Genomic DNA, 72089 nt, shown 5'->3' with positions numbered 1-72089 from the left:
CTACATAATCAGTTACTCCATCGAGAAACGACTTGATTTCTTATTACAGTTTGTAGATCTTGATTAATTCCGAGCGAAATGGCAGACTCAGTATTGCTCTATATACTTGTGACAATTCCACGATCTTAAACCTCAATTTCACGTTTACGCATGTACGTTTCAGGTGTTTGGATACTTAAGACGAAACAGTTGCGTTGACTATCGAACTTTGAGAAAGCGCAATGTACTTACCACCTCCTTTCCTCCCTTAAGACTCGCAACATGTCACGCATTGTGACAAAGCAGAAGAAGCCACACGTAGAGTAGGTGGACTTTACATGGCGAGAGCATTACATTCACGTCCAGAAGATACCTCCCAGATTTAGACGCAGACTAGGCATGCAAGACATTTGCTGATATCATTAGAACTTCTATTCCTTCCCAACGACAATCGAGACAGATGAATGACAGTGACAAGCTACCAGTGAGATCAATACTACGAAGCTTACTGCAAGCTACAGCGTTATCTTTGGCGAAATGGATTTCATGTACGCTCTTTTCATCATCTTCAACTTGTTAAAACTTAGGTTTTTCTTTCCTTTCAAAACTGAAATCCCGATTATTTACAGTATATTTATATTTAGAGTACATTTGAAATTTGCATAAAAGTCGATACATTTTTATTGATTTCTTTAATAATTGAACCAATAATCTATGGACAATGAAAGCTCGAACTACTTGTAACTACACTGAAGAGCCAAAGAAACTGGTACACCTGCCTAATATCGTGTAGGGCCCCCGCGAGCACGCAGAAGAAGTGCCGCAACACGACGTGGCATGGACTCGACTAATGTCTGAAGTAGTGCTGGAGGGAACTGACACCATGAATCCTGCAGGGCTGTCCATAAAACCTGAAGAGCACGAGGGGCTGGAGAACTCTTCTGAACAGCACGTTGCAAGGCATCCCAGATATGCGAAATAATGTTGACGTCTGGGGAGTTTTGTGGGCAGCGGTAGTGTTTAAACTCAGAAGAGTGTTCCTGAACCCACTCTGTTTGGGTGTCGCATTGTCCTGTTCTAATAACCGAAGTCCGTCGGAATGCACAATGGACATGAATGGATGCAGGCGATCAGACAGGATGCTTACGTACGTGTCACCTGTCAGAGTCGTATCTAGATCCCATATCACTCCAACTGCACTCGCCCCATACCATTCCACGGCCTCCACCAGCTTGAGCAGTCCCCTGCTGACATGCAGGGTCCATGGATTCACGAGGTTGTCTCCATACCCACACACGTCCATCCGCTCGATACAATTTGAAACGAGTCTCATCACGACCAGCGACGTGTTTCCAGTCATCAACAGTCCAGTATCGGCGTTGACGGGCCGAGACGAGGAATAAAGCTTCGTGTTGTGCCGTCATCGAGAGTACGCAAGCGGGCTTTCGAAAGCGCATATGGGTGATGTTTCGCTGAATGGTTCACACGCTGAACCTTGTTGATGGCCCAGCACTGAAATCTGCAGCAATTTGCGGAAGGGTTGCACTCTTGTCATGTCGAACGATTCTCTTCAGTCGTCGTAAGTCCCTTTCTCGCAGGATCTTTTTCCGGCCGGAGAGATGTCGGAGATTTGATGTTTTAGCGGATTCCTGGCATTCTTGGTACACTTGTGAAATGGTCGTACGGGAAAATCTCCACTTCATCGCTACCTCGGAGATGCTGTGTCCCATTGCTTGTGCGCCGACTGTAACACCACGTTCAAACTCACTTAAATCTTTCCATTGCCACTGCAGCAGCAGTAACCGATGTAACAACATCGCCAGACGCTTGTCTTACATATGCGTTGCCAACCGTATTGCCATATTTTGCCTGTTTACACATCCCTGTATTTGAATACTCATGCCTATACCAGTTTCTTTAGTGCTTGTAGTGCAGCAACGGCGTTGTGGTCAAGGGCTGGCACGGTAGCTCAGCGTGTTTGGGGAGAGGGTTAAGTGCCCTCTGTGATACAACTAGAACGGGTGTCATGGGATATCCGCCCCGAAAAAATGCAATGAACAATAACGTAAAACAAATAGTAGCATCACGGTGATGGGCCGCCACGCGGGAGAGTGGTGTTCAAACCCACCTCGTGCCAACTTGCTTTTTCTTTGTTCGCTATATTCAAATTTGTGTCTGTTTTGTGGTGTAACATCCGTTTGCAACAACAGGGTGTAAGAATGGGACCTACATTGACAGTTGATTCTGCGCAACTTCTCTATTAGAAGCGGAAAGGAATTGTCTTTCAAATGGGAACCGCAAACGTTTGAGGACAAGGCGACAGGTCAACCGAAACCTCCATCAGAAAACACGTCTGATGTGTCATACACGGCATTAGTGACAGTAGGTGTGTCATGTGGTAAGAACCTCTTACCGACGCATCTAATTTGTACGCCTGATGAGTGAGTGAGATATGCCTCCTTGCCCGGTATAGGTGTTCGTATGAATGTCATCAGTTCCAAGGAAATCCTGAAAATACAGGGTGTTACAAAAAGGTACGGCCAAACTTTCAGGAAACATTCCTCACACACAAAGAAAGAAAATATGTTATGTGGACATGCGTCCGGAAACGCTTACTTTCCATGTTAGAGCTCATTTTATTACTTCTCTTCACATTAATCATGGAATGGAAACACACAGCAACAGAACGTACCAGCGTGTCTTCAAACACTTTGTTACAGGAAATGTTCAAAATGTCCTCCGTTAGCAAGGATACGTGCATCCACCCTCCGTCGCATGGAATCCCTGATGCGCTGATGCGGCCCTGGAGAATGGCGTATTGTATCACAGCCGTACACAATACGAGCACGAAGAGTCTCTACATTTGGTACCGGGGTTGCGTAGACGAGAGCTTTCAAATGCCCCCATAAATGAAAGTCGAGATGGTTGAGGCCAGGAGAGCGTGGAGGCCACGGAATTGGTCCGCCTCTACCAATCCATCGGTCACCGAATCTGTTGTTGAGAAGCGTACGAACACTTCGACTGAAATGTGCAGGAGCTCCATCGTGCATGAACCACATGTTGTGTCGTACTTGTAAAGGCACATGTTCTAGCAGCACAGGTAGAGTATCCCGTATGAAATCATGATAACGTGCTCCATTGAGCGTAGGTGGAAGAACGTGAGGCCCAATTGAGACATCACTAACAATGCCTGCCCAAACGCTCACAGAAAATCTGTGTTGATGACGCGATTGCACAATTGCGTGCGGATTCTCGTCAGCCCACACATGTCGATTGTGAAAATTTCCAATTTGATCACGTTGGAATGAAGCCTCATCCGTAAAGACAACATTTGCACTGAAATGAGGATTGACGCATTGTCGGATGAACCATTCGCAGAAGTGTACCCGTGGAGGCCAATCAGCTGCTGATAGTGCCTGCACACACTATACATGGTACGGAAACAACTGGTTCTCGCGTATCACTCTCCATACAGTGACGTGGTCAACGTTACCTTGTACAGCAGCAACTTCTCTGACGCTGACATTAGGGTTATCGTCAGCTGCACGAAGAATTGCCTCGTTCGTTTCAGGTGTCCTCGTCGTTCTAGGTCTTCCCCAGTCGCGAGTCATAGGCTGGAATGTTCCGTGCTCCCTAAGACGCCGATTAATTGCTTCGAACGTCTTCCTGCCGGGACACCTTCGTTCTGGAAATCTGTCTCGATACAAACGTACCGCGCCACAGCTATTGCCCCGTGCTAATCCATACATCAAATGGGCATCTGCCAACTTCGCATTTGTAAACATTGCACTGACTGCAAAACCACGTTCGTGATGAACACTAACCTGTTGATGCTACGTACTGATGTGCTTGATGCTAGTACTGTAGAGCAATGAGTCGCATGTCAACACAAGCACCGAAGTCAACATTACCTTCCTTCAATTGGCCCAACTGGCGATGAATCGAGGAAGTACAGTACATACTGACGAAACTAAAATGAGCTCTAACATGGAAATTGAGCATTTCCGGACACGTGTCCACATAACATCTTTTCTTTATTTGTGTGTGAGGAATGTTTCCTGAAAGTTTGGCCGTACCTTTTTGTAACACCCTGTATAACAATTTGTCACATAAGCTGCAACAAATGAACGCAACAGTTTCACAGTCACTCAGTTTCTCTGTGCTCTGTCAAAACATACGTTTTAACGTCTTTTTAAGTTGCGTTCCATGTAGGAAGTTTTCACTCCTTTGTCGTAATATAATTCACGCGTTTTATTAGTAGTTTTCATTTCAGTGAGACGTGTGTGTGTGGTATCTCAACTGCTCCCACTATTCATCACGTTTACTTGCGACGGTAACGTATTCTTACCACATGACTCATATTCTGTAATCAACGTATAGTATGACAACTGCTTAGCCAACAGAAAGAGAAGAAACATTGACGAGACGGAAAGTTCATAATGTTGTGAAAAAAAGAAACAAAAGTAAATGGCACGAGAGAGTTTTGAACATGCCCCTTTTACTTGATAGTCCAACACCGTGACCACTTAACCACAACACCGTGGCTATTCAGGTCAATCACTTGTCCGTTCACTATTCGTATTTTTTTCTTTTTCCACAGTTCAGAACACTCTCTTCCTGTTTCCATGCTTGATCTGTGTTCATTTTTAGACGGGCTATCCATTGAGCCACCAAATCTGATGGGGCTGCCATTGGGAGTTTCTGTTGTAAGCACCCTCGGCGGTATGAAGCGCTACATTACAGGGCAGTTTATTTACGATTCTCCTGTAACAAGAAAGTCCTAGTAAACTCCTGAAGACCTGACCTTCTGCAGAGATACGTCTTATATCTACCCAACAAAGCAGAGTTTTATTCGCTATGTTATCAGCCACATCAGTAAATGTGGAACGTAGGAGACCTATATGGAATGTAATACCTAAATTATTTAACCTAACAAATGAGCCCCCACAACTGTAGCTTAAGGGAAAACGTCAGAAGTACTAAAACTGTTTCTCGACACGGAAAAATTCATTTCAAAAATGATTTGCTAAACCTGGGCCGCGTACGGCTACAATCTTCAACACGTGCAGTTTTGAAACAAAAGTAATTACATTTACAAGAATAATTGTGTATTAGGAAGTCGAGCGATGTGTTAGAAAGGGGCAAATCACGAGACACCATAAAAATTTTTTAAGTGGTTCGGAAAGTGCCCACGGCAATAACAACAGAAACATGTGCTACTCGTGCATGACATATGCGTTTACATTCTCTTTCTTTCAGCGCAGTACGCTGCAAATACACGTATCCCAAAGAATTTCTTAATGAATTAGTTATAGCTTACATCATTGAACCAGTGTGGTTGGGCTGTTTTCACATGTATTTGATGATACTTCACGTCTCTTGATAACTTCCTAATACATGGAACGCAAAAATGTGACAGCTGTTTCCTGAATTAAGTAGAAAATAACTAAAAACAAAATACTATCCTTAAGACGCATGTGACTGTTTTCTCACCCCTCGGGGCGCTAGTATCGCTCTAGCTGTCGAACGGAAAGGGAGTGCGGCCATAAAATCTTGAGCTGTTCCTAAAATATCGATATCCTTTCCAAAATATATCGATTTTCAACGACGTGAAATTCAACGCCGACATATTTATATCGAAACGCCTATATCGAGTGTCGATATTTTGTTTTATATTCTTTTCTCCTATTGAATTTCTATTATTTATTTTATGTTATTATATTTTATTTATTATTGTTTGTATGTCTATTATATTCTATTTCACAATTTTCGGTAATATTTGAAGCTTTTTTAAAAAATAATAGTAGAACATAATTTTACTTTCTCTGTGTGAATGAGTCATTTATGTCTCAGTGAATCAAATTTTTGTCGAAGTAATTAAACTTACGATCACCAGAATAATTATGACATCTTTTCTACTAAATTTTAGTGTAGATATCACTGCCACAGTAACTCTGTTGTTAGTGTAATTTTCACGCTATGGTGTCTGTTTCTGTCCCCACGTTTTTCTTCGCACGTAGTAAAAGTTTGCATACGACCTCCAGCAGAACAGAAGGAAGCCACAGTGTATTGTAACTAGCTTAAGATGCATTTTGCACCTTAGCATATGGCAACGACACAGTTTCCTTGTAAATGATAAAGAGTGGCACCACTTCTTCGTAAATGACACACCGTTACACTTTCGGGAAAGAAGTAGACGCTCTTGCGCTGACGCTGGTTTGCAGCAGCGACCTAGAGGCAATGACCTCACAGTTGCCCCGTGAGGCCTGGATATCGGAGGGTGTGGGTTGAGACCCCTATTATCTTCTGCAAGCCCGGCTGTTCGGAATCTCGCTGCTCGGAAGCGTAAAACTCTGTATCTCATTAAGTCAAAATCATTGCTTTCAAGGAAAGTACCTACTATTCAATTACGCATACAACTTTTCAAATACTTTCCAAGGCACAGGCTTTTACCCCAGTCTGTGCCTGCCAAAAACTACGCCGTTTCGGCAGTTTAATCCATCGCACGAAATCGTGGCCGAATAGTCATGTGCATATGTTTTTTTTTTTTTTTTCTTTATTGTAATTTGGACACCCCATACAAGGTGGGCTGGCAGCGGAACAGTGTACTCCGCTCTTCAGCCATAAGCAGTACAAGAAAAAGAAAAGGGAGACAGACAAGTAACTGAATGGCGGTTAAAAAACAGGAGATACAATAGTTAAAAAACATGAAGCCGTTCACACTTGACGAAACAAACAAGAAAAACCGTCGGCACTGGGCACAAACACTGACGAGGTAGATCATGTGCATATGATTTTTTTTTTTTTTTTTTTTTTTTTCTTTATTGTTATTTTCAAACCCGTACAAACAGGCAGGCTGTCAGCAGCATGGTACGCCGCTCTTCAGCCGTAGAGGAGATAAAGAAAGAACAGAAAGAATACACAAATGTGACATAACGGTGGGTAATAAAACAGTAGACACATAAAGACAAACACGGAGCCGTTCACACTCGACGATAATTCACTACAAACTGGTGTCACGACGCACTAACACTGAAGATGGCGATGGCACAGGTGAACGATGGAGTATGACGGGAACACTGAACACGAAACACGACGGCACTCACGAGACACTGATGGCGATGATCTCCGGCGCGCGAATGTCCACTCAGCGTGTACGAGTCCGAGGACCTGCCAAGAGTGGAGGTGGAGGAGGAGGAAGGGGAAATGGGAGAGGGGAGAGCAGAGATGCCATGGGCAAAGGAGAGAGGGGGAGGGAGGAAGGGGGAGGGAAGCCCGGAGGAGAGGGTAGGAGGGAGGGGGGAAAGGAAAGAGAAGGGAAGGGAAAGGGGGGGAGGGAGGGTGCCTGAAGGAAAGGACACAGGAGGGGGGGGGGAGGATCAAAGTTGATAGGAGGGGTAGATGCAGGGGAGGAGGACATCATCAGGGAGGGGGAGCTGGCGGAAGCCACCTTGGTAGAGGGTAAGGAGGGTGGAGAGATGGAGACCGGGTGGGACGTGGGAGTACAGGCGCGGCAGCGGGCGGGGGTGGGAGAGGATCGGGGAGACGAGCGGGTGAGGAGGATCGAGTTTACGGGAGGTGTATAGGATTCGTATCCTTTCGAGGAAGAGGAGGAGGTGGGGGAAGGGGATAAGGTCATATAGGATCCGCGTGGGGGAAGGGAGACGGATGCGATAGGCAAGGCGGAGAGCATGGCGTTCAAGGATTTGGAGGGATTTATAAAAGGAAGGGGGGGCGGAGATCCAGGTGGGATGGGCGTAACAGAGGATAGGGCGGATGAGGGACTTATAGGTGTGGAGGATGGTGGAGGGGTCCAGACCCCACGTTCGGCCGGAAAGGAGCTTGAGGAGACGGAGTCGGGAACGTGCCTTGGCTTGGATTGTCTGGAGATGGGGAGTCCAGGAGAGGCGACGGTCGAGGGTGACGCCAAGGTACTTAAGGGTGGGGGTGAGAGCGATGGGACGGCCATAAACGGTGAGATAGAAATCAAGGAGGCGGAAGGAGGGAGTGGTTTTGCCTACAATGATCGCCTGGGTTTTGGAAGGATTGACCTTGAGCAACCACTGGTTGCACCAAGCGGTGAACCGGTCAAGATGGGATTGGAGAAGGTGTTGGGAGCGTCGCAGGGTGGGGGCAAGGGCGAGGAAGGCGGTGTCATCGGCAAACTGGAGAAGGTGGACGGGGGGCGACGGCGGCGGCATGTCCGCCGTGTACAACAAGTACAGAAGGGGGGAGAGGACGGAGCCTTGGGGCACACCGGCGGAGGGGAAAAAGGTGTAGGAATCGGTGTTATGGATGGTGACATAGGAAGGACGGCGGGAGAGAAAGGAACCGATCAGACGAACGTAGTTAATGGGAAGGGCGAAGGTTTGGAGCTTGAAGAGGAGACCGGAATGCCATACGCGGTCATATGCGCGTTCGAGGTCAAGAGAGAGGAAGATTGCGGAGCGACGGGAATTGAGCTGTTCGGAAAGGAGATGAGTGAGGTGAAGGAGAAGATCGTCGGAAGAGAAGGACGGCCGAAAGCCACACTGGGTAACGGGGAGGAGGCGGTGCTGGCGGAGATGCTGGTGGATGCGGCGGGTGAGGATAGATTCCAGGACCTTGCTGAAGACCGAGGTAAGGCTGATGGGACGGTAGGAGGAGACGGCGGACGGCGGTTTGCCAGGTTTGAGGAACATGAGGATACGGGAGGTTTTCCACAGGTCGGGGTAGTAACCGGTGGACAGGACTACATTGTAGAGCCTGGCCAGGGTGGAGAGAAAAGAGACAGGAGCTTCACGAAGGTGACGGTAGGTGACACGATCGTGACCAGGAGCGGTGTTGCGTTTGGTGCGGAGTGTATTGATGAGATCTTGTGTGGTGATGGGGGCATTAAGGTCCGTGTGTGGAATGTTGTCCAAGTACTGGAAACCAGGAGCGAGGGGAGGGACAGAGGTGTCAGTTCGATCGCGGATATCTGGGAAGAGGGAGTAATCGAACTGGGGATCATCAGGGATGGAAAACACATCGGACAGGTAGGAGGCAAAGTGATTGGCCTTACTAAGGGCGTCAGGGAAGGGGTGATCATCGTGAAGAAGAGGATAGTAGGGGGAGGGTTTAGTTCCGGTAAGGCGACAGAAAGCGGTCCAGAACTTGGACGAGTTTATAGGGAGGGTAGCAGTTAAACGGGTGCATGTCTGTCGCCAGTCCCGGCGTTTCTTGGCCGCGAGCAAATTTCGAATGTGTCGCTGTAGTTGCCGGTGGCGTCGTAGGGTGTCCGGGTCACGCGTGCGGAGGAAGGCACGGTAGAGACGACGGGATTCACGGAGGAGGAGGACGGCCTGTGGTGGTAAGGTAGGACGGTGGGGGTGGATGGCAACAGTAGGGACGTGGGCCTCCACGGCCTCAGACAAGGTCTGCTGGAGAAAGGAGGCGGCATGGGTGACATCATCGGGACGGCGGTAGGCGAGAGGGTGGCTATCGACCTGAGTGGAGAGGGTATCCCGGTAGGCATTCCAGTTGGCATGGGAATAGTCATGGATGTACTTAGGGGGAGGGTCATGACGAGGGTCGGGGCGGGGGCGACGGCCGTCTGAAACGGTGAGGAGGACAGGGAGATGGTCGCTACCAATAGGCTCCAGGACATCCACCGTAATGCGACCAAGGAGGTTGGGGGAGGAGAGGATAACATCGGGAGTGGAGTTGGATTCGGGACGAGTGTGCTGGGGGATGGGGATGAGGTCGCCTTGAAGGGAGGAGAGGAACCGATGCCACCGCCGTAACTGGGCAGCGGAGCGACTATGGATGTTGAGGTCAGCGGCGATCACATAGGAGGAGAAGGTACGGTCGATGTGGGAGAGGAAGTCGAAAGGAAGAGGGGCGTTGGGGCGGACATAGATGGTGGCACAGGTAATGGTAAGGCCGGGGAAGAAGAGACTAAGGATCAGGTGTTCGGTGGGGTCGGGAAGGAGAGGCTGGAGCCGAACGGGGATCTGGCGGTGGTGGCCAATGGCAACTCCGCCACGCGCAACTGGGAGGGGATTATCGGAGCGGTGGAGGAGATAGGGGGAGGTGTGGATGGAGTGGTGGGGTAGGAGGAAGGTTTCATTGAGGAGGAAGGCATCCACACGGTGGGTAGCAAGGGTGTGCAGGAAGAGGTTCTTGTTGGCGGGAAGGGAGCGGATATTGTTGAAAAGGATACGATGCTGTCGCGCCATGATAAGGACTTATACGAGGGTGTCAAGGCGGGAGAAGGTGAAATGGGCCTGGTTATTGGAAAAGGTGGCGTACATTTTAAGGTGGAATATGGAACGGGCGGCGAGGGAGATCTGTTGTAAGGTGTGGGGGCGCTGAAAGGGATGGACGTTTTGAAGGACAATGGTGAGGAACCTGATGATGTCCTCAGCAGTGGGGGGGGGACGAAGGGAATTGCCAGGAGGGGTGGGGGCGTCCAGGGGACGGACAGGTACGGTGAGTTCAGGAGTGGTGGGAGGAGGTCGGGCTTTGCACTTTTGGGAGTAGGTGGGGTGGGGGAGGCTGCAGGTATTACAGGAGGGAGGGGATTGGAGGTTGGGGCACTGCCGGAGGAAGTGCGCTTGCCGACAATGCGGGCAGGTGGGGGCCTCGCGGCACTCTGCTGTTGGATGTGCATTGTAGCGCAGACATCTCTGGCAGCGCAGGGATTGAGGGGGGGAACGGGAGGGGTCGACCTTGTACCGCTGATTGAAGAGGAGGGCACCCTCCTTCAGGAGACGGTCAATGGAGGGGGCGTCCTCAGAGAAAACCCGCATAAGGCGGGTGGGGCCGGTCGCGTTGAAAATGCGGCGGACCGCCCGCACCTCCAGGGTGGGATGGGCCTTCAGCTCCGCCAGCACCTCCTCCTCCGTGATCGACGGGCTAAGCCGAGTGATCACGGCGGTGAAGGTCGGCGGGCGACGCGGGGGTTGGGGTTGGCGGGTAGGAGATGGGGAGGGAGCAGGGGTGAGGGAGGCGTGAGGACCAAAACGGGTGATGGGGAGGCGGGAGAGGATGTCGGTATGGAGGGTTGGGCTGGGGGAGGAGATAAGAACAGAATCCCGTCTGGGAGTAAGGAGAGAGATGGGGACGCCAGGGAAATGTTGGCGGAGGAGGAGGGAGAGAGTCCGGGCCTCGAGGAAGGAAGGATCGGGACGGGACAGGAGATATTTGTAGAGACCGGGTGGGGAGGAGGAGGAGGAGGAGGAGGAGGAGGAGGGAGCGGGGCCTGGTGGGGAGACGTCCATGGCATTTTGGGGTGGGGATGGCGGGCGGGGTGGAGCCTTTTTAGGAGCAGAGGAAGTGGAGGCGCCACTAGGGCGTTTGACAGCGGCAGATGGGCGGGTGGTGACAGGAGGGACGGGAACGATGGGGAGGTGGTGGGAAGGGACAGGTCCCGGCACGGACGCAGCAGTCGGCGCCGGAGATAGTGACTGTGACGGTGCAGGCGAATGTGGCAGTGATGGTGATGGTGACGATGATGACGGTGGTGGCGGTGATGGCGATGGCGATGGCGATGGCGATGGGGAGAGCTGGGCGTGGGCAGTGGCCCGACGGGCCACCACCCTAGCCGGAGCTGCAGTGACAGGCTGGGGGAGTGGGGGGAAAGGATCAGAACGAGAGGAAGAGGCGGGAGATGGGGAGACAAAGAGCGAGGGCGAAGGGATAGAGAGGAGGGGAGGGATGGAAGGAGGGGGGTGGGACTGGGCACACCAAGTGATAGTGGTGGAGGCGGCGGAAGGGGACGTATACACGATGGCGGTGGTGGTAGTAGTGACGGTGGTGGTGGGGGCGGACATGACGACAAGAAGAAGAAAGAAAAACACAGCACTAAAAGGACAGGACACACACTGGGGGACGACGGACGGCGACGGCGACGGCGACGGCGAGAGGCAGGGACGCTGCTGCCGCGGACGGGGCCGGGGCGGCGGCTGCTGCTGCTGCTGCTGCCACCGGAGGGCTGGCTGGCTGGCTGGCTGGCTGGCTGGCTGGCTGCGGGACCACTGCTGCAGGCCGGGACCGGGAACTGCTGGCTGGCTGGCTGGCTGGCTGGCACCTGGAACCCCTAGCACTTCGATTAGCGCGAAAATGGCACTATCGAAGGGCGGTAACCTTGCGGTGTACCGCCGGAGATGTGACGTGCATATGTTTTTTTTTTTGTTTTTTTTTACTTTATTGTTATTTTAAAGCCTGTACAGCAGGCAGGCTGTCAGCAGCATACTACGCTGCTCTTCAGCCATAGAAGGTACAATCAGCAAAAACAGGAGAAAAACATAAAAGTTACAAAACGGTGGGCAATAAACAGGAGACACAGAGAAACAAACACGGAGCCGTTCACACTCGACGATAAGCCACACTGCAAACTGTTGAGACGACCCACAAACACTGAAGGAGACGATGGCACTGGTGAACGATGGAGTGTGACGGTAAACACTGAACACTAAACATGACGGCACACACGATACACTGATGGCGGTGATCTCCGGCGCGCGAATGTCCACTGAGCGTGTGCGAGTCCGGGGACCTGCCAAGAGGGCAACAGGGATGAGGAGGGGGAGAGGGGAGGAAAAGAGGATGCCATGGCTTAGGAGACGGGGACAGGAGGATAGGGACAGGGGAGGGGGGGCCCGGGGGACGAGAAAAGGAGGAGGGAGGGAAAGGGGAGAGAAGGGAGGGAGGGTGCCCCGAGGAGCAAGCACAGGAGGAGGGTGGGAGGATCAAAGTTGGTAGGAGGGGTAGATGGAGGGGAGGAGGGCATCATCAGGGAGGGGGAGCTGGCGGAAGCCACCTTGGGAGAGGGTAAGGAGGGTTGTGCATATGAAGTTTCTGAACACTATATAGCATTTGTCACAAAGTGTGAGAACGAGTATTAAACATTCTTCGAAGAAGTATTGTAAATCTTCCTTCATTTACATCAACGTCATTACAGAACAAAGTATATACAATTGTTGAGATTAGCGTTACTTCAGATACTATCCGACAAGACGTCAAAATTGGAAATAAATGCGATTCCCAGCTGTCTGTTGCTACTGGTCGGGGACGGCGGACCGCACAGCTGTTGCGGGGCGTCGCCAAGAGATGGCAGAGCGGTAGCCGGTCCTTTGCTCACAGCAGTACGTGTAGTAGTAGTAGTATTAACACCTGTATGCAAGAATGACGACCTCTTTCCTAATACTTTGGTTGGCCAATAAGAGGCAGGCCGACGACAAATAAACAGCTCTTCTGTCAAAGTTCAAGCTAATTAAAACGTATTTTGAATTACATAAAAACAGATGGCTATGAAAGATGATTGTTCTTTTAATGCGTACCCTACCCCGAAACAACGTCCATATCATCGCTGGCTCTATGGGAAACAAATACGTTTTGACGATCCTCACATTGAATTCTGACTGTCTTTCTGGCCTTCTCCAAGTGTTTCTGGAATTCAGTTTAGACACTTCTCATAACACAAGGCTTATTTCTGGTATTATCACACTTCCAGCGCATTTGACATTTCTCAATCCTTTCACTAAATTTGTAGAAGCTGTCTGTTCATCTAAAAAATCTTCGACAGTGGGCCACTAAATACACCCTTCGCAAAACGATGTTTCTTTTTTCCATTTGCAGTCTACCTCCATTGACAAAGAATCTCTCTCCAGTCATTCTTCAGAGAAGAAAAATAAGCCACATCTAAAGACTGCATAAGACTAGTACCGTTCGGTGGAATGCAAATGAAATTTATGTTGTTTTCCTCACACAGCCCTGTAGTTTTCATTAAGATGTGAGAAGAGGGATTATCTCTGATAATTACTCTCCGTCGTCCTTTCTCTGAGGCAAACAGGAGGAAGTGAGTCCGAAACCAACTGTCAAACACACTCTGTTCTAGCCACTCATATGTGTTCATTTGCACTCCAGGAGGTGAACTGTAAATCCAGTCTGTCCATTTTGGCTTACCTTTATCAATACGATAAGGGAGAAGGAATTCTCGTGCTGCCTTCCCAAACAATATGAGAGTGAGGCAAGGTTTTGAGGTGTCCTCAGTTTTCTCAGGACATCGACATGTCCGACGAAACAAGGGCTTTATTTCGCAAGTATGTGATGAAACCCAGTTTCATCAAAACTGAAAACATTTCAAAAGGAACGCTTTCAACCTCGGCTTTGTATTTCTCTAAAAAGACATTGATTCTGCTAAGGACACAGGATCAGCCCCGCACCGCTCTGTGGGACGGTTTAGGAGGGAATTGGAGGCGAGGACAGCGGGTGCTGTTGGATGGTGACGAGGTGTGCGTTCCACATTAGTAATGCGTCGAGAGCTAGTCCTAAACATTTCACTGTCAGAAACAGTGCAACACTGTCGGTCGCAGATGGAGAGTGGGAAACCCGGGCGACGGAGCCGCCGGCCGCTCAGCCACGCAGCCTGCAGAGCTGTGTCGCCAGTCGCGGTGCTGCGTGGAGTGCCGGCAGTGTTCAGGGTGCGCCGCGGTTCCGCGCTGTGCGAATTACGGCGCCGTCAGAGCTCTGAGAGTCTGGGACCTGACGCAGCGCCGCCTCCAAACGAAGCCTCACGGCGCACGTCTCAGGCATCTGTGACGTCACACGTTGGGGTCATAACAAACCGAGGTCTTTGAGACTTTGGCAAGTACCACATGGTGTGTTGTGCTTCGGATCGAGTGACTGTTTACATTTTAGATTGTGCTAAATAAATTACGGCGTTTATCAGAATGCCACGGAGGTGTTGCTTGCCAAATTGCAGAGGCAATTACGGCAATGGGCCTAAAGTTTCTGTATTTTATTTTCCATATATGAGTTTCTAAGATTGAAATGGATCTGGGCTGTTCACAGACAAGATTGGATGCCCAGCAAACATTCAGTTGTAAGTATCGTTGTTTTTCTTAACTACTAAACCGTAACACATAACTTTTATTGCGAAATGTATTACGAATGAAAGCAATACACAGTCCCACCCATCTTAACGGTCATTTTCATAACATCTTTATCAATCTACTGTACGCTTCACTTAAGGTATGTGAGCTGCATTTCAACGAAGAAGGTATATTAAGTATGTACCACCCAAGAACTGGCAAACTGTTAACAGCACCATTGGATCGTCGATGTTTGAGAAAAGGTAAGTTAAACAACGAAATGTTAGGCAGAGGCCTACATTTGTAAATTACAATGTCTTAAGTGGGAAGCTGGTTGTATAGTTGCATCTCATTTGATGTTAAACTTTTCCTTTTCAGATGCAATACCTTCAAAGTTACCGGGATGCCCTTCATATTTGTCCAATACGCCGACATCAGCCTGAGGGGACCCCGAAAGTCGCAGGGAGCGACTAGAATACAGTGCCCTTCACATCGCCATTCGAGAAAGCGTATAAACGCAGGAGAAGTTGATAGGAGCGGCTTCTTTCTGTAGTTTAGAACAACTAAAAAGTAAAATAAGTGACTGCGATAAGCATAGTGAGTGGATCGTAGATCACAAATTAGACAGTGTGTGCTTATTGTTAATTACCCACAATCCTTACCCTACAGTCGATTGCTACTCTGTTATAAACAGTGATTTATTTCTCAGAGTTTTTATTAATGGTGTGGAATTGAAATGTGTTCGAAAGATGAAACTTCCGAAAAGTCTGCAACACACAAGAGGTGTGTCAAGCTCTTAACGAAATTTATTTATTGTGTAATAAAGATGAGATTCCTGTTGATAGTGTTCTGTTGTTCACTGAAGATAATTTGCAGAATTTAGTGGAGAAGTTGCCAGAAAGGGAAATTGAAAATTTTTTTTAAAGTTCCAGGTTTCATTCCTGAAATGTAGAAGTTCATCTCAGTTTAGGTATTATACTGACTGGTGCTGTGATCATTACTAAATACTATTAGCTGACGTGGATGTACGTTTGTCAGAAGCACTGCCATTATTTCTATGCCAAATACAAATACACTGTCCAGGCTTTGTAGTAGGCTTTTAAATAGTCCATCATTGAAAAACATGGTGATCAGTTAGTAGTCATATCTCACAGAAAGCTGGAGGTTTAGCCTCACAGGGTAAAGCACTTCTTGTGTCGACTGATGCAATAGATTTGAAATCCTAGCTTGATTACGAAGGTGAACTTTCCTGATACATAAAAGAAGTAATTCTTAACTCAGAAGCAGCTTGCTTTGAGGTGGTTAGGTTAGTGGCAGACAATAATTAAATTTATAGAAAAGCAATATCAAACTTTATTACTCCACCAGAAGTAAAGATAAAGTACTGTCACCCTGCACAAACTTCTGCAGATCGCCCACTGTACTCTTTTGTGGATACAGTTCATCTCTTAAAGCGTATCTGTAAAAACATGATCTATTGCAATATGGAGACTTTCTCGCATTAAAAACTCTTTTTCCAAAATCAATTGAAAGGCAAGATGTTAAATTGGTGCTTCGTATCTTAAATAATAAGACAGTTGTAGCTTTGCAGAGACTAGACTCGAAGAAAGGAATTCAAAACTGGGAAAGCACTGCGACATTTATAAAAATAATAAATCTTTGCTGGTGAACTGTGAATGTGAAAACATTATTTAAGGGCCAGAGGCTAATAAATGTTTTGCAGGAACCTGTAACTTCTAATTCCCATGAGATATTTGATTTTTTAAAGAGCTTTGTGTCTTGGTTAGGTTTATGGCATGGGTTGAATGATGCAGGGTACTTTATAAAGAGACACACTTTGCTCTAAAACATACAACAGCTTCTTTAACTGATTTCAGTAGTAATTAGCTCTCTGACAAAAACAGGTCCTGTTTGCTCCTTGGAAGAGTAAAGACTGACAGTTTGGAAGAAAGGTTGAGTAAATACTGCCATTTAGCTTGGGGAAATTACCACATTTCTCTTAGACAGGTTTTTGAAACTGAGCAAAAACTTAGGGCTTAGAGCACAATGTAAAGTAGTTCGAGATGTGCTTATTAAGATGTCGGATACTTTTGAAACAACTATTGAAATCCAGGAGTTAAAAGATTTATTAAATGTAGCAGTAGATGAGAATGATGTTTAAGGCACAGTACAGGACACTTAGCCATTATTGCCCCACATACCAGGATATTGCTCACACCAAGTCCTGAAAAAACTCACTGTGAGTATTGGACTGTGAGTATTTCTCATTTCGGGTGAAGTAAAGCACGATGATCATTTGATAGTGGCATAGGATTGAAGAGGCTTGGTATACCCCAAACAAGATATAGTGGCATGTGTAACTTACATTTACTTTCCTTTCAAAAAATTGTAAAAGAAAATGAAACTTTGTTTCTCCAATTAGCAAATCAAAGGCGTGTGCTTTTGAAGATAGCATCCTGTAATAATATTCCCGGTGATATGTTTAGTGGTTTCCAATGTAAAACTAGACATAGTCTTGAATCTATCCGCTGTTCCATACTGCTCTGTTGTGTAAATATCGTATTAAATAATCATACTAAGGGAAGAAATGATGCAACTACGAAGAAGAACATAAATGTTTTTAAAGGAATGAAAAATGTAATTAAAGTGTACTTTAATTTATTATTGACGTGTACAAGAGTGTTTTAGAAATCATATTACGAGGTGAAATAAAAAGTCACTCTTATATATTTATTTAATTAGATTCCGTTTCCTCCCACCCCTCGCTTTTTGTGTTGTGTTTTTTTCCCATCTGTCTGCAACAGAATTTCTCAATTATGTTAAATAGTTTCCTTACTCATTGATGACATTGCATGAATGAATAGATTCCATAATGTTTGCAGTAATTTGTGTGTATTCGTATAAAACAAAATTTTGGTGGCTAGATTTCAGGTAGTTCGGTAATTTTCCAGCAACAGAAAATGAACATGGTATTCACCTGCTAAATTTTACAGTTAGAGTGCGCTTGTTTTCCATTAAAAAGGTATTAAGATGCAAATTGCGATTTATGTATCGTCACTCTATGGGGCCATGCTAAAATTACAAATATGCACCTGAAAAAAGTCGAAATGTTGCGAATATGAGATTTTCAGTCATAATACGCATCAGTGAAGGATATTATGAACATGTTTACTTTACGTTATTTGAAATGACAATTTACATTTATGCAAGACGCATTAAGTAATGATACATTCACTTAATTGGACAGACCGTTTTGCTGGGCGTGCCAAAGTTCCGATATTTGCTTGACCCCCAGCTATGACAACACGACGCCGGCTGTGAGGCTTTGATTCCAGGTGGCGTTGCCTGACGACGGCGAGCTCTACGCTGCAAACTGCAAGCAGAGTGACGTCGCTCACGACAAGCGTGAAGCTGCCTACCGTACTGCCATCTTGTGGCACCGGCCTGCAACAGGGGTTAGTTGCGTGGCGCACCGTTCGATGGCAGGACTAGCCGTCGCTGATTTCATTTCGTTTTCTTGCGTTTTGCAGGAACGTGTCTGAACCAGCGGAAGTTCTCGCAGTAGCATCAATTACTTACTTTGTTTTATTTTACAAAGCTGATATATGTGGCAGTGAAATGTAATCGTTCGGAATGGTGTAGAAGTGTTGTGTGCCTCGTTGCAGAGGAAATTATGAAAATGAGCCACGAGTAGTAAAACTGAAATTACCAACATTAATGTTTCATGTGAACAAGTGAAATTAATGGGTGTCCAAAAGAGGGATTACAGATACTCGCCAGATTGTATTACGTTTTGTAGTATTTTATTTTCAATATCACCACACACTGTCTTGTGCTACCCCATCCTAGTACACTTCATAAGATTTGGCTGCATTTTCAAACACACTCAGCAGGTTAGAAGCTCGATGACAAATACCTGTTGTATACAAAACACAAGTTCCAATCTTTTTGTGTGAAGCGGATCATTTTGCTTCACTAATTAGTCTCTGTTCTTACAAGGGAACCTCCCCGCCGCACCCCCCTCAGATTTAGTTATAAGTTGCCACAGTCGATAGGCCTTGAAAAAGTGAACACAGATCAATCGAGAAAACAGGAAGAAGTCGTGTGGAACTATGAAATAATGAGCAAAATATAGAAACTGAGTAGTTGATGTGCATCATAGTTCACATCAAGAACCATCCGACCCCATGACCACTGTGGTCCCGTGGTTAGCGTAAGCAACTGTGGGACGAGAGGTCTTTCGTTCAAGTATTCCCGCAAGTGAAAATTTTAATTTTTCATTTTCAGTTTATGTGACAAACTCTTACGTGTTCATCACTTTCTTGGGAGTGATTATCACATCCACAAGAAAACCTAAATCGGGCAAGGTAGAAGAATGTTCCCAGAATGATATTTTCACTCTGCAGCGGAGTGTGCGCTGATATGAAACTTCCTGGCAGATTAAAACTGTGTACCCGACCGAGACTCGAACTCGGGACCTTCGCCTTTCGCAGGCAAGTGCTCTACCATCTGAGCTACCAAAGCACAACGCACACCCAGTCTTCTTTAGAAGAATGCTTTTACTCATTCGCCAAGTGTACAAGTTAGGTGGGTCGACAACATATTCCTGTCATGCGACGCACATGCCACCAGCAGTGTCGTATGGAATATATCAGACGTGTTTTGCCTATGGAGGAGTCGGTTGACCTATGACCTTGCGATCAAATATTTTCGGTTCGCATTGGAGAGGCACATCCTTTCGTCTACTAATCGCACGGTTCTGCGGTGTGGTCGCTAAACACAGACACTAAACTTATTACAGTGAACAGAGACGTCAATGATAACGGACAGATCATAACTTTGCGAAAATAAAGAAAGTAAATTTTTTACTCAAGGAAAGACTTGAACCAATGACCTCACGTTCCGCAGTTGCTCACAGTAACCACGTGACCACAGCGCTCTAGAGTTCAGACAATCCTTGATGTTGCATATCTTTCACATGGACTACTCAGTTTGTATATTTTGCTTATTATTTCATAGTTCCACACAACTTCTTCCTGTTTTCTCGATCGATCTGTGTTCAGTTTTTCAAGGCCTATCCACTGAGCCAGCTTATAACTAAATCTGTAGGGGGTGCGATGGGGAGGTTCCCTTGTTAGTGACAAAAATTCAGTTAACTGATGGACCATGCAATTCTTTGCTTCCCTTTCTCAACTGTCAGTTGTTTACAATTTCCCTTGTTATGACACCCAACCCTCTTTTTAGTTTAACATTCCGTTCACATATTAAAATGTGTCACATAGGATTGGATCAGTAAAGAAGATCCAGATCAGACAAAGTACCCACACTTTGAAACTATTTCAGAACGTACACAACTAAGTATGGGCAAAATCTCTGCAATTAAAAAGCTGTATGATGTGGAAAGTCCACAGATAATAAATTTTTGTAAAAAAACCGAACTTAAAGTCTCATTATAAAAACTACCTGTGAAATCTGTGCTAAATATTTTCAAGGAGAGGACTGTTCAAGGTTTCCTGTCATTGGGGGAACATCACGTTACTGAAGGTTTTGACAGCAGCAAAATTAATTTGGACATGGTGGAACATTTTATATATTAGCTGAACAGGTAATCTGTTTCAAGAATGCACTGCAGAAGCCACTGTCAGATATTCTGAAAAGAGTTTATCATGGCTGGATAAATGGAAACGTTGTTCTGATCGCACATTTGGATTGTCCAAAGACACTCATTTGCACATACCTCATACCACTCACGGTCATCTAGAAATGACCAAGTATTGCACTAAGGACTCGAATTTTGAATATCTTTTGCCACGAAAGTTTGAGACAGATGCTGTAGAAAAAAAATCGTAAAATATCTAACAACGGCAGTATGTCACTATTTGACATCTCTGGGACAGGTAATTGAAATTGAATCCAAGCTAAGAATTCAGGCCCCGCTACTCTTGAAAATTCCATCATCTGTTCTTGGAGGAGTTGGAACAGATTTAGATTCTTTGGAAGCTGACTGTGTAGATGATGTCACCTTACCACCACCACGATCAGACATTGACAATATAACGGATTTCAGTGAGGATCGAAAAAAGCTGACACGTAAGACATGTAAAACATATTTTGAGCGAGATAAAACATTATCAGCAACAGAAAATGATGAAGGCCAATAAGGTTATTAATGTTGTCATTTCTGCTTATTGCGATGTTAAAAACATGGTCTCTGGAGAACATCTACACAGCGTCATTAGATGCTCTTCCCAGAGAAATTTACTTTTACGATTAGCTGTTGATGCAATTAAAAAAGAAGACATCTTCCTAAGGTACTTTTGTCGTAGTCAGGTAGATCACACAGATAACAGACTTCTTCGGTGTGTAATAAAATGTAGGGTGTAATATGCTTCTCAATAATTATGTTAAAAAAATAACAATAGCCATAATAGTAATAACAGCAGAAAGGGAAAAATGTGAACCGTAAAGCAGTTTGGAATAAATTTCGTAACTGGTTGTCCTTTTCCCCTCATTTATAATTCTTTTTCTTGATCTGTTTAATTGCATTGTTAACACTGAAACTGCATAATACTAAGCCTACATTTTACTTAAAAATATTTCATTTAATTAATGGCATTATTCTGGTACATATTTGACAGTTCTGACGACACAGACAGATGGAGGTGTCAGATGTATGAAAACACTCTGTTTGATTTGTTGGTTAAAACTTGGTAAGATGACGATTTACTGTTAAACCGTTCCCGGCGACAATATCGATAAGATCTTTATGTCTCACTGAATTACATTTTTGTCCCAGTGATTAAGCTTACGATCACCAAAATAAGTCTACGCGCAAGTCGCCGACGTGGTGTCTACCCGACGGGAGGCCCTAGTCACACGACATTTTGTTACCAGAATAATTACTTCATCTCGGCTGATAGATTTTACTAAAACTATCTCTCTCACGTGGTGTAAATTACAGGCTGTGTTGTATGTTGGTTTCACTCGTAATTTTGCGTATGATCTGAAACACAATAGAAGGAAATCAAAGAGTATTGTAACCAGCGTAATATGCATTTTGCACTACAGCATACAGGAACCACATAGTTTCTTTATGAATGATAAAGGCCGGCACTATTTCTCTGTAAATGGCGTACAGATTGATAGTTGAGATGTAAGTCTCGTGATTTTGTTAGGCTTTCACTCTTGCAGTATGATGGAGGTTTGCAGCCACAGCCTAGCGGCGATGACGTAACAGTTGCGCCATGAGGCCTGTAAATCAGAAGCTATGGGTTCAACCCCCTACAGCCTTCTGTGCGCCTGACTCGACAGTTGAATGTGACGTTGAACTGCCTGGTTATGTCGTTCCAGTCTTGTCCTCAGTCGAAAATTTTTTTAATGGGCGGAAGTTCTCTCTTCATCGAAATATGTTCCAGTATCGAACATCTTCTCCTCCAGCTATATTCAAACAATAGAAAAAAGTTGAAACACGTTTTATTAAGTCACAGTTTACAAGGGAAGTGACACCAATTTTGAAAATTATTGTTTTATAGCACCTTTATTATTTCTAGCAGAGCAAATTTATTTTGCTTGTTCAAAAGGCATCAGTTCTAGAGCTTCTGGGTTTTGAAATGAATTACCTAATGGCTATCGCTGGTTCCAAAATATGACGTGAATCACTAATGCATAGATCCAACCCACACATCCCAATGTTCAATAAAAGTTATGGCAAACGGATTACATTTCGAATCTGCTCCAGCCAAATATTGTAACTGATACCAATATTGTACAACAGTTCATTGAAAGTGCTGCAAAGTGTATAACATATGACAAAAAATATAGGAACAAGTATTAAATATTTTTAGAATAAGTTACTGCAAATCTATGTTCTCTTATACCAAAGTCTTTAAAGAACAAGAGATATGCTTTTGTTGAGATGAACTCTACTTCAAATACTTTCCGTCAAGACCTCAAAAAGCGAAATAAACGTGACTGCCATCTGTCGGCCGCTCTGGAACGCGAAGGGCGGGCCGCGCAACTGTTGCCGGCCGTCGCCAACAGATGGCAGTACGGTAGTCATTCTATTGCATGCAGCAGTACGTGTTGGTATGCAGGAATGTCGACTTCTCTACTCTTAAACTAATTCCCCACTAAGGGGAAGGCTAAAGGAACATAAACCACTCTTTAGAGTTCAGGAGAAATAAAAGATATTTTAAATCAAATAATAACATGGCTATGAAAGCTGTTTGTTCTTTTAATGCATATCCTATCCGAAAATGACGTCCATATCATCCCTGGTTCTATGGGCAACATATACGTTTTGTCACATTGAAAACTGACTGTCTTTCTCACCGTCTCCAAACGTTTGTGGAATTCAGTTCCCACATGTCTCATAGCGCAAGACTTATTTCTGGCATAACAGGGAGATGCTATAAGACTCACATCGCATTTAATATCCACATTTCTCAATTGTTTCACTAAATTTGTAGAAGCTGTCTGTTCACCTAAATGCAGAATATTCGCCAATGCGCCACTAAATGTACAACAGAAAACGCTGTTTCTTCTTTTCATTTGCAGTCATCCTCCTCCACCAGAGAAACTCTTCAGAGAACAAAAAGAAACAACATTGCAGAAGACTAGTAGCGTTCAGTGGAATGCAAATGAACTTTATGGTGTTTTCCTCATATGGCTCCGAAGTTGTCATTGAGATGTGACAAGAGAGATTATCTTCAATAATTACTCTCCTTCCTTCTCTCTTTAAGGCAAACAGGAGGGAGTTTGAAACCAATTGCCAAACAACTCTGTTCTAGCCAGCCGCTCTGCAGTGTTCATTTGCTTTCCAGGAGGTGACTGTAAAATCCAGTCAGGCCATTCTGGCTTTTCTTTTTAAATAAGATAAGGGAGAAGGAATTCTCCTGTGCATTCCCAAATAACATGAGAGGTTTTCTCAGGATGTCGACATGTCTGGCAAAACAAGAGCTTTCTTTTGCTAGTATGTCTTGAAACTTAGTTTTATCAAAACTGAAGATATTTCACAGGGACGCCTTCAACCTCACCGATTTGCATTTCATTATTTCCCTTTTTCACGGTCAATAACGATTTTGAAACCCCTTTTTTATTCACCATTTCTTCCCATATTTTCAACCCTTTCTTTTTCTTTTCTTCTCATTTCCTTTCTTTTTTATTAACCACTACATGTTTATGTGAATACATCTCGTTTCTGTTGTTGAACTTACACCAATCGTCTTTCGGATACAGAGTGTGCATTGGTGTTTGGTCACTGGATAGTTTGTGGAAAAAAATTGCCCACACAGCACGCCACATTGCCTCTAAATTATGTGTGTCTTTTCTGATAGCTCTCCCATAATATAACTGTAGAGAATCAGTTTCTTTTAGAGTAAACATGCCTTTTCCCCCTAGTGGTTTTCCATCCTCAAGTACTTCACCTTTCTTCTCTTCCAGCAAGCGACGAAGCCTACCACCAAGCCTCTTTTGGATGTGGTCATCACATTCCAACCTTTCTATTGTTGTATTGTACAGCTTTTATCTGTTACAGCTGTGAACGTAGAGGAGTCCCCATCAGCAAGGTATTTAGTATATCTAGCACCATACTGGTCCTCAGATCTGGAGAACATCCTCACAACTGCAGCAGCGTCCATGCCCCCACTTGAGCCACTATAATTTTTAGAGCATGCTACTGCATTCTTTTCTTGCCACAGTTTCTCACTTTCATTGTTGGATATTTTCTTTGTTGCACACTGATGGCAGTATTTAGACGTAATTTCTACATCTAAAACTGTACCTGAGTCAATAGATAGAACAGATGCAACTCCATGGAGATATGTGCATCCAGGTCCCATCTACAAACACACACTGGTCATTAACATTTGTAGGAGATTCACTGTCATGAATATCTACTCAAGGATCTCTCTGGATTGTTTCCACCAGTGCCTGCACTGCTGTCTTCATAGAAACTGTAGCAGTATCTCATACAACATCAGACATTTCTTTATTTAATTTTCGCGCCTTGCACAAGGTGGAGGGATGTTCAGAAAACCACACAATAAATTACCTCCTTCCCTGCCCTGTCCAATGCATATCAAAGCATATGCTAACCTAAAATTGCTTTCACAGGTACCAGTGTCAGTTTTCTTGGAGGAGGAAAATGAAAATTCATAGCCACACGAATTACAAATTAATTTAAAGTCACAAGTTGTTCCCACTCTTCTTTCTCCAGCAACAATCATGCATTGCGTATTTTTACAGCAAACACACGAACATGGAAACTTTATAGCCTGGCATAGAAGCTCTAAATCAATAAGTCTGAATCCAGTGGAATCGATATCAACATCATTCACGCACCTGTACAATTCTCCTGTCCCAAGTTCCGATGCTGAAGCTGAGAGCTTGTGTTCTTCATTTCGAGCTGCTTCCTCTTTTTTGTTGGTAAACCGATTTCCATTAAATCTCCGTCACCCAAACACAGTTTTTCCACCAACATTATGCATAAATCTTAACTTCCACGTAAAGGTTTGCAAATTCAAGCGTCCACCCACTAATATATGTTAGTATAGTCGAAACGTAAATAAACCACTGCAAGAAAGCTTTCAGGCAAAGATGTAGATGTCAGCCAGAGATATAGATGTCAGCCAAAATATCGAAAGAAAATAGCCTTCACACTGAAAAGAATTCCGCTGAAGGAAGCAGTTTCCCAAATCTCAGAAAAGGTGGGAGAGGCCCTAAGTGAAGAATTAATCAGTTTAACAATTTAAAGGCATTTTTAAAGCTACTAGCGTGATAAAATTCACAAACAACATAGATTAAACTGCGTATATCAAGAAAACAATGGTTTTAAAAAATCGATTTTTTTACCGAAAATCCACTACATTTCCCCTGAAGCGAGGAGTCCAGAGGCGCTCTCCAGCCACTACGCGTCGCTGCCGTAAGGAGGCTGAAGGCAGAGTCAGGCCGGCCACAGCACGGAGACGTCTCAGCACTCGCCCTTAACGCACTCCGTACGCGAACGGAAAGGAAAAAAATTTCAAAACTTGTTACCGTGCCAAGTACCCTCTACCATGTACTTCATAGTGGTTTGCTGATATCGTTATAGGAACAAAAAGCTGGCCAAAGCCGGAGATAAATTCTGCCGAAATTTTTACAGAGGCGCAAACCGTGTTCTGAAAGTATAGATTAAATAAAGTAGGTGGTGGTCTGTTTGTGTCTGTTGGTAGTAGTTTATCTTGTAGTGAAGTTGAAATAGATAGTTTCTGCGAATTACTATGGCTAGAGGTTATACACAACAGCTGTACCAAAGTAATAATTCACTCCTTCTACCGACCTCCGACTCAAATGATATACTCGTAATAGCTGAGCGCTTCAAAGAAAACTTGACTCACATTACAAATTAGTACCCCACTCATACAGTTATAATTGGTGGAGATTTCAATCTACCCTCGATTTGTTGGTGAAAATACATGTTGAAAGCCGATGGTAGACAGAAAACATCTTCAGAAATTGTACTAAATGCTTTCTCTGAGAATTACTTTGAACAATTAGTTGATGTGCCCACACGAATTGTAAATGGTTGCGAAAACACATTTGACCTGTTGGCCACAAATAATTCTGATCTAATAGAGAGGGTCATGAAGGATACAGGGACTAGTGAACACAAGGTCATGGTAGCGAGGCTCAGAACCATATCAACCAAAACCTCTTAAAATAAACGCAGATAAAAATTCGCTAAATACCTTCCTAATAGAGAGTCTCCATTCCTCGCAAGCTAATTTCGTAAGTGTAGACCAGATATGGCTCAAATTCGAAGATACACTATCGACCGCAGTAGATAAATTCATACCGCATAAGTCAATAAGAGATGGGACTGATCCACCATGGTACACAAAACACGTCAGAACACTGCTGCAGAAACAACGAAAAAAGGATGCCAATTCAGAAGAATGCAAAATCCCCGAGAGTGGCTAAGCTTCACGGAAGCTCGAAATTTACTGCGGACGTCAAAGCGAGATGCCTTTAATAGTTTCCACAGAGAAATATTGCCTCAAAACATGGTAGAAAACCCAAAGAGACTCTGGTCGTATGTAAAGTACATCAGTGGCAAAAAACAGTCAATACCGTCACTGCGCGATCGCGATGGAAATGTTACCGATGATGGTGCCACTAAAGCGAAGTTACTAAATACAGTTTTTCGTAATTCCTTCACGAAAGAAGGCGACGTAAATATTCAAGAATTCGAAACAAGAACATTTGTTAGCATGAGTGAAATAAAAGTAGATATCTTAGGCGTTGCGAAACAAGTCAAATCACTTAAGAAAGGCAAGTCTTCAGGTCCAGATGGTATACCAATCAGGTTCCTTTCAGAGTATGCAGACACAATAACGCCTTTCTTAGAAATCATACAGCCGGCCAGAGTGGCCGAGCGGTTAAAGGCGTTACAGTCTGGAACCGCACGACCGCTACGGTCGCAGGTTCGCATCCTGCCTCGGGCATGGATGTGTGTGATGTCCTTAGGTTAGTTAGGTTTAAGTAGTTCTAAGTTCTAGGGGCAGTTGAGTCCCATAGTGCTCAGAGCCATTTGAACCACTTTTTTAGAAATCATATACAACCGCTCACTTGACGAAAGATCTGTTCCTAAAGACTGGAAAGTAGCACAGGTCACACCAATATTCAAGAAAGGAAATGGGAGTAACCCACTGAATTACAGAGCCATATCATTGACCTTAATTTGCAGTAAGATTTTGGAGCGTACACTGTACTCGAACATTATGAATCACCTTGAAGAAAATGACTTATTGATACATAACCAACACGAATTCAGAAATATCGTTCTCGTGCAACACAGCTAGCTCTTTATTCCCATGAAGTAATGAGTGCTGTCGACAAGGGATCTCAGATCGATTCCATATTCCTAGATTTTCAGAAGGCTTTTGATACCGTTCCTCACAAGAGACTATTAATCAAATTGCTTGCATACGGAGTATTAACTCAGTTTGGATTCGTGATTTCCTCTCAGATAGGTCACAGTCCGTAATGATAGACGGTAAATCATCGAGTAAAACAGAGTTGATATCTGGCGTTCCGCAACGTAGTTATATAGCCCCCTGCTGTTCCTGATTTACATAAATAAATCTACGAGTAGGTGACAATCTGAGCAGCCCCCTTAGATTGTTACCAGAGACGCTGTAATTTACCGTCTAGTAAAATCATCAGACGATCAGTTCCAATTACAAAATGATCTAGAGAGAATTTAAGGTGGTGCGAAAAGTTACAATTGGCACTAAACAAAAAAAAAAAAAAAAACAAAAAAAATAAAGTGCGGGTTTAACCACATGGGTACTAAAAGAAATCGGATAAATATTGGGTATACGATAAACCGCACGAATCTAAGGGCTGTCAATGCGGCTAGATACCTAGGAATTACAATTACGAGCAACTGAAATTGGAAAGACGACATAGATAATATTGTGAGGAAGGCGAAACAAAGACTGCACTTTGTTGGCAGAACACTTAGAAGGTGTGACAAACCCACTAAAGAGACAGCCTACATTACACTTGTCCGTCCTCTGCTGGAATATTGCTGCACAGTATGGGATCTTTACCAGGTAGAATTGACGGAGGACATCGAAAAAGTGCAAAGAAGGACAGCTCGTTTTGTGTTATCGCGCTGTAGGGGTGTCATTGATATGGTACGCGAGTTGGGGTGGCAGTCACTGAAACAAAGGAGGTTTTCATTGTGGCGAAATATGTTTTTGAAATTTCAATCACCAACTTATTCTTCTGAATGCGAAAATATTTTGTTGACACACACCTACGTAGGGAGAAATGAACATCATAATAAAATAAGAGGAATCAGAGCTCGAACAGAAAGATTTAGGTGTTCCTTTTTCCCACGCGCCATTCGATAGTGGAATGGTAGAGAATTAGTAGGAAAATGTTTCGATGAATCTCTGCCAGGCACTTAGGTGTGAATAGCAGAGTACCATGTAGATTTAGATGTACATATGGGTATGTAGATATGGAGGTGACGGTGAACTTGGAGCTTGTGAAGACGTGGCCTAAGTGGACGATTTAAGAGCACAGCTGTGTACAATCGCGTGAGACGTGCAGCCATCAACGGAAATACACGACGCTTTTCCAAAGTACACAGAACTCAATACGTCGCTCTTAACGGAACAAAATGGACAGATGTAACGGTTATTTCTGCAGTGCCACAAGGGAGTGTGAGAGGCCTCTGCTATTTACAAAGTATGTAAATGGTGTAGTAGGATGCTTGGTGTAACGTTCATGTAACATCCCTGCCCACATTTGTTACATTTTTGTTGCTGTGTTTTAATGCACAGTATAGGAATATTTTGCTCCAAGAACCGAGTCTTTTATCACCTACATTTACTGCATATATATTAATACACAGCTCCAGCGGTGCTGATGACGTTACTTGCAGCGAAAACAAGTTAATAATAATTTCAATACCACCCATTCTTCAGGAAACGCTAATTACAAATTTTAGTTGCTGTCAGGGCTTATTGATGGAATTGATGGACCGAAGGGTAGGCGCCAAACTCTTAAGAGAGCTGACGATTACAAAAACAGACATAATGTCTGATGGGATAACCGCAGTTTCAAAGAAACTGGTATAGGCATTCGTATTCAAATATAGACATATGTAAACAGGCAGAATACGGCGCAGCGGTCGGCATCGCGTATGTAAGATAAGAACAGCCTGACGCGGTTGTTATGATGTTGCAGTCGGCGCACGAGCGATGGGATAAACCACCTCCGAGGTAGCGATGCAGTGGGGAGTTTTCCGTACAAACATTTCACGAGTGTGCCGTGAATATCAGCATTCCGGTAAAACATCAAATTTAAATACCTTCAACATTTCGCGGCCCGGTCAGCAACTGTGTAAATATTAATTTAAATTTGAATAATTAACGGCCTCAGTTGCACCGTTTACCTACAATTTACCTAGGTTTCTGTGTATTAATTTATGGATTTGTAGTTTTAGCTTCACGATGTCCACTATGGAAAGACGGTAGTTACTGTTATTCTGAAGAAGGTTCAGTTACACCTACCAAAACCTAGGTAAATTCTAGGCAAACGGTGCAACTGAGGCTGTTAATTATTAAAATTAAAATTAAAACGTCAAATCTCTGACATCGCTACGGCCAGTAAAAGATCCTACAAGAACGGGACCAACGTCGACTGAAGAGAATCTTTCAACGTGACAGAAGTACAAAACTGCAAGCAACGTCATCAGCACCGCTGTAGCTGTGTATTAATATTTAAGCAGTAAATGTAGGTGATAAAAGACTCGGTTCTTGGAGCAAAATCTTCCTATAGCGTGCATTAAAACACAGCAACAAAAATGTAACAAACGTGGGCAGGGATGTGATATGAACGTTACACGAAGCATCCTACTACACCATTTCCATACTTTGTAAACAGCAAAGGCCTATCACACTTCCTTGTGGTACTGCTGAAATAACCGTTACATCTGTCCATTTTGTTCCGTTAAGAGCGACGTGTAGAGTTCTGTCAGTACGGAAGTCTTGTAGCCTGCTAAGGACACAGGATCAGCCCCGCACCGCTCTGTGGGACGGTTTAGGTAGGACTTGGAGGCGAGGTCAGTGGGTGCTGTTGGATGGTGACGAGGTGTACGTTCCACATTAGTAATGTGTCGAGCGGTAGTGCTAAGCATTTCACTGCCAGTCGATGTGGTGGGTTGGTTGCAGATGGAGAGTGGGAAACCCGGGTAACGGAGGCGCCGACCGCTCAGCCACGCAGCCTGCAGAGCTGTGTCGCCAGTCGCGGTGCTGCGTGGAGTGCCGGCAGTGTTCAGGGTGCGCCGCGGTTCCACGCTGTGCGAATTACGGCGCCGTCAGAGCTCTGAGAGTCTGGGACCTGACGCAGCGCCACCTTCAAACGAAGCCTCACAGCGCACGTCTCAGGCAGCAGTGAGCCTAATGTTTCTGTGTTTTATTTTCCGCCTGATGAATCTCTAAAACTGAAATGGTTCTCGGCTGTTCACAGACAAGATTGGATGCCCAGAAAACATTCAGTTGTAAGTACCGTTGTTTTTGTTAACTACTACAATAACATTACATAAAGCGTAACACATAATAACTTTTATTCCAAAATATATTACGCATGAAAGCAATACACAGTTCCGCCCAACTTGACGTTCATTTTCATAACATCTTTAACAATCAACTGTACGCTTCTTTTAAGGTCTGTGAGCTGCATTTCAGCGATGAAGGTATATTAAGCAGTACGAGTATGTACCACCCAGGAACTGGCAAGCTGTTAACAGCACCATTGGATCGTCGACGCTCAAGGAAAGGTAGGTTAAAGAACCAAATGTTAGGCAGAGCCCTACATTTGCAAATTACTATTTCATAAGGAGGAAGCTGGTTGTATAGTTGCATCTGGTTTGATGTTAAACTTTTCTTTTTCAGATGCTATACCTTCACAGTTACTGGGATACCCTTCATGTTTGTCCAACATCAGCCTGAGAGGACCCCAAAAGTCGCAGCGAGCGACTAGAGAACACTGCCCCTCACATTCCATTCCGGAAAGTGTAGAAACGCAGGAGAAGTTGATAGGAGCGACTTCTTTCTGTAGTTTAGAGCAACTAAAAAGTAAAATAAGTGACTGTGATAAGCGTAGTGACTGGACTGTAGTTAACGTGACAGTGTGTGCTTATTATTAAATAACCACAATCCTTAGCCAAGAGTTGTTTGCTACTCTGTATAAACAGTGATTTATTTCTCAGTGTTTTTATTAATGATGTGGAAGTGAAATGTCTTGGAAACATGAAACTTCCCAAAAATGTCTGCAACACAAAAGAGGTGAGTGACGCTCTTAGGAAAATGTATTTGGTGTGTAGTAACGACGAGGTTCCTGTGGGTAATGCTCTCTCGTCCATTGAAGATAATTTGCAAAATTTAGTACAGAAGTTGCCAGAAATGGAAAGTGAAATATATTTTTCAAAGGAATAGGTTTCATTCCTGAAATGTAAAAGTTCATATCAACTTGGATATTATGCCTGACTCTCTAATCATGTGGTGATTAGTAAATGCTATTACCCCACGTGAATATAAGTCTCCCAGAAGCACTGGCATCATTTCTATGCCAAATCCAAATACACTGTCCAGGTTTTGTACTAAACTTTTAACAAGACCTGTCACTGAAAAACAAAGTGATCAACTTACGAGTTGTATCTCACAGAAATATGGAACACTTGCCTCACAGGATAAAACGGTTTCTTCTCTTAATTGATGAAATACATTTGAAAACCCAGCATCATTACTAAGGTGGGAATATTGTATGTGGTGCCTGCAACTCTGACGAATGTTTCTGTGCAACCAGTGCTTAAGTTTTTATGATACAAATTTTAGATTCACCTTACAAGGATGTGGTATACATCCTCCCACTTAAAACAATGGAGGCTGATGTACATTTCTCATAAATAAAAGAAGTAATTCTTAAATTAGAAGCAGCTTGATTTAAGGTGATGGATTAGTGGCAGACAATAATTCAATTAATAGAAACCAATATCTAATTTCAGTACTTCGCCAGAAGTAAAGGAAAAACGCTGTCACCCTGCCCACTGTACTATTTTGTGGATACAGTTCATGTTGTAAAGTGTATCTGTAACAACTGGTTCAATGAAAAGGAGCAGATTCTGTGTTTTCTTGATTTCAGTGAGAGCATGAGGAGGTTTTGCATCATTCACAGCACTAAAAGAGCTACACATAATTGGAAAAGATGATTTATTACAATATGGAAACTCTCTAACTTTAAAACCTCTGTTTACAACTTCAATTGGAAAGCAAAATGTTAAATTAGTGCTTCGTATTTTTAATGATATGACAGTAGTTGCATTGCAGACTAGGCTCAAGAAAGGAATTAAAAATCGGGAAAGCACTGTGACATTTATAAAAAGAGTAAATCTTTGGTGGTGTATTGTGAGTGTGAAAACATTACTCCAGTGTCAGAGGCTAATAAATATTTTATAGGAACCTGTAACTTGTAATTCCCATCAGATATTTGATTTTTAAAGAGCTTTGTGTCTTGGTTAGATTAAGGCATGGGTTGAATGATAACAGGAAACTTTCTAAAGAGACACACTTTGCTCCAAATCATACAACAGCCACTTTGATTGATTTCAGTAGCTATTGGCTGTCTGACAAAAACAGTTCCTATTTGCCTCTTGGAAGAGTGCAGACTGACAGTTAGAAAGGTTTGGTAAAAACCGCCAGCTAAGTGGGGAAATTAACACATTTCTCTTAGACATGTTTTTAAACCAACCAGAAACTTAGCATGCAGAGCATGTTTTCTCTTTTAGTACAGTTTAATGTAGTTGGAAATGTGGTTATTAAGGTGTCAGATATTTTTGAAACAACTTTTGAAATCCAGGAGACACCAGGTGCTGAAGAATCTTCCTGTGAGTATTTCAAAGTAATTCTCATTTCAGATGAAGTAAAGCAGGATTATCATTTTAGAATGGCAAAGGATCGAGGAGGCTTGGCATATTCCCAAAGAATATGTAGTGGCATGTGAACTTATGATTATTTAACTTTTCAAAAAATTGTATAAGAAAATGAAATTTTGTTTCTGCAGCAGGCAAATTGACGGTGTGTGCTTTTGATGGTAGCATCCTGTAATACTCCAGTGATTTTGTTTAGTACAAACAGACATAGTCTTGAATCTATCTGGTCTTCCTTACTGCTCTGTTGTGTAAATATCGTATTAAATAATTATACTAAGAGAAGTAGTGATACAACTACGAAGAAAAATATAAAATGTTTAAAAGAATGAAAAAATGTGACTAAAGCGTACTTTAATTTATTTAATGACATGTAAGACAGTGTTTTGGATTTCATATTATGAGGTGAAGTAAAAAGTCATTTTATATTTTTTATTTAATTACATTCCTTTTCTTCCCACACCCTCGCTTTCTTTATGGTGTGTATGTGGTTTTTTTTTGTTCTGTCTGTCTGTCTGTGTGTTTGTGTGTGTGTGAATGTATGTAACACAATTTCTCAATTATTCTAAAGAGTCATGAAAGTGTGTTTCCTTACTCATTGATGACATTACATGAATCAATAGATTTCGATACATTTGCATAATTTGTGTGCAGCTTCTTTAAATGTGTATTCGTATGAAACAAAATTTTGGTGGCTAGGTTTCAGGTAATTCGGTAATTTTATAGTAACAGGAAATGAACGTAGTATACTCCTGCTGTATTTTACAATTAGTGATTCACATCTGAGCTTGATTTCCATTAAAATTTGTTAATACCTTATTCTGATCATATATATATTACATAAAACAAGCGCTGACGTGGATCGCTAATTGTAACGTAAAAAGGCGCAAATTACGATTTATGTATTGTCACTCTATGAGTTATGTTAAAATTACAACGTTGCACCTCAAAGAAATCGAAATATTGCGAATATGAGATTTGCAGTTATAGTAGACAACAGTGAAGGAAATTATGACCATGTTTATCTTACGTTTTTTGAAAATCCAATTTACAAACTACACAAACAGCAATACTAACAACTCTTCCTCTTTCTGCACTCAACATCTCACTCATTATTGGAGGATGCTGACTCAGTTTTTCAGGATAGCAAACGGGAAGTTGCGGTACAGGAAAGGGCCCAGAGATCACCAGAGTGTGTGTGTGTGTGGGGGGGGGGGGGGGGGGGGGGGAGGGGGGGTGTAGTGAGTGAAGTGTTATGAAACAATCTGTGTATAGTGTCTGCAGTGGCTGATAGTGAGATATGAGTGAAGTGTGGCATTACATTATTTAATAAGTTATGTGTAAAGGAAGTATTGTATACCAGGAGTAAATCTAATGCCAAGTATCGACTTGTGCTACACCTTGTGTTTAGATTGCATTGGTTTTCATTTTCTTCCCCTGACATGTTTGTTGATATGTTGCCTGTCATTAAGTGGCTGCTTGGTTGTCTTTTCCCTCTGCTTTCGACATCTGCGTTTTTGCTTCCGGGAAATTGCTATGTAGGAAGTGAGATCTTGGACCAGTTGTAACCTCGTGTGGTGGCGGGGAAGTAGGGGCGTGCGCTCAGAGAGTCTGGTGGACACGGGAGGGCAGTGTGGCTCTCCAGGGCGAAGCAGGCGTGGTCGGTTGAACCGAATCGCCACGTGATGTACGTCGGTTGTGTGTAACGAGCGGGTAGAGTTGACGGAAGAGCTCCCCGCGTGTTGGTTGTATACAGAATCGCCCCACGAGTAGTTGCTGTTCATTTCGCCTTGGTGGGACGTTAACAAGCTTCTTTAAATCCTCCGTTTCAACACTGGAGTTTAAAAGGAGACACCTACCTTGAAGGAGCGGTCACTACCCGTCAATGTTGCAGAGAAGACGCGAACTCCGGTAACAGAGCGTGTCGTCGCGTGACCGTGGCGTGTTGGGTACGCTGGCGACGCGTGCGCGGTCGGATGTGTGGATCCTTGCCATCTGAGGTCGTGTACGGCCTGTTCGAGCATAACTGCAAGTTAAGTTCGCGGAAGGTTTAATCATGAAGTAATAAGTCTGCGTAACCAGCGTCTCTTCGGCCTTGTGGCTTCCGGCGACCGGGTTTCCTGTCCCTGGGACCGGTGTAATTGAAGACAGTGATCTTTCCTCCTCGTCTCGTTACTGTCCGATGGCAGGTGTAGCTTTGGCAGTTTCATTGTTTCGTTATTCTGTTGTGGGTTATGAGTAAATTCATGCTTCTTGTTGGTTGATCATGTGGTCGCTCATTCAGGACTGAGTGGTGTAATGTTTCCTTGCACGAGGTTAGCTCTAATTGTGTCAGCAAGTTAAGCCATCTTATTAATAGTTTTCGCTGGCTAAAAGTCGGTGCAGTGACCAGCCTGAGAGTGGCAATTGTGTTTACGAGCGTATTAAAATTGGTCAGTATTGTGTCTAGCCTGAGCATCCCTGAGTGGGTGATATGTGGCTGCCTTACACGGGTCCGTCATATCTGTTATGTTCTAATGATATTCCAGGACACTTTTGTTTAAAATTTTTTAAAATTCCTCCAAGTTTTTAAATTCCTTTTATTGCCATTAATCGTGTGTTTGCTGACACCTGTTTAATTTGTTTAATGGCAGTGTTGGTGGCTTCACTACCTCACCGTACTTTATTAACAAAGTACTGTATTTACTTTAGTAGCCTGTTTACTAATGTTGTTTAAATTTTTGTATTGCTATAAATTACTTTGATTGGCGTTAGTGGCGTGTTTTAAAAGGCTGTTTATTGCCGTACTGCTAGTTTCTGTAAGATACGAATAAAACATTTGTGAAAATCGCGACAGTAAACTACTAGAAATTTGGCCCCGTTTCCCAACTTGTGGTGTGGCTTGTAGTAACCGTAACCACTGTGTGTGTCAGTCTCTAACTAACTTATTTTAAATTGATCTAAATTTCTAAATACTTTGACATGTCCTATATCCCTGAAAAAAGAGATCTATGGATGAATAAAGCTACTACTACTACTAGATTTTGCAAGACGCAGGAAGTAATGGTACATTCACTTAATTGGACAGTCGGTGTTGCAAGGCCTGCCAAAGCGCCGGTACTGAATGACGTTATTTCGCACGCTGTGAGGCTTTGTTTCTACGTGGCGTTACCTGAATACGGCGAGCTCTACGCTACAAACTGCACGAGTAATGATCGCTTACGACAAGCGTGAGGCTGCCCACCGCGCTGCCATCTTGTGGCGACGGCTTGCAGCAAGGGGTAGTTGCGTGGCGCGCCGTTCGATGGCAGCACCAGCCATAACTGATTTCGATTTCTAACATTATGCAGGAACTTGTCTTAATCAACTGACGTTCTCACAGTTGCATCCATTACTTAATTTGTTTCATTGACACAGCTGATATATGTGTTGTGTGACTCGTTGCAGAGGAAATTATGTCCCAAATGGACAGAGCTAAATCAGAACTGTATAGCTGACTGCAATACATTTCGAATATTTCCAGGTTATACAGAATTGGAAGGCAAGCATCTTTCTTACAAGTTTTCGCCGGTTCTCTTTGCTTTGTTTTATTATTGCTAACGTAACAACTAATATATGAGATAAAATATGTTGCTACGTTTCTTCATTTACTGAAGAAGGGTTTATACAAGGTAGTGATGGGCTAAACTGCGATTTTCCGATATCAGTGATTTCTGTGAATGCTACTTTTCAGTATCTGTTATTCTTAACTGTGATTTGTCGCAGTTCAGAGTCGCAGTTAAGGAACCTAAGTCGCGTATCCCTCCGCCACTGCTACTTCTGCTACTTCCGCGATTTCTGCGACTTCTGCTACTTCTGCGATTTCTGCTACTTCTGCGATTTCTGTGACTTCTGCTACTTCTGCGATTTCTGTGACTTCTGCTACTTCTGCGATTTCTGTGACTCCTGCGATTGCTGCGACGTACCACCGTATGAAAAGGTTACATCTGTCCACACAGAAAATTGCATCTCAACAAACCTGTCATTGGTAAGTATGTTTTACGTTTATTCTTCCGTTGGCTTTAATTTTGTATTAAAGAAACAACTGTGAAAATATTAATAGTGTAATTAATATGTAAGTAGCCGCACAGTATCGTAATAGTTCGTGTTTAGCAAATGAATTCTAACATATTGTTATGTTCATAGGTACCTGAACTACATTTCAGTCACTCAGTAAAGTGATAATTCAAAATATCATTGTCAACAGATCTGAAGAAATTGCCAGTCTTTAGACCGTTTTCGTCAGACGACAGGTTAGTTTCTAAGCGTTTTGATGGACTTAATTACTTCAGTGAGATCGTTCTTGCGAATGTGATATAGCAAATATTAGCAAATGTGATATAGCAAATATTAGCAATCTACTCTGTCAATTATATTGCTAGTAATTAGTGACAGCAAAAATTGTTTAATAATCCTTGTGTTTTTGCAGACGCAGTTCTGACTGATTACTGGTTGCTGTACATATCTATCCACATCAAGGCTGTTGAGAGAGACTCGTGAAGATTCAAGACAGCTCTTAGAGGATTTGCAGTTTAAAAGTGAAATAATTATGAAATAAGTGTATGACTGATTAAAGTGTTTTATTGAAGTTGTTGTGCGATTTTAAAGGAATAATAAATGTTAAATACATTGAGTGAATAATAAAAATCTCATTTTCCACATGTTAAGCCGTCCTATACCCGTAATTTTCCGCCACTTATTTATTGGTAAACACTTGTTGGAGAGTGACATGCCGCTCCCCCCCCCCCCCCCTTTCTCCACAATCTTGGTGTGACACTGACCTGTAACATATCCCGAAGTCTACAATATGCATTTTGAGGCTGTTGATATGAAAGTGGGAAGTACAGATCTTCCAGTTAAATCAGGAATAGCTTAAGTGCATTACTTGAAAGTGACACAGGAAAAGCTTACTTATGTAGGTGGTAGTAGTGTCGGCAAAAAGTTCTTGTGTGTGAAGTTGCCATGTAGAACACCAGGTGTAAAACTTTTCTCCCGAGTCTTGAACTGTGAGGCATTCATATGACTGTTTTCATTTCTCTACACTTATACAGATGTCTGAGTTCTGCTGTGTTAACATTGCAAAGTCCTGTAGGCATGTGGAGTATTAACCAAAACTGTCATATTGGAAGCAGAATCAAACACATTTGTTACGTTACTCGATATTTTCAGGAGAAAAAGGCAATGTCGCTTCTTATTAATATAATACATTCAGAGTCACAGCAGTATTTGACCAACCATAACTGATGCTGAATGTGCATGTCGTCATATAATATGAAGGGCTTATTTCAATAGTGGTACAAGTCCATTACCTACACTTTTCTGTCTATAATGCTTCTGAAATTAGTAATCCAAACAAACATAAATAAAGGTTCATCTCTAGCAAGAAGCCATATGGTGAATGTTTCTGGTATCTCAACTGCAGATTTTTCAGCACTCATTTAACTTTACGACTCTATATCTCAAAATTAACAAAAATGGACTTGTACCACTATTGAAATAAGCCTTTCACATGCACACACAGCACATCGATCTCGTGAGGCACAAGGCTCTCATAACGTACATACGTCGGTCAACAGATGACACTAGGAGAAGTATGTTAACTGCGCTTTTTAGTTGCTACTTGCGACTCTTAGTTGCGATTTGTCACAGAAATCGCAGTTTGACTCGGTAGCGAATAGCGTAGTATGAACTTTGCTCAACAGATGGCAGTGCTAACTGCGCTTTTTAGTTGCTACTTGTGACTCTTAGTTGCGACTTGTCACGGAAATCGCAGTTAGACTCCATAGCGTATCGCAGAGATGGACGTAGTACGAACTTTGACCTACAGATGGCACTGTTAACCGCGCTTTTTAGTTGCTACTTGCGACTCTTAGTTGCGACTTGTCACGGAAATCGCAGTTAGACTTCATAGCGTACCGCAGAGGTGGACGTAGTACGAACTTTGACCAACAGATGGCACTGTTAACCGCGCTTTCTAGTTGCTACTTGCGACTCTTAGTTGCGACTTGTCACGGAAATCGCAGTTAGACTCCATAGCGTACCGCAGAGATGGACGTAGTACGAACTTCGGCCAACAGATGCCACTGTTAACCGCGCTTTTTAGTTGCTACTTGCGACTCTTAGTTGCGACTTGTCACTGAAATCGCAGAAAGCAGTGCTAAATTCTACCAATAGATGGCTCACGTCTTTCAATGTGAAATACTACTTGCGACTGCTAACTGTGACTGAAATCGCAGTTAGATTCTGTAAAGTTGCTACTGTGATATCTGTGACTTCTCAGTCACTGTGATTTCTAACAGATACGCGATTTCCTGCCCACCACTAATACAAGGGCGATGTACTTGAGGACAATATTATGGAAATGGAAGAGGATGTAGATGAAGATGAAATGGGAGATATGATACTGCGTGTAGAGTTTGACAGAGCACTGAAAGACCTGAGTCGAAACAAAGCTCTGGGAGTAGACAACATTCCATTAGAACTACTGACAGCCCTGGGAGAGCTAGTCCTGACAGAACTCTAACATCTGGTGAGCAAAATGTATGAGACAGGCGAAATACCCTCAGACTTCACGAAGAGTATAATAATTCCAATCTCAAAGAAAACAGGCGTTGACAGATGTGAAAATTACCGAACTATCAGTTTAATAAGTCACGGCTGCAAAATATTAACGCGAATTCTTTACAGACGAATTGAAAAACTAGTAGAAGCTGACCTCTGGGAAGATCAGTTTGGATTCTGTATAAATATCGGAACATGTGAGGCAATACTGACCCTACGACTTATCTTAGAAGCTAGATTAAGGAAAGGCAAACCTACATTTCTAGCTTCTGTAGACTTGGAGTAGGCTTTTGACAATGTTGACTGGAATACTCTCTTTCAAATTCTGAAGGTGGCAGGGGTAAAATACAAGGAGCGGAAAGCTAGTTACAATTTTTACAGAAACCAGATGGCAGTTATAAGAGTCGAGGCAAATCAAAGGGAAGCAGTGGTTGGTAAGGAAGTGAGACAGGGTTGTAACCTCTCCCCGATGTTATTCAATCTCTATATTGAGCAAGCAGTGAAGGAAACAAAAGAAAAATTTGGAGTAGGTATTAAAATCCAAGGAGAAGAAATAAAAACTTTGAGGTTCGCCGATGACATTGTAATTCTGTCAGAGACAGCAAAGGACTTGGAAGAGCAGTTGAACGGAATGGACAGTGTCTTGAAAGGAGGATATAAGATGAACATCAACAAAAGCAAAACACGGATAATGGAATGTGGTCGAATTAAGTCGGGTGATGCTGAGGGAATGAGATTAGGAAATGAGACATTTAAAGTAGCAAAGGTGTTTTGCTATTTGGGGAGCAAAATAACTGGTGATGGTCGAAGTAGAGAGGATACAAAATGTAGACTGCCAATGGCAAGGAAAGCATTTCTGAAGAAGAGAAATTTGTTAACATCCAGTATAGATTTAAGTGTCAGGAAGTCGTTTCTGAATGTATTTGTATGGAGTGTAGCCATGTACGGAAGTGAAACATGGATGATAAATAGTTTGGACAAGAAGAGAATAGAAGCTTTCGAAATGTGGTGCTACAGTAGAATGATGTTTAGATGGGTAGATCATATAACTAATGACGAAGTATTGAATAGGATTGGGGAGAAGAGAAGTTTGTGGCACAACTTGACTAGAAGAAGGGATCGGTTGGTAGGACATGTTCTGAGCCATCAAGAATACAATTTAGTATTGGAGGGCAGCGTGGTGGGTAAAAATCGTAGAGGGAGACCGAGAGATGAATGCACTAAGCAGAATCAGAAGGATGTAGGTTGCAGTAGGTACTGGGAGATGAAGAACCTTGCACAGGATAGAGTAGCATGGAGAGCTGCATCAAACCAGTCTCAGGACTGAAGACCACAACAACAACAGCATGTTACTACGAAAAGAGCCCTGAAATACCTTTTAGTGATGCTGTGCTGCGACTTTCTTTGGATCATTAATGTTCAACAAAACAAAATATATTATGTTCTTATTATTCTGGATCTGGCTTTCTATTAAAGGAAAATTTTTTTCGTTACTGTAACTTGCCATAAAGTTCAACATATCTTCCTTACTTTACAGTTATTGAAAAGGTTAATGAAAATTATTTCGTTATCAATACTGTTGCTACAGTATGCAATGATTGTTCAACATGAAAATTTTGCAGTGGATTTTTGTTATCTGTGAAACACCAACAAGTACCACGAATAACACGAGAACATGAGACTATTATCATAGAGAAAGATGTTTTTACTATAAGGTTTGCCAGGCCAGAACTACGCACAGCAAGATTTCTTTTATGTTATGAAGATAAATTATCTTTTTGCACTCTTAATAATATATCATCAGCAGCCAGCATCAACCTGTGAAACACATCATAAAATCTGCTGCTCTGCTCTGCAATTGCGAAAGCTGAAACAAATAATTTTAGTTTACTATTACCTGTCCACTTCTCTGCGGTATGATTGGTTTCATTTAATGCAGTTTGAATGCGCCGCGGCAGCGGCTCGTTCGTTCGTAGCGCAGTTCTGCACCACGAGTAATATTTAAATAACTGAATATGTCTTAAAAGGATGGGATAAAATACCAGGCAAGCTTATTACAAATCATAATGCAAGTTTTCACTAAGTAACTCTATTCAAAACATTTAAACAGATTAAATTATTACACACCTTTACAATGAGAATGGCGTACGTCTCTCAATCTTGACAAAAGAATGCTACGCAAGCATACAATATAACGTCACAGGCTCTTCCTACTCACGTAACTCCAAGAAGACGACAGAGAAATTAATATTCGGTCACTACTGTTTATACTTGTCACATATTCTCATCTTTGTTTGATATATAATAAGTATCGTCTGTGGCGGTTTCAGGACTCGCCGACACAGATATTATCTTAAAAAAAAATCAGTACATAATTCTATACAAGAACAAAACATGACACATAATGCTTTCTCTTTATTACATAAAATTCACACAATCGTTGTCCACGCAATTACAATCATCCAGTTCAATTATTCTTTTCTCCCTTTTTTTACCACATATAATATGTGTTTTGCTAAGAGACATTACAAAGTCACTTAGATTGTGTCACAGTATGTGTGCTTTAATATAGAGAGGATGGCCAGCTTGCTGTGTATTCGTGTTAGCATGATGTTCAGTTGTTCAGGAACAACGTAATTTCAGTAGACATGATGCCAATCTACGGCACAGAAAGTTCACTGTATGCAGTACTGAATCACTAGCAGACTGTAATTTACTTATGCAGCTTTATAACTCAAAATACCGAGTCATATTGGTTGATTTGTTCTGAAATAAACTGACACTAATCGCATGTGTGCGTTAGTATTAATGGCAATCTTGCCCTTTGGGCATTATCATATGCAGCTGATAAAAAAGTTTTTGTCATTATTTCAAAGTCTGCGGACTCCATTTCACTGAGGACCTCATTCTGAGACTTGGTGAATATTTCGACAGATCCACAGTAAAGAAATGTTCTGTGCCTCTTCTGAAACCTCGTCTTAGACCAGTAACTGTACCATCGATTCTGTCTGTTTGAATTACCTCTCGTCAGCTTCTTGTTCAATAGAAGCGATGGAAAACAGAAACTTTGAACTAGCTATTGCAGCCAATTTGGCAACTTGTGCCCAGTATGAACAGGAAAGACGTTTCGTGGACTTAAATGGCTTTCTTTAGTCCTTAGATCCGCTAAAGCTATCCAAAGATTGGCATGCTATAAAGTCATACAGTGTAATTAGTTTTGCTCTAATAGAAACAACAGATACTCTTACATTTTCATGTTCTGTCGTGGTGAATACTGGCCCGACTATGCAGTTACATGTTGGTAAAAGTGAACCACAAAACTTGGTACAAGGACGTTCCCATTAACTCTGAACCATTAGACCCTGGTATGCATACCTTGGGTTCACCAGAACTGCAGACAGTTTTAACTTTTAATTACTATTTGAAAGTTTTTAAAATTGTGCCCCAGCTTATCAGGTATGCTCCCTAGCAGTTTCCAGTAACACGGTAAAGGTACCCTTAGAAATCAAGATTAGTTTTAAGTGACACTTACATTTTCGTCTTTATACACACACTTACATAACATGGGCCCGATGTAAGCTATGGATCATGTTGTAGTGTTATCAAATTAGATTGTGATGTAATCGACAACATTTTGTCGGAATTCAGAGAATGCGCTATTGGTACACCTAAACATTGTTATCATGGCACATAATATAATTGTTACAACTCACAACAGATAGCATATCCCTGTGTTGTGTAACAGAGTGAAATATTGTAGTGGGTTATTACGAGTATGTGAAGCAATACAGTAATGTTGTGGGAGTTTGCTGCTCAGCAGTGGTGTGTTTGATATTCGATACGAACGAGGAAGAAAGGTGTCACTTTTAACACTAAACAATAAAATGACCAACAGTTACAATCCTTCAGTTGACAGAAGAAGAGAGGTTATTTCTTCACATTATTTTTTCAGATATAATGTCAGGATCTACATCTATAAAAAGGAGCAGGAAAGGAGATAGCATACACTTATCAAGACCAAATTTTGAATCAGTTGTTAGTCAATGGGGAGCTGATAATGATGATTTTCTTTTAGATAAAGTATAGCTTCAGATGAAAACCATGAAGTTGGTCCTCAGGGAGCGGCATGCAGCTCTCTGAGTGGAGAACAGACTAGTAGTGATGATAGTGATAGTGATGATGATGATGATGATGATGATTATGAGGATGATGTAGGTAATAATGCCTCTGGACAAATAAACATAAAAATGCTAACATATATATTGCTCCAAATGGTATGCAATGGAGTAAGTGCCCCTCAGTGCCGAATGAAATACCTGCACACAATTTAGTGAATAAGTGTTCCAGGACCAGCAAGGGGCATAATCATTAACACCCCCAAAGATGCATGGAATTTATTTACTCCTCTAGCCATTGCGGATGAAATTGTGATTCGCACAAACTTAGAAGCAAGAAGAGTTTTTGTGCAAAGAAAAATATACTGGAACGATGTAGCTAGAGACGAAATGTTCGCCTTCTGGGCGATTTTACTTCATATTGGAGAGGATAAGGTTTGGGATGTTCCAATCAAGGAACTTTTTCAGGGAAGGTATTGCAATCCGCTATGTAGAGCTACAATGACTGTGAGTCGGTTTCAGGCAATAAGAAGATTCATTAGAATCGATGACAAAAGAACAAAGAGGCTAAGTTACAAACCGATAAGCTTGATCTTGTATCCTATGACAAACAGAAAATATTTACTGGCAGTGCAAGAAAATAATGATACCTAAAAGTAATGTAACTGTGGATGAACAGCTAGTTCCATTTAGGGGCCTGTTATGGGTTTGCGCGATATATGCCAAACAGGCCTGGAAAGTATGAAATGAAGATATTCTGGATGTGCAAAGCTAAGCTGGGTATGTCACTGACAGGCTTGTGTACACGGGAAGAGGACCAGGTGAGCCACCCCAGAAAAATGTGGGCCTTACTACAGAGAACACCCTTGCAGGCAAAATATTGCTGGTGCAGCCAGAAATGTTACTGCAGATAATTATTTTACAAGTGTACCATTGGCAGAACATGTGTTGTATAAGAACCTAATTGTTGTGGGAACAACAATGATGAATAAAAGAGAAATTCCAAAAGAGGCGATGCCAAACAGGAGCAGAGCAGGACATTCAAATGAAGATGGTTGGTTTTTCACCAAAGAAAAACAACTGTGTAGTCCTCCTACACTCCATGCATCATGACAAATCTGTAGATGAACAGTATCCAAATCTAAAGCCTGAGATTGTGAAATTTTTTAACCAAACGAAGGATGGTGTGGATGTTATGGATCAACTAGTGCCTGATTATACATGCAAAGGACAAACTAAACGCTGACCAGTGGCTCTCTGGTACACCATAAGGGATGTACGCACTCTAAATCGCTTTATTCTTTTCAAAACACAACACCCCATGGATCACAAAGGGATTTTGCACAAGAGGAGATTATTCATTGAGGATATTTCAGTTGAGATAATATAACCATTTATGACCAGAAGATCGCCTAATCACTTTCTACAGAAATCCATCTACCTGTATAGGGAGAAGTTCATTACTATTCCTAAAACACAAAACAGCAGTAGTAACAACAGCAGCACAGTGAGTCGTCAGAAGAGACAGTGTTCATTGTGCCCTGCTTCAAAGGACAGAAAAACCAAGACAGTGTTCTGTAAAAGCACAAAACGTGTGCAAGGACCATAGCAGTGTGGTGTATAACAATTGTAAAAATTAATGTCATCCTTGTATGATTAGCGATTTGTTCTTTGTGAATACCATAACCGACAGTGTGAGAACAGTTTTAGTAATGTAATTTATTTAATGAAAATTATTCAGGGTTGAAAATGTACTACTTTTGATTTAATAAAAGCGTTAAACATGATCACAGCTGTCTTTTATTATACTGATAAACTTTAAAACAAAATTTTTCTGCATGTTCATATCCAGGAAATACTTTTTCCATTTTAATTCTCGAATTAGACACAACAGGTCCTTTGGACGTAGGGTATTTAAATGTGCATAAAATGTAGGTAATGCACAGAGGGATTAAATGACTTAATTGACGCTATTGATAACTTGGAAAAATTCGTCAGAAAGAACAATGATACCTCAGTAATAAAGTACTTACTATTAATATCCAATTATTTAAAAAATATGGTAAATTTTTTTGAAGAGACTGAAAGTAACAACGTTACTTTTTTATGTGATAAATTGAGTTTAGTGGGTGTCCAAAGGAAGGATTATGTTTTGTAGTATTTTATTTTCAAGATCACCACACACTTACAAGTTTATAAGGAGCACAAACTAATACACTGTATAAGATTTGTCTGCATTTCCAAAGACATCCAGCAATTGAGCAGCTAGGTGGCAATTACCTGTTGTATAAAAATCAGAAGTTCCAATTTCTTTGTGAATCAGTTCATGTTGTTTCACTAATTAGTATGTGTTGCTAGTGACAAAATGTCAGTTAACAGATAGGCCACATCATTATTTGCTTTCCCCTTCTCAGCTGTCAGTTGTTTACAATCTCCCTTGTAATAACACAGAACCGCTTTTTATGTTTTACATTTCGTTCACATATTAAGATGTGTCACATACAATTGGATCAATAAAGAAGATCCAGATCAGACATAAGGTACCCACAGTTTGAAACTGCTTCAGAAAGTACACAACCTATTGTGGCGTAAATCTCTGCAGTTAAGGAGCCGCATGATGCAGAGTGTACACAGATCATAAATTATTGCTAAGAAACTTAACTTAAAGTCTCTTCATAAAATCAATCTAGAGTGACAAAATATCAAACTTGTGTTTCATATTTTCAATGGGAGGACTGTTGTAGGTTTGTTTGCCATGGGGGAACATCATCTTACTGAAAGTTTTCAAAGCACTGCTAAATCCATCAAAATTAATTTGCACTTGTTGGAACAATTTAAATATTAGTTGACCTGGTAGAGATATCCATTCAAGGATGCACTGCATAATACTAAGCCTATATTTTACTGACAAAGATTTCGTTTCATTAACAGCGGTATTCTGGTACATATTTGATACTTCTGATGGCACATACAGATGGAGGGGTCAGTTTTATGAAATCTCCCTTTGGTCTTTTTTTTTAAAACTTGGTTACATGACAGTTTACAATTAAACTAACCCAGGCGACAATATAGATACGATCTTTGGTGAGTCATTTACGTCTCAGTGAATTACAGTTCTGACGAAGTAATTAAACTTACGATCACCAGAATAATTATTTCATCCTATCTGCTAACTTTTACTAAAACTATCTCTATCACAGTAACTCTAATACTGTAATTTACAGGCTGTGGTGTATGTCGGTTTCTCTCACAACGTTTTTCTTAACAAGCAGTACGATTTTGCAAATGATAGCAAACACAATAGAGGAGGAGGAGGAAGGGGAGTGGGAGAGCGAGAGGGGAGAGCAGAGATGCCACGGGCAGGGGAGAAAGGGGGGAGGGAGGAAGGGGGAGGGGAAGCCTGGTGGAAGAGGGGTGGAGGGAGGGGATGGGGGAAAAGGAAAGAGAAGGGAAGAGGAGGGAGGAAGGGTGCCTAAAGGAAAGGACACCGGAAGTGGGGGGCAGGGCAGGGTCAAAGTTGATAGGAGGGGTAGATGGAGGGGAGGAGGACATCATCAGGGAGGGGGAGCTGGCGGAAGCCACCTTGGGAGAGGGTAAGGAGGGTGGAGAGATGGAGACCGGGTGGGACGAGGGAATACAGGCACGGCAGCGGGCGGGGGTGAGAGAGGATCGGGGAGATGAGCGGGTGAGGAGGATCGAGTTTACGGGAGGTGTACAGGATCCGTATCCTTTCAAGGAAAAGGAGGACGTGGTGGAAGGGGATGAGATCGTACAGGATCCCCGTAGGGGAGGGGAGACGGACGCGATATGCGAGGCGGAGAGCATGACGTTCAAGGATTTGGAGGGATTTATAAAAGGTAGGGGGGGCGGAGATCCAAGACGGATGGGCATAACAAAGGATAGGGCGGATGAGGGATTTATAGGTGTGGAGGATGGTGGAGGGGTCCAGACCCCACGTACGGCCGGAGAGGAGCTTGAGGAGACTGAGTCGGGAACGTGCCTTGGCTTGGATTGTCCGGAGGTGGGGAGCCCAGGAGAGGCGATGGTCGAGGGTGATGCCAAGGTACTTAAGGGTGGGAGTGAGGGCGATAGGACGGCCATAGATGGTCATGTAGAAATCAAGGAGGAGGAAGGAAGGGGTGGTTCTGCCTACAATGATCGCCTGGGTTTTGGAGGGATTGACCTTGAGCAACCACTGGTTGCACCAAGCGATGAACTGGTCAAGATGGCATTGGAGAAGGTGTTGGGAGCGCTGTAGGGTGGGGGCAAGGGCAAGGAAGGCAGTGTCATTGGCAAACTGGAGGAGGTGGACGTGGGGTGATGGCGGCGGCATGTCCGCCGTATACAAAAGGTACAGAAGGGGGGAGAGGACGGAGCCTTGGGGCACACCGGCGGAGGGGAAAAAGGTGTAGGAGTCGGTGTTATGGATGGTGACGTAGGATGGACGGTGGGAGAGAAAGGAGCCAATCACACGGACGTAGTTAATGGGAAGGGCGAAGGTTTGGAGCTTGAAAAGGAGACCGGAATGCCATACGCGGCCATAAGCTCGTTCAGGGTCCAGGGAGAGGAAGATTGCGGAGCGACGGGAATTAAGAAGGTCGGAAAGGAGATGAGTGAGGTGAAGGAGAAGGATCGTCAGAAGAGAAGGACGGCCAAAAGCCACACTGGGTAACGGGAAGGAGGCGGTGCTGGCTGAGATGCTGGTGGAGGCGGCGGATGAGGATAGATTCCGGGACCTTGCTGAAGACCGAGGTAAGGCTGATGGGACGGTAGGAGGAGACGGCGGACAGCGGTTTGCCGGGTTTAAGGAACATCAGAATACGGGAGGTTTTCCACAGGAGTGCGGAGTGTAGCAATGAGATCCTGCGTACTGATAGGGGCATTGAGTTCCGTGTGTGCAATGTTGTCCAAGTACTGGAAACCAGGAGCAAGGGGAGGGAGAGAGATGTCAGTTCGATCGCAGACATCCGGGAAGAGGGAGTAATCGAACTGTGGATCATCGGGGATGGAAAAGACATCGGAGAGGTTAGAGGCAAAGTGATTGGCCTTACTAAGGGAGTCAGGAAAGGGGTGATCATCATGGAGAAGAGGATAGTTGGGTGAGGGTTTAGTTCCGGTAAGGCGACGGAAGGCTGAACCAGAACTTGGACGAGTTGACAGGTAGGGCAGTATTTAAACGGGAGCATGTCTGTCGCCAGTCCCGGCGTTTCATAGCCGCGAGGAAATTACGAATGTGTCGCTGGAGTTGCCGGTGGCGTCGTAGGGTGTCCAGGTCACGCGTGTGGAGGAAGGCACGGTAGAGACGGCGGGATTCACGGAGGAGGAGGACAGCCTGTGGGGGTAAGGTAGGACGGTGGGGGTGGATGGCGACAGTAGGGACGTGGGCCTCCACGGCCTCAGACAAGGTCTGCTGGAGAAAGGAGGCGGCATGGGTTACATCGTCAGGGTGGTGGTAGGTGAAGGGGTGGCGATCGACCTGGGTGGAAAGGGTATCCCGGTAGGCATTCCAGTTGGCACAGGAATAGTTATGGATGTACTTAGGGGGAGAGTCATTACGAGGGGCAGGGCAGGTGCGACGACTGTCTGAAACGGTAAGGCGGACAGGGAGATGGTCGCTACCAATAGGCTCCAGGACATCCACCGTTATGCAGCCAAGGAGGTTGGGGGAGGAAAGGATAACATCGGGAGTGGAGTTGGATTCGGGACGGGTGTGCTGGGGGATGGGTATGAGGTTGCCTTGAAGGGAGGAGAGGAACCGATGCCACCGCCGTAACTGGGCGGCGGAACGACTATGGATGTTGAGGTCGGCGGCAATCACGTAGGAGGAGAAGGTACGGTCAATGTGGGAGAGGAAGTCAAAGGGAATAGGAGCGTTAGGGCGGACATAGATGGTGGCGCAGGTAATGGTACGGCCGGGGAAGAAGAGACTAAGGATCAGGTGTTCGGTGGGGTCGGGAAGGAGAGGTTGTAGCCGACGGGGATCTGGCGGTGGTGACCAATGGCAACTCCGCCACGCGCAATCGGGAAGGGATTATCGGAGCGGTGGAGGAGGTAGGGCAAAGTGTGGATGGTGTGGTGGGATTGGAGGAAGGTTTCATTAAGGAGGAAGGTGTCCACGCGGTGGGTGGCAAGGGTGTGTAGGAAGAGGATCTTGTTTACGGGCAGGGAGCGGATGTTGTTGAAAAGGATACGGTGCTGCCGTGCCATGACAGGGATTTAAACGAGGGTGTTAAGACGGGAGAAGGTGAAATGGGCCTGGTTGTTCGAGTAGGTGGCGTATATTTTGAGGTGGAAAACGTAATGGGCGGAGAGGGAGATCTGTTGGAGGGTGTGTGGGAGCTGAAAAGGATGAAAATTCTGCAGGCAATGGTGAGGAATCTGATGATGTCCTCAGCGGTAGGGGTTGGGCGAAGGGAGTTGCCGGGAGTGGTGGGGGCGTCCAGCGGGCAGACAGGAATGGTGAGTTCAGGAGTGGTAGGAGGGGTCAGGCCTTGCACTTCTGGGAGTAGGTGGGGTGAGGGAGGTTACAGGTATTACAGGAGGGGGGGGACTGGAGATTGGGGCACTGCCATAAAAAGTGGGCTTGCCTACAGTGCAGGCAGGTGGGGGCCTCGCGGCACTCAGATGTAGGGTGCGCATTATACCGCAAGCACCTTTGGCAGCGGAGGGATTGAGGAGGGGAACGGGAGGGGTCAACTCGATAACGCTGGTTAAAAAGGAGGGCACCCTCCTTCAGGAGACGGTCTATGGCGGGGGCGTGCTCAGAAAAAACCCGCATAAGGCGGGTGGGGCCGGCAGCGTTATGGATGCGGCGAACTGCATGCACCTCCAGATTGGGATGGGCCTGAAGATCCGCCAACACCTCCTCCTCCGTGATCACTGGACTGAGCCGAGTGATCACGACGGTGAGGGTCGCGGGCGACGTGGAGGTTGGGGTTGGCGGGAGGGAGGTGGCGAAGGAGCAGGGGTGAGAGAGGCATGAGGGCCAAAGCGGGTGACAGGGATGCAGGAAAGGAGATCGGTGTGGAGGGTAGGGCTGGGGGAGGAGATGAGTACCGAATCACGGCGAGGAGTGAGATGGGGGCACCAGGACAATGCTGTCGAAGGAAGAGGGTGAGGTTCCGGGCTTCAAGGAGGGAGGGATCAGGACGGGAGAGGAGGTAGCGGTAGGAGGAGGGGGCAGGGACGGGTGGGGAGACATCCATGGCATCAGGGGTGGGCGAAGGGGGACGAGGCGGAGCCTTTTTGGCAGTAGAGGAGGCAGGGGTGCCGCTGGGGTGCTTGAGGGCGGTGGAGGAGGTGTGGGGGATGGGAACAACTGGAACGTGGCGGGGAGTGGGACAGGTGAGGGCGATGCCGATGGTGAAGCCGATGAAGGTGAAGGAGAGAGTGGAGCGTGGGCAGTAGCGCGCCGGGCGACCACCCTGGCGGGGACCGCAGAAACGGAAGGAGCAGGGGGAGGGCGTGAAGGGAAGGGGAGGGAGGAGCCGTGGACAGGGCGACAAATAGGGATGGTGATGAGAGAGTGAGAGTGGAGTCGGGGGACGGAGTGCCTAGTGCTATTTTTTTTTTTTTTTTCATTTATTAAATTTCAATTCCCCCCGAAGGGGGCGGGCTGGCAGCAGCTTAGTATGCCGCTCTTCAGCCGACAGATTTTGTGACAAAGATCAAGGGAACAAATAATAAAAAACAGGCGATAAAATCGGAGACTTAGAGAGTAACAAGGCGAAAAGAAATCGTGGAACTTAAAACAACAATACAGGGATGATGACGCTAATAAAAATACATACGAAGCAGACAGGGAAAACAATAGACAATTAAAAAAACACGGTGACAGTCTGGATTCTGTTCGCAAAGGAAATAAAATTCACACCTAGCGACAGCATGGTTTCTGTTCGCAACACGAGAAAGACAAACAACACTGAATAGTCACTGGAACACTGCACTAAAAAGTTGGCAAATGTGACACCACGGTCGAGAGCAGGTGGGGGGAAACTGGACAGAAGATGGGAAAACAAAAAAGGGGGGGGAAAGGAGAGTAAAAGCGAAGGGGGGAGCCGGGAAAGGGTCTGAAGGAGGATGAGGACCCATAAGAGGGGTGGGGGGCAGACACGACAGGGATTGGGGTGGGCAGAGGAGGGGAATACAAAAGGACTGGGGGGGAGAAGGGAGGTAGGGAGAGGTTTAGTGGGGAGAAAACAGGACGGAAGGGGGGGGGAAGAGGGAGCCCAGGGAAAAGACAGAGGAAAGGAGGGGGATTGAGGATCAGAGTTGATAGGAAGGATAAATGGAGGAAGAGAGGGCATCATCCGGGAGGGGGAGTTGACGGAAGCCACCTTGGGAAAGGAGATGGAGGGTGTAGAGATGGAGGGTAGGGGGGACACAACGGTGAAGACGTGGCAGGGGGCGGGGTGCCCAGTGCTATTTTTTTTTTTTTTCATTTATTGAATTTCAATTCCCCCCGAAGGGGGCGGGCTGGCAGCAGCTTAGTACGCCGCTCTTCAGCCGACAGATTTTGTGACAAAGATCAAGAGAACAAATAATAAAAAAAAACAGGCGATAAAATCGGAGACTTAGAGAGTAACATGGCGAAAGGAATCGTGGAACTTAAAACAACAACACAGGGAGGGTGACGCTAATAAAAATACATACGAAGTAGACAGGGAAACAATAGACAATTAAAAAAACACGGCGACAGTCTGGATTCTGTTCGCAAAAGAAATAAAATTCATACCTAGCGACAGCATGGTTTCTGTTCGCAACACGAGAAAGACAAACAACACTGAATAGTCACTGGAACACTGCACTAAAAAGTTGGCAAATGCGACACCACAGTCGAGAGCAGGTGGGGGGAAACTGGACAGAAGATGGGAAAACAAAAAAGGGGGGGGAAAGGAGAGTAAAAGCGAAGGGGGGAGCCGGGAAAGGGTCTGAAGGAGGATGAGGACCCATAAGAGGGGTGGGGGGCAGACACGACAGCGAGTGGGGTGGGCAGAGGAGGGGAATACAAAAGGACTGGGGGGGAGAAGGGAGGCAGGGAGAGGTTTAGTGGGGAGAAAAACAGGACAGAAGGGGGGGGTGAGGGAGCCCAGGGAAAGGACAGAGGAAAGGAGGGGGATTGAGGATCAGAGTTGATAGGAAGGATAAATGGTGGGAGAGAGGGCATCATCCGGGAGGGGGAGGTGACGGAAGCCACCTTGGGAAAGGAGATGGAGGGTGTAGAGATGGAGGGTAGGGGGGACACAACGGTGAAGACGTGGCAGGGGGCGGGAACGGGAGAGGAGAGGAGCAACCAGGGGGTGAGGGGGTTCAAGACAGCGGGAGGTGTAGAGGATGCGGATATGTTCGAGGAATTAGAGCAGATGGGGGAAAGGAATGAGATCATAGAGGATCCCGGTGCTAGTTTTTTTTTTTCCTTTATTATAATTTTCAGCACCTCATACAAGGCGGGCTGGCAGCAGCTTAATACGCCGCTCTTCAGCCGTATGGGGTACAATAATATGAGATAGGTGACACAGAAAATACAAAAAATGGCGGGCAAAGAAAGTAGTTACAAAAAAACAAAAAAACAAGAAGCCGTTCACGCTGGACAAAAAAAACACTAACACTTGTTGACACGGCGCACAAAACACGGAGAGCTGCGACGGCACATGTGAACAGTGGAGTTGTAACTGCACGAAACACAAAACGAAGCACACACACTAGACACTGACGGCGATGATCTCCGGCGCGCGAATGTTCACCATGCGTGTGCGAGTCCGGGGACCTGCCAAGAGAGGAGGAGGAGGAAGGGGAGTGGGCGAGGGAGAGGAGAGAGCGGAGATGCCACGGGCAGGGGAGAAAGGGGGGAGGGAGGAAGGGGGAGGGGAAGCCTGGGGGGGAAGAGTGGTGGAGGGAGGGGACGGGGGAAAAGGAAAGAGAAGGGGTGGGAAGGGAAGAGAAGGGAGGGAGGGAGGGTGCATAAAGGAAAGGACACCGGAAGTGGGTGGTGGGGCAGGGTCAAAGTTGATAGGAGGGGTAGATGGAGGGGAGGAGGACATCATCAGGGAGGGGGAGCTGGTGGAAGCCACCTTGGGAGAGAGTAAGGAGGGTGGAGAGATGGAGACCGGGCGGGACGTGGGAATACAGGCGCGGCAGCGGGCGGGGATGGGAGAGGATTGGGGAGACGAGCGGGTGAGGAGGATCGAGTTTACGGGAGGTGTACAGGATCCGTATCCTTTCAAGGAAAAGGAGGAGGTGGGGGAAGGGGATGAGATCATACAGGATCCACGTGGGGGAGGGGAGACGGATGCGATAGGCGAGGCGGAGAGCATGGCGTTCAAGGATTTGGAGGGATTTATAAAAGGTAGGGGGGGCGGAGATCCAGGCTGGATGGGCATAACAAAGGATAGGGCGGATGAGGGATTTATAGGTGTGGAGGATTGTGTAAGGGTCCAGACCCCACGTACGGCCGGAAAGGAGCTTGAGGAGACGGAGTCGGGAACGTGCCTTGGCTTGGATTGTATGGAGATGGGGAGTCCAGGAGAGGCGACGGTCGAGGGTGACGCCAAGGTACTTAAGGGTGGGAGTGAGGGCGATGGGACGGCCATAGACGGTGAGATAGAAATCAAGGAGGCAGAAGGAAGAGGTGGTGTTGCCTACAATGATCGCCTGGGTTTTCGAAGGATTGACCTTGAGCAACCACTGGTTACACCAAGCGGTGAATCGGTCAAGATGGGATTGGAGAAGGCGTTGGGAGCGTTGCAGGGTGGGGGCAAGGGCGAGGAAGGCGGTGTCATCGGCAAACTGGAGGAGGTGGACGGGGGGCGACGGCGGCGGCATGTCCGCCGTGTACAAAAGGTACAGAAGGGGGGAGAGGATGGAGCCTTGGGGCACACCGGCGGAGGGGAAAAAGGTGTAGGAATCTGTGTTGTGGATGGTGACATAGGAAGGACGGCGGGAGAGAAAGGAACCGATCAGACGGACGTAGTTAATGGGAAGGGCAAAGGTTTGGAGCTTGAAGAGGAGACCGGAATGCCAGACGCGGTCATAAGCGCGTTCGAGGTCAAGGGAGAGGAAGATTGCGGAGCGACGGGAATTAAGCTGTTCGGAAAGGAGATGAGTGAGGTGAAGGAGAAGATCGTCGGAAGAGAAGGATGGCCGAAAGCCACACTGGGTGACGGGAAGGAGGCGGTGCTGGCGGAGATGCTGGTGGATGCGGCGGGTGAGGATAGATTCCAGGACCTTGCTGAAGACCGAGGTAAGGCTGATGGGACGGTAGGAGGAGACGGCGGACGGCGGTTTGCCAGGTTTAAGGAACATGAGGATACGGGAGGTTTTCCACAGGTCGGGGTAGTAACCGGTGGACAGGACTACATTGTAGAGCCTGGCCAGGGTGGAGAAGAAAGAGACAGGAGCTTCATGAAGGTGACGATAGGTGGCACGATCGTGACCAGGAGCGGTGTTGCGTTTTGTGCGGAGTGTATCAATGAGATCCTGTGTAGCGATAGGGGCCCCAGTGCTACGAAGAGTTGTGAACTATATCCATTTGTCACGAACTATGGGAACGAGTATTAAATATTCTTGGAATAAGTAGTGTCTTTTTTTTTTTTTTTTTTTTTTTTTTTTTCTTTATTGTATTTCAATTCCCCTATCGGGGCGGGCTGGCAGCAGCATATGCGCTGCTCTTCAGCCGAAAGACATAGAACAAAACAATAGAAGACATTTAAAAACAGCAAAGGAGAGAAGAAGGCGAACATAGATATAAAAAGGGAGAACATCATGGAAGGCAATATACAAAAAACGGGGTGACTGTAAAATGGAGATAAAAAACTGTTTAAAAGTAGCACACACAAAAAGCCACACACTGCGACGATTAAAAGAAACACAAGGCACAGTATGACTGGAGCATAAAGGTGTTGACGGCTGGCATAGCACACAGCGTAGCACTGACGGCGAACCTCAAGGCAGCACACAATTAAAATCACACCTCTTGACGCACACGAGAAAAGCACGAAACACAACACTGACGTGGCACACTGATGTTGATCAATACAGAGGATCTGCCAGGTTCAAGGAGATGAGGGAGACCTGAAGAAGGGAGGGAGGGGAAGAGATGGGGGAGGGGAAATGGGGGGCGCTCGGAAGAGGGCCAGATAGGGAGGGATGTGGGAAGGAGAGAGGCAAGTATGGGGTGCAGAGTCTCAGGGGAGGGGGGGATGGAGGAAAATCCGCTCTGGGAGAAGGAGGAAAGAGGAGAAGGGGGCCCTGGGGAGGGGGGGGGGGAACAAGGCCGGGTTATAGTTGGAAGGAAGGGTATATGTCACGGCGAAGTTCGTCATCCGGGAGGGGGAGGCGTTGGAAATTGCCCTGATGAAGGAGATGGAGGGTGAAAGTAGTGTCAACCATCGTTCGCTTATATAAAGGTCTTTAAAGAACAAGAGATATACAGTTGTTGATTTGAGCTCTACTTCAAATACTTTCCGACAAGACGTCAGAATGCGAAATAAACGTGACTGCCAGCTGTCGACTGCTACAGGATGGCGAACGGCGACCACACAGCTGTTGCCTGTCGTCGCCAACAGCTGGCAGCGCGGTAGTCAGTGTTTTGCTCACGGCAGTACGTGTTGGTTGACTCTGTAGTATTAACACCTGAATTCAAGACGTCGACCTCTTTACAGATTCATTGAAAGTAAAATATAGGCTTAGTGTTATACACATTCAGTGTTGAAACTGCAATTACGCATATCGAGAATAGAAAATTAGGACTGAGAGGAAATTGCCAAATGTAAATGTTTGTTAACGTGTCACAAAATTTATTCCAAACTACTTTACAGTTGAAAACTTTCTCTTTGCACTGTTAGTACCGCTATGGAGAAACATAATACCCTACTTTTACTACCGGTACACAATAAATAATTCTGTAGTCTGTGTGATCTACCTTACTACAAGACAACTCCCTTAGGTAGCAGTCTCTTTTAATTGCATCAACAGCAAATTTATCCGGAAAGAGCATCTCATGAAGCTGTGTTCATGTTCTTTAGACATTAAGTTTTTAGCTACCAAATAAATAACAATAACAGCATTAATAGCCTCATTATTATGACAATACGACCTATTTCTGTCCGTGTTTCTTATATGTTCATCATTTTCTATTACTAAAAGACTTTTATCTAGCTCTAAATATGTTTTAGATGTCTCACATCTCAGCTTCTTAGGAACAGATCTGGCATAATACACTCATGAGTATGTGAAAAAGGGCAAGTATTCCTGAACAGACTGAATTTGTTCCTCACTGAAATCGATTATACCGTAAATGTTGGAGGTAAGGTCACATCATCTTCACAGTCAGTTATAAAAGAATCTGAATCTATTCCAACTTCTCCAAGAGCAGATGATGGAATTTTCAGGGACAGCAGCGTCTGAATCCTAACCTTGAATTGAATGTCAAAATCTGTCTCAAGATACCAAAGATACCAATCATTGAGATCCTTCCACTGTTCGCTATTTCCCAAATCTCGCTTCTACAGCATCTGTCTGAACATTTCATGGCAAAATATATTAAAAATACATGTCCTCGCTACAGTACTTGGTCATCTCTATACTGTGAATGGTATCTGATATGGCCAAATGTATGCTATTGGATAATTCAAATGTGTGTTCAGGACGACATTTCCATATATCCAACCACGATGAAAAACTTTCTAAATATCTGATATTTTTGTCGGTTGTTCCGGAAAGTGGTTTCTGCAGTGCATCCTTGAAAGGGATAATATATACCACGACATCAAACATTTAGAATATTCCACCATGTACAAATTAATTTTGATGAATTTAGCAGTGGTCTCAAAACTTTCAGCAAGATAATGTTCCTCCAAGGCTAACAAACCTTGATCAGCGATCTCACTGAAACTATTAAGCACAGGTTTGGCATTTTGTTGCTCAATGTTGCTTTTATAAAGACCCTTTAAATTAAGTTTGTTGACAGATTTTATTATCTCTGTATGCACTCCATCATGTAGCTTTTTAACTGCAGAGAACTTGGTCACTAGCAGTTGTATACTTTTTGAAATTGTTTCAAACTGTGGGTACTTCATTTTCTCATCAGTATCTTTCTTACTGATTCAGTTCTTTCTGACACATTTTAATATGTGAACAGAACATAAATCACAAAGAGGGGTTTTGTGTCATCACAGGGGTGTTCGTAAAAATTTGACAGTTGAGGAGGGGAATGATGTGGCACGTGTGTTAATTAAAATCTTATCACTAACAACACAGGCTAATTAAAACAAATTGCGTGTAGTCTATGAACTATTTTCTTAATTTGAGTGAAGAGTTCTTCACCATTTACGTTCCTAACTGGAGATATAAAAAACTGAGCACCAGATGCCACAATTTTTAGAACTGAATCCAGTCTCCAAAATGTTACCTCCTGTGTAGTCCAAATAGTGTTTCTAGTGAATTTTGTCAACCATTAGTGAAACAACATAATCTGATTCACAAAGGAACTGTATCTTCTGTTTTGTACAACAGAAAATTGCCACCTAGATACTCACCTGTTTGGTGTGTTTCAAAATATGGACTAATCTTATGCAGTGTATTAGGACAGGGTAGCACAAGACACTGGTGATATTGAAAATAAAATCCTACAAAATATAATAAAATCTAGCTAATATCTGAAATGTTTCTTTTGTTCACTCATTAAATTCACTTCCTCACATAAGAAACTAATGTTGCTACTTTCAGTTTCTTCAAAACAATTTACCATATTTTCAAATATTTTGTTATGAATAGCGAGTGGTCTGTTGTGAACTATCATCATTCTTTCTGGTGAAATTTCCCAAGTTATCAATAAAGTCAAGCAAGTCTTTTAAATGGTTTACAGTTACTGGGAAACTACTTGTACCAAGTTTTGTGGTTTCAGTTTTACCAACTGCATATTCTGGTCAGTATTTATTATAACAAAGCTGTCACTAAGTTAAGTGATTAATATTGAAATAAGAGCTAATTTTGTTAATATTAAATTTTAGATTAATGTACTTACTTCTCCTGTAGTCTATCTATTGAAGGTATCGGTTTCCTGACTGTATTTCGATCTAAAAGGAAGAAATTCGTAAAGGCCGTTAGTCGCTAGTTTGTTTACGTTTTTTTAGCCGTAAATATGGCACGAGTGTAGATTTTCGTTTTTGACTAGAGTTATCCCTTCAAATCCTAACTAATTCGTTTCTCTCATACAGTGTTTATGTAGTTAAAACTTTCGGAAATAAGTTTAAAAGTTTGTATACGTTAGTGTTTATTTACGGATTAGTACAGGTCTTGTGCCAACTTATTGTCTGCTATTGTGTTAAGTTTGTCTATCAAACCATATTTGACAAATGTGTTGTTTGCCATAGAAATTTGACGGGGGGGGGGGGGGGGGGTCTTCTGTGTAGACTGTAAGTTATGGTTTCGTGGAGGGAATACAATGAGGCTCTTCGATGGCAGTGTAAGTTATGTAGAAAGAACAGAAAAACCGCAGAACATGAGGCAAAAAATTTGTGCCCTTAAGGCTGAACTAGAAAACGCGAACTAGGAATTATGTAATTTAAGGGAGGAAAAAGAGACTGGGAACTGGGAAAAAGTAGAAAGCAAAGGGCGAAAAAGGGAAACACTTGAAAAGACTCCAGAAATTCAAATAGTAAATCAGTTTGGGTTGCTATCTGAAGTGGAGGAAGGGCCTCATCCAGATGTAGTCGAAAGTAGGTTGAAGCAGAATATTAGCTTAAAGAAGAAAGACAGGTCAGGATCAAACCAGAACAGGAAAAGAAGAAGTCTGCTTATAAGCAGCTCTCATGGGAGGAGTGTGAGAAATTAGGTGCAGGGTACCAGGAAACAAGTTTTGTGAAACGAAGTGCTAGCCTTAGGAAGGGGACAGAAAGATCAGTTATGCAATGACTTTGAGAAGGAAGATCAGGTAATTATAGTTGTGGGGGCAGGAAACACCCTGGCTATGAATCCAAGATACAGTATTAGAAGTGACCTGGATAAAATAGGAGCAGAAACTGGGCACACAAATGTGGCGTCTGTGGAGGTCTTTCAGCGCCATGATCAGCCCTGGGTAAACACTGCTTTAAGGTATGTTAACAGTGAGTTGAATGTGCTGCTCCAGACACCGACAAAATCTCACGTATGTGTTGTTCCAGTTAATGCTATTGGTAGGTGGTGATACACTACATACGGCCTGCACCTGAATAGGAAGGGGTAAAATAAGTTGGCTTCTCTATTAGCAGAAACCGTAAGGGCGGGGGAGGAGGGTGGGGGGGGGGCAGTCGCACAAGAGGTGATACCTGTGGTTAATTGGTCCAGGCAGACAGACAGGCTTAAAGCCAAAGTCCAGACAGACAACAGTCAAGATAAATAGAATAAAAGAAACTTCATGTACACTAAATAGGGGCAAAGCTAAGGGCAGTATCAAGTTACTTCATCAAAATATCAGGGGAATAAAAAATAAAGTAGATGAGCTATTAGCGTATTTTGATGGTCTCAAAAATAAGAATATGATTGATATACTCTGTCTGTCTGAACACCATGTAACTGTGGGGATGGATAGTGAACAGTATAAATGGGTATAATTTAGCATTTTAGACTTGTAGATCTAGGATGGATAAAGGAGGAGTTGCCACTTTCATAAAACAAGGGTATAAATACAAAACGCCAGCCGGAGTGGCCGAGCAGTTCTAGGCGCTACAGTCTGGAACCACGCGACCGCTACAGTCGCAGGTTCGAATCCTGCATTGGGCATGGATGTGTGTGATGTTCTTAGGTTAGTTAGGTTTAAGTAGTTCTAAGATCTAGGGGACTGATGACCTCACACGTTAAGTTCTCAGAGCCATTGGAGCCATTAAATATAAAACTATAGAAGTAAGCAAATTTTGTGTTGATTAGCACTTTGAGGTTTCTGCATGTAAACTTCACCTAGATAGTGTAGTATTGATAGTAGCAACAGTGTACAGGTCCCCATTAGGAGACTGGGAGCTATTCATTATAAAGTTTGACTCCCTATTTTGCTGTCTGTCAGACAAAAGGAGAATTTATTAATCTGTGGTGATTTCAGTCTAAACTTTCTGAGTAATTCTGATAGGAAAAGTGAACTAGAAGTGTTATTAACAACAAATAACTTAGAATCAGTGGTCAATTTCCCTACACGTACAGCATTCTAACAGATAATGTATTTGCACAGAAAGAGGATATAAAACAAACACATGCTTTCCCTGTGGTAAATGGATTGTCAGACCATGACACACAACTGATTAACTTACAAAACCTTAACAGGGTGTCCAGTTGAGAAGCCATTAAGTAAAAGTGTTAGGTTGCTCAACGTGGTATCTATAGAGCACTTCAGAGAAAGTTTAAGAAATGTTATCTGGGGAGATGTATATAATGAGCCAAATGGTAATGATTAATGCAATATATTTCTTAATAAATTTTATCCATTTTTGAACATTGTTTCACAAATAAAATTACTAAATGTAACACCACAAACTTTTCAAAGAAACCTTGGATTATTACAGGTATTACAATGTCTTCAGAAAGAAAAAGAAAACCGTATGAGACAGCAAGAACTAGTAAATATCCAGAAGTAGTTTTACACTATAAAAAGTATTGTAAGACTCTGAGAAAAGTTGTAAGTAAATCAAGAAATATGTATGTTAGAGAAGAAATTAACAACTCTGGCAATAAAATCAAATCAATGTGGAATATTGTTAGAAGGGAGACAGGAAAAGTAACCACTGGGGGAAGTAATATTACTATTAAAGTACAGAGAAGAGTCAGTTCTGAAAAATTTTAGTCAGATTGAGTTTCACCTAACAACCTCTTCTGAAATAAGTAAAGTTATTACGTTTTTGAAAAATAAATGTTCTGTTGGAGTAGATGACATCTTAAATAAGATATTAAAACAATGTGGAGCAATTACAACTGATGTCCTGAGTCACATATGTAATGCATTACTAACTCAAGGTATTTTCCCAGACAGGTGAAAATATACACTTTTCAGGCCTCTCTGCAGAAAGGGAGACACCACAGATGTCAATTATTATTGGCCAGTATTCTTGCTTACAGCATTTTCAAAAATCTAACAGGAACTAATGTACTCAAGAGTGGTTAGCCATCTCAACGGGGATGGGATACTTAGTAAATCACAGTTCGGATTTCATAAATTCTGTTCCACTGAGACAGCAATATACAATTTCACTGTCCACATAATAGTCTTTAAATAGTAAAATGTCACCATTAGGAATTTCTGTGACTTGTCCAAAGCATCTGATTGTGTGAACCATGACGTTATGTTACAGAAAGACTATACTATGGTGTAAATGGAATAGCATAAGAGTGGTTTAAGTGATACCTACAGAACAGCAAACAAAAAGTTTCTTTGTATGGGTCAAGTGATTTATGGAATTGTCCCACTTCATGTAACTGGGGTAAAATTCCATTAGGTGTTCCATGGGGTTCAATCTTGGGCACCTTTTGTGTTTGATATATGTGAACAACCTTCTTTCTCATCTGAAACCTGAAGCTGAACTGACACTCTTTGTTAACGATACAAGCATCATTATTACTCCAGTAAAAGAATATCCAATTCAAAATGATAGAAATAAAGTCTCTGGAAAAGACATTAATTGGTTTCCTGCAAATGGGCTTACTTTAAACTTTGAAAAAAACCCAATACACCTAGTTTCTTCTGTAAAAATTACAGTTGCTTCAATAAATATAACTCACCAACAGAAGTCAGTAGACAGGGTAGAGCATACTAAATTTTTTAGTGTACATATAGATCAAAATCTTAATTGGAAAGTATTTTAGATCTTCTAAGGCGACTACGTTCTGCAACTTTTGCAGTCAGAATAATTGCCCATTTTGAGGATATACAAATTAGTAAGCTATCATAGTTTGCATACTGTCACTCTCTGATGTCATAGAGAGTAATAATTAGGGGTAAGGTCAGCAATTATTTTAGCTGTCTGGGCGGAATAAGTCTCAGTGTTAAGAGACTATACAGGAATTCGAAATATTTATGTCTCACTGTGCGGAAAGTGAGTCGCAGACATCGACAGTAGGATTGCAGTCAGATGTTGTGGCAGAAGCCGATGGAGGTTTCCGTCCTGATCTCGCATTTTTACTCAGATTTGACGCAGCAGACATACCGTGATCGTGAATGTCCGAAATTCCGTTCCCATTTGTAACAAAATTTTAACCCGGAGTTGTGTTGGGGCACTCTTTTTTTTGTTACAAGCCATCTTAGTTGTTCCGTTATCCGATCCTGACGAACTGTAAACTAGTCAGCTGGGGTGACATGTAGTGACGATGGCTCCGGACCTCTGGCAGGTTGCTCGGACAGTGGAGCCAACTGCAGTCAATATTGGTTACTTGTGCGTCCTGTCATAGTATGATAGTCAAGTGTGTGACTCCCATACGAGATAGCACCGACAGCGGCTACTGAACGTATACAGAGAAGGGCAGCACAAATAATCACAGGTGTGGTTGACCCACGTGAGAGTGCCACGCAAGTGTTAAAACAACACAATCGGCAGACACTTGAAGAGGACGCAAGTTACCCCACGAGAGGCTGCTTACGATATTTCGCAGGCGACTGTTAAGCGAGGAGTCCAGATGCGCTCTCCAGCCACTACGCGTCGCTGCCGTAAGGAGGCTGAAGGCAGAGGAAGGCCGGCCACAACACCGAGTCGTCTCAGCACTCGTCCTTAACGCACTCCGTACGCGAACAGAACGGGAAAAAATTTCGAAACTTGTTACCGTGCCAAGTACTCTGCCATGTACTTCACAGTGGTTTTCAGTGTAGTACGGGAATGTAGATGTGACGGTGAATTTGGTGCTTGTAAATACGTCGCGTAACTGGTCAATTTAATGGGACAATTGTGTAAAATCGCGTGAGACATGCAGCCATCAAAGGAAATATATGGCACATTTCCAAAGTTCACTATTATGTCTCCCTATGCGTTTTAGAATCTGGACGACGTTGATGTATTCTCACCACCGGGAGTGACGTAATCGCTTGCCGATTCATAGAGAAAAATGTGAATATTTAGAAACTGAACATACAAATGTTTTTGGACGGGGTCCGCCTTTAGCAAAACACAATTTTGTTTCATATCCGAAACATGTTTCACTACAATTGCAGCATCATCCGTGGACTTTTATTTCATGGCTGCTATTTGTAATATTACGTTTTAAAATCATAATTACAAATTTTTGAAGAACGCATAAAGTCATATATTCATACTTTTTACCACATGGTGTGGTTTCCGTGAGAGATTATTATTTTATAGTGCCTATTTACTTTCAGTGATACGGATCCCATACTGATGAGCAGTACTCAGGTATTGGTCAAACGGCTGTCTTGTACGCTACTGCCTTTGTTGATGGATTACATTTCCTGATGATTCTTCCAATAAATCGCAGTCTGGCATCTGGCTTGTCTCCTTTCTAGAAGTAGTTTATCTTTGCAGATCGCTGGGGCAACGAAGGGTATGTAGTGTTGGAGAAAAGCACATGTCATTCCAGTTCCAAGATGGTTCTTATGAAAGATGCACATAGTTATAGACTTGTGTTATTGATGTCAATCTGTTATGGGACATATTCTGCATGCACGTATTAATACGTTTCTGTGTAACGAAAATATCTTCTGTAAAAATGCACACGGATTCCACAAACAGGGACTTTGCGAAATTCAGCTCGCTCTGTTCCTCCACTAAACACCAGCGCCCAGGTCCATGCCATGGAGAGAGGGAGGGATACAGCAATAGAGTTGCAGCAACTGGTGGGGGGGGGGGGGGAGATGAAGGAGAAAACCAGGGGGTGGGGGGACCAAGCCTGTGGACAGTGTAAAGGATGTGAAGATGTTGGGTGAATAAGATTAAGTTGGGGTAGGTGATGAAGCCATACAAATGTCTTGTAATGGAAGGAAGGCAGATACGGAAGGCAAGGCAAAGTGCATGGCATTCTAGCACTTGGAGAGCCTTATATAAGTGGGGGAGGTGGTGGAGATCCAGGCACTACTAGCATAGCAGAGGATGGGATGTATGAGGGATTTGTAGGTGTGAAGGATGGTGGAAGGTTGCAGTCCAAATGTCTGGCCAGACAGGTGTTTCAGGAGGCAGAGGTGGGAATGGGCTTTCTGCTGGATGGTCAGGAGGTGAGGGGGCCAGGTGAGGTGATGGTCGAGGGTGAGGGCAAGGTATCTCAGGGTGGGGGTGATCTGGATGGGATGACCATAAATAGTGAGGTAGAAATGAAAACAGTGGGTTTGGAGAGTGTGCTAGGACCATTGAAGGGTAGCATAGAGAGGCAGGAACGTGGTGACATCAGCGTATTGGAGGAGGTGGACTGGAGGAGGTGATTTGGACGTATTGGCAGTGTACAGGAGACAGAGGAGTATGTAGAGAATGGAGGTCTGGGGGACACCAGCAGTGGGATAAAAGAGACAGGATTTGGTGGCTTGGAGAGTGAAATAGGGACAGCATGAGAGGAAGAATCCGACCAGACAGACAAAATCGATTGGCAGGGCCTAGGTTTGGCGTTTAAAGAGTAGATCAGGATGCCACATGCTGTCGTAGGCATTTCGGAGGATGAGGGAAACAAAAATGTCCGTGCGATGCGAGTTAAGCTGGAGGGAGAGAAGGTCGACGAGGTTAAGGAGTTGGTTGGGAGTTAACTTGGAGGGAGAGAAGGTGGATGAGGTTAAGGAGTTAGTCTTCGGTGGAGAATGAGGGTCGGAAGCCACACTGGGTAATGGGGAGGAGGTGGTGTTGATGGAGGTGGTGATGGAGACGACGGGAGAGGATGGATTCAAAGACCTTACTGGGATGGGATTATAGGAAGAAGTGACAAATGGGGGTTTGTTGGGTTTGAGGAATAAGAGGATGCGGGAAGTTGTCAATGGGTTGGGGCAGAAGCCAACAGAGGGGATGACTTTGTATAGAACCATTTACATATTTTAACTACCTTTTAAATACAGTTTATGTAACTTCTATCTGAAGTGCTGTTTTAATCTGCTGTCAATGCGCCCACTTTGGGAGGAGTTGAAATCACAATAAAGAAGGAGACTTTTTTATTCAGGCCTTTATCACAGTCTAACATAACAGTCACAACACTCACTGCTGTAAACGTTATTACCGTTTGACAAGTGGAGCGACACTAGCACTCAAAGCGGTGAGGAAGCAGAACTTAAGATGCGTCGTAAGCATAATCTTCTTTTGCATCCCCTTGCTACGTGATTTAAGAAATATTTCAATTATTTTTTTTTTACTTCCAAGAGTTTGTGTAACATCAGAAGACATATATGTTTCTGAAAATGATTTTAAAATAAGCGCAAGTAGGGATAAAACTCATGAATCCAGTGGCAAGCTACAGCACGCTCGTGAAGAAACGCTTTTGACGTTGCATAGAACTGCAGCTTACCTCCTTTATATTCACGGAATATAAACACATAGATTCACACTTAAGAAGCACAGACGCCTACCACTACATGCAAAAGGGATCGACGCCCAGTTTGTCATTCCGTAGGTCTACTGTGTCTCAGTCATTGCCGTCTGTTGCCACTAGTACGACCTTCAGCTTTATATTATTCTAAGTGGGGAAATCAACTGCCAAATAGTGGGATAAATATACTGTGAATGTAAACTCCAAGCCCTGAAAGCCAAAAACACTGTCACAAGCGCTGTCATACATTAAATTTGCCTTTTCATCCAATGACATATGCACTAGTTTATCAGTATCAGAGAAATGCTGTACCTTCTGCTTTAAAAGATGGAACATATTGTCACTTATCCCACATTTTATTTGTATGCCTTCCATATACCTGTGTAACGTGCACACTGATGGAAAGATAAAACATTCTGACAAAACCTGTATGCCTGAGTGCTGTAATATAATAAATTTAGAGCGAACAGCTTAGTTTTGTCTTTCCATCTTGCAGATGGCATGTTAATCTGGTTTAACAACTAGTCAATGGCATCTATTTTTAAACACTGGGATCCTATAGTCTTCAAAATTTGTTTGCCCTTCACTTGATCCTTTTTATACAGCTTCTGTTGCTGTCTGTATTTAAAATGACAGGCACTGTCCTTGTACCATAACAGTTTTGTGCGAAGTCTAGCTATCTGCACAATCTCATTCTCCACACACTTTTTATAAACACGAATAACTGCACTTAATTTTACCATTTCATCATCAACGCAGATCTGTGTTGTCGATTCAGATGAATCTGGCACTGATATATGGAGAGTTGAACCGATTGCTCGTGTGCCATTGGAGTGTTTCACAGCTTTAGACGGATTGTCGAACATTTGTAGCAGTCTCCTCTTCATCATCAGTTGAGATGGCGTATTTGAAATGTCAAACAGTGTGGTTAACTGCATTCCACAAGAGTTTTTTATTCATGAATTGGTTTTGTTCGACATCGAGCGGACAAAACTCAACATTATAATAAAGGCAGACAGGGTCTTTCTTCATAGGATCTTCTCATCTCCTATTCACTTGCCCTTTACTACTCCTAAAACTAAACTTGTTTTTTCTTTATTGTTACTTCACTCCCCAGAATGGGGTGGGCTGGCAACAGCACAATATGCCGCTCTTCAGCCAAGAGAGTTACAGAAAAAACATAGTCAAATGAGAAAATAACATAACATAGAATGGTATAAAGTGATGAATAAACATGAACAAAAATAAATGAGTATAAACGGTAGATTTAGAAACAAAATAGATGAGAGCCACACGCACATACAGAGAATCAACACAGTGTAAACACAAAAACAAAGAAACACCACACTGTGGGAACACAAATGAATGATGCTGGTAACACTGTTGGTGCTGGTGGTACATAACACCGCACACAGCACTGGAGTAACACTGACACCACAATGAAAACGTTAAAAATCATGGTATTTAAGGGGACCTACCACCGGGTGAAGGGAGGATGGGGGAAGATAAGGGAGGAGAGACGGTGGGGGGGTAGGAAGGGGCAGTGGAGGGGAGAAGGAAAGGAGCTGGAAGCCTGGGAAGGTGAAAAGGAAAAAGAAGGTGTTTGGCTGGGGAAAAGGAGGAAGAAGAGAAGGGGGAGAGGGAGGGAGAGAGGGAGCCCTGAAGAGGAGGAAGAAGGAGGGTTTAGACCTGGCAGGAGGGGTAGATGGAAGGCACAAGGACATCATTTGGGAGGGGGAGTTGGTGGAAGCCACCTTGGGCGAGGGTATGGAGCATGTGGAGATGGAGACCAGGCGGGACACTGTGGTACAGGCAGGGCAGTGGGCTAGGGTGGGAGAGGATGGGTGAAACCAAAGGATGGAGGGATCCAGTTTGCAGGAGACATATATGATCTGTATTTGTTCTAGGAACAGGAGGAGACGGGGGAAGGGAATCAGATCATAAAGTATCCATGTGGGGGGCAGGAGATGGATGCAGTAAGTGAGACACAGAGCTTAGTGCTCAAGGACTTGGATTTCTAGCAGATGTGGGGGCAGAGATCCAAGTTGAGTGGGCACAGCATAGGATGGGGCGGATGAGGGACTTATAGGTATGTAGGTAGTGGAAGGGTCTAATCCGCATGTTCGACCAGAGAGGAGTTTGAGCAGACAGACAGTTACATACCTTGGCTTGGAATGTGAGATTGGTGGCGGGGGGGGGGGGGGGGTCCAGGGAAGGCAGTGGTCGAGGATGATGCCAAGGTACTTGAGGGTGGGAGTGAGGGCAATGGGGTGGAAATAGATGGTGAGGTAGAAATATAGAAGGCAAAAGGAGGGGGTGGTATGGACTATGATGATTGCGTTGGTCTTGGAGGGATTAATCTTAAGGAGCCATTGGTTGCACCAGGTGGTGAAAAGGTCAAGGTGTGACTGGAGGAGGCGCTGGGAATGTAAGAGGGAGGGGGCAAGAACAAGGAAGGTGGTGTCATTGGCATATTGCAGAGGATGGACGGGTGGTGGGGACTGCAGCATGTCTGCCACATATAAGAGGTAGAAGAGAGGGGAAAGGATGGAACCTTGGGGCACACCTGCAAAGGGGTAGAAGGTATAAGAGGTGGAGTTGTGGATGGTAACATAGGAGGGGCAGTGAGAGCGGAAGGAGACTACATTCAAGGTCAAGGGACACAAAGATGGCGGAGCGACAGTAATTGAGGTCAGTGGAACGGAAGTGTGTCAGGTGGAGGAGGAGATCATCAGCAGAGAAGGAAGGTCGGAAGCCACATGGGGTCAATGGAAGGAGACAGTGCTGGTGGAGGGGTGGTGAATGCAGCGGCTAAGGATGGACTCCAGGACTTTGCTAAAGAATGATGTCAAGCTGATAGAGTGGTAGGAGGTGGTGTTGGAAGGGGGTTTGTCAGGTTTGGGAAACATAAGGATCTGGAAAGTCTTCCACAGGTCGGGGTAGAAGCCAGTGGAGAGGATAACATTATAGATGGTGGCTAGTCCTGTAACGAAGGAGAGGGGGCTTGTTTGAGGTGGTGGTATGTAATAGGATTGTGACTGGGAGCTGTGTTGCATTTGGTGTGTGTGTGGTGACGATGTCTTTTGTGATGGTATTGGTAAGAGGTCGGTTGATGGTGTGGCCCCCAAGTACTGGAAGCTAGGAGCAAGTGGGGGGAGAGAAGTGTCAGTGCAGTCCTGGATGCCAGGGAAGAGGGAATAATCAAATTGTGGATCATCAGGGATGGGAAGGACGTCAGACAGGTGGGAGGCAAAATGATTGGCCATACTGGTATTGTCCAGGAAAGGGTGGTTATCGTGTATGAGAGGATAGTGAGGCGAAGCTTTTGTGCCAGTAAGGTGGTTGACGGCTGACTAGTACTTCGAGGAGTTAATAAGCAGTGAAGCATTAAGACTGGTGCATGTCTGTCACGAGGCCTGGCGTTTTTTGGCCGTGAGCATGTTTCTAATATGGTGTTGGAGTTGTCGGAGGTGGAGGAGTGTGTCCCAGTTCCAGGTATGGAGGAAGGAGCGGTAAAAGCGATGCGATTCGTGGAGGAGGAGTACGACCTGTGGTGGTAAGGTAGGACAGTGAGAGTGGATAGTTTTGGTGGGGATGTGCACCGCAACGGCCTCCGACAAAGTCCAGTGGAAAAAGGAAGCGGCATGGGTGATATCATCAGGGTACTGGTAGGTGAGAGGGTGGTGTCTGACCTGGGTATCTATGGTATCCCGGTAGGCATCCCAGTTGTGGGCAGGTATGTTGAAGGAGAGGGGGGAGGTCACCTTGGAGGGTGGCAATAAACCAATGCCACCGCCATAACTGTGTGGATGTGCGGCTGTGGATGCTGAGGTCGGCGGCAGTCATGTAGGAGGAGAAGGTGCGGTCTATGTTGGCGAGGAAATCATATGGGATCAGGGTATTAGGGGAGATATAAATGGTGGCATAGGTGACGGTAAGGCCAGGGAAGAAGAGACCAAGGATCAGGTGTTCAGTAGGGTCATTGAAGAGAGGTTGAGGTCGGACAGGGAGATGGCAGAGGTGGCCTATGGCAACTCCACCACGCAGAACAGGAAGGGGATTGTTGGTGCGGTGAAAGGTATACGGAGAGATGTTAATTGTGTGAGTAGGCTGGAGAAAGGTTTCATTGAGGATGAAGGCATCCACATGGTGGTGGGGGAGGGTGTGGAGTAGGAGTTGTTTGTTGGTGGGGAGGGACCAGATGTTGTTGAACAGAATACGGTGCTACTGTTGCACCCTAGCAGGGACCCTAGACTAGGTAGAACTAATTTTTTTTCTTTGTTGTTATTTTCACACCTTACATATAAAGGTGGGCTGGCGGCGGCAATAGTACGCCGCTCTTCGGCCACAGACAGTACAAATAGAATCAAGGTGGAAGCCACCTTGGGAGAGCGTATGGAGAGTGGAGAGATGGAGAGCAGGTGGGACGTGGGAATATAGGCGTGGCAGTGGATGGGAGTGGGAGGGGATGGGAGAGCCAAGCGGGTGAGGGGGATCAAGTTTAAGGGAGATGTAGAGGATCTGTATCCGTTCGAGGAAAAGGAGGAGGTGTGGGAACGGAATAAGGTCATACAGGATCCGCAAGGGGGAGGGTAGACGGATGTGATAGGCGAGGCGGAGAGCATGGTGTTCTTGGATTTGAAGTTATTTGTAGAAGGTAGGAGGGGCGGAGCTCCAGGCAGAGTGGGTGTAGCAGAGGACAGGGCGGATGAGGGATTTATAGGTATGGAGGTTGGTGCAGGGATCCAGACCTCTTGTGCGGCCAGAAATGAGCTTGAGGAGACAGAGTCAGGAGCGTGCCTTGGCTTGGATTGTCCAGAGACGGGGGGTCCAGGAGAGGCAACATTCAAGGGTGGGGGTGAGGGCGATAGGACGGCCACAAATGGTGAGACAGAAATCAAGGAGATGGAAGGAAGGGGTGGTTTTGCCTACAATGATCGCCTGCGTTTTAGAAGGATTGACCCTGAGCAACCACTGGTTACACCAAGTAATGAACCGGTCAAGATGGGATTGGAGAAGGTGTTGGGAGCGTTGCAGGGCGAGGGCGAGGGCGAGGAAGGTCGTGTCATAAGCGTACTGGAGAAGGTGGACAGGTGGTGTAGGCGGCGACATGTCCGCCGTGTACCGAGTGTAGAGAAGAGGGGAGAGGATGGAACTTTGGGAAACACTGGCGGAGGGGTAGAATGTGTAGGAATCCATGTTATGGATGGTGGAAAAACTAATTTTTTTTCTTTATTGTGATTTCATTCCCCTGCCCCGTATGGGCAGGGGAGGGCTGTAGCGACACAATCCGCCACTCTTCAGCCTAGTGGCATGGCAACTAAAATAAGAATAAAATGTTACATACATAAGGGGATAAAAAAAGAGGAACATAAAACAGAGTAAAGGGAGAAAATGGAGGTAAAAATAGACTGACATGGAGACGTTCATGGGGGATAGTTAAAAAAGTCACCAGAAAGTTAAAAAACACTGCTGGCTGTTCTTAAAACACAGAGAAGACACTGAATGGACATGCACTGGTTAAAAGTCGGCCACAGTATTAAAAACACTCCAGAACAACACGCTTAAAACCCACTTGTAGCTCACACGATGAAGAATAAAACTGCCAGATGGGACCTGCCGAGGGAAAGGGCAGAGAGG

The sequence above is a fragment of the Schistocerca americana genome, chromosome 11 (assembly GCF_021461395.2).
Source record: "Schistocerca americana isolate TAMUIC-IGC-003095 chromosome 11, iqSchAmer2.1, whole genome shotgun sequence".
NCBI lineage: Eukaryota > Metazoa > Arthropoda > Insecta > Orthoptera > Acrididae > Schistocerca > Schistocerca americana.
Note: the sequence above shows the minus strand (reverse complement) of the source record.